General features: G+C 44.4%; 1 long non-coding RNA gene across 3 annotated transcripts; it reads left to right on the top strand.

Moving 5' to 3' along the window:
• The first annotated feature begins 29,948 nt into the window (after window positions 1-29,948).
• Window positions 29,949-41,718, top strand: LOC130156574 (uncharacterized). Of its 3 annotated transcripts, XR_008824473.1 has the most exons (5): window positions 29,949-30,258; window positions 36,451-36,520; window positions 36,644-37,209; window positions 38,318-38,570; window positions 38,909-41,718. It is a non-coding gene; the product is annotated as an uncharacterized LOC130156574 (long non-coding RNA). The 3 variants fall into 3 exon arrangements; XR_008824475.1 differs by lacking the exons at window positions 36,451-36,520; window positions 36,644-37,209; XR_008824474.1 differs by lacking the exons at window positions 29,949-30,258; window positions 36,644-37,209 and having other exon boundaries at window positions 35,676-36,520.
• The last annotated feature ends 19,230 nt before the right edge of the window (window positions 41,719-60,948 follow it).

Raw genomic sequence — 60,948 nt, forward strand, 5'->3', positions numbered from 1 at the left:
CCTCTTACAGTAAACTGACACGAGGATTTAATTTCAGCCTTGCATTAGATAAATAATCAATTAGGAGAGGGGTGAGGAGATGAAGGAGCAGAGTGGGGGCAGCTGGCAGGTCACCACCAGCGCGCCTGCGAGAGGCACAGCGAGGCACACGGCAACATGGAGGGTCACCTGCAGCTGTAAAATTTTATGTGAATGTAAAATTGACAATAAAACCTGAGTGTGCCAACTCCCACCGTATTTAACCGAAACTTTTAAACCCTTCTCAGATACCCATCTCGTTCTAAATCCTTCCCACTGGCTTTTTTCCCCTCTCTGTCTCCCTCTCTTTTTGTCCTCCATGAGAAGCTGAATAGTTAGAAGAAACCCACAGATTTCTTGAAGCTGGCCAGTAAAGCCCAGTGAGGGGCCAGTAAAGCCCAGCGAGGGGCCAGCCTGGAGCTCGCGCTGGGCTGGCATGTGGCTTTTGGCTGCCTCTGCCCATCGATGCGGGGGCTGCTTGTCCTGGGTGAACTGATCAATAACCTTTTACATGGCATATATATTTTTCAAGCTTTTACCTATAAAATTAGAGCTGGGTGAATCAATTTGTGTAATAGGATCTCTAGTGGCAGATCCTTTAGTATTTGGTTTATACCCTCTAGTGACCAGAGCTTTTAATGCCTTTTAATGCTTTGAAATGCAGACGGCGTTGCCTGCTCTTGTGCTTTTACTGAGTCCTGAGATATTTGCTCTTGTGTTTATAGTCCCAGCTCCTGGAGGCAAATGACTGCAGGAGACTCTTGGCTTTTGTTTTAAAGCATTTCTAGTAATTGTGGTTGGAGAGAATGGCTTTAAAATGTGATCTAGCTCTGCTGTAAAGACTGGGGAACTAGAAAGCAAATGAAAACTCAAGTTAAAAAACCCAGAACCCCTATTAATTTTTAGCTAGTTTTGCTTTCTTTGAGGGGATGGACAGCTCACAGTACACGTCTATATATCTAAATCTATGTAACGAGATGTTCTCTCATATTTATATCATTTAGAAACTCAGGTCTAAGTCAGGAATTGGCAGGCAGCTACCATCAACTACAACGAAAATATCTGAAACTGCTCTCCTCCTTCTGTGTTGCTTTACTTGCTGCAAATGCAATGCAAGCCAAAGCAGGAGAACTCTGGGCTGTGGAAATGGCTTTTCATGGTGAATTTATTTCCACTTTGTAAAGCTGGAAGTGGCTGTAGGAACTTCTGCAACTGGAATCAAGGAAACGCACTTCAGACTCAAAGGATGGGCAAGAGGTGATGTGGCACTGAATGGGTTGGATGATGGTGGTGATTTATCGGTCAAAAAAGGTGAGGAAATTACTGTCATCTGAAAAGTTTTAACTGTTTCTGGGTTTTTGTGGTTTTTTTGGTTTTTCTTTTAAGCCATGAAAATGGTATACATTTATTTTTATTTCTGTATTTTTTTTGGTCAAGTCAGCATGTTACCTTTGGCCAGACCGTCAGAGCTAGCTGGAGATATGCTGTGTGTCAGAGCAGCCTGCTGGAGCAGATATACTCGTGAAGAAAATGGAATTGGTGCAAGGACCCATTCACAGCAACTTCCCTGTGAACTTTTTCTGTTCGCGGAAATGCTGTTGTCCTCTCTCACACCACGAGAAAGCCGCAGCACCTGCCCTGCCTGCCACCGCCTGCGCCCGCCGGCTGCTCCCGGACCGCAGCAGGAGTCAGAGCTGGTGTGCATTTGAGTAGTCTCTTCAAAACAGTATGTTGGAAGCAGTTTTTCATCTCTAAAGTACAGTTTCTGATTTCTGAAGAGAAACAGGCTGAATTTGTCAGGTATTGCCGAAATGAGACACTTCACCTTTCATCTGTGTGATGGCAGCTGGCCTTGCTTGGCCGGTAAATGGGAGGGGAGCGTTTGCGGCGGCTGTTAGCTCCGCTGTTGCAGATCCCTGTTAGCAACTTCAGCCTGCGTGTGGATGGACTAAAACAAAATTTCAGAGTGAATAAGAAGGATTTCTGTGACTGTTTTTTTGGTTCGTAGCCCAGCAGAACTCTTAAACACATGTGCAATCTTAAGGAAGTGTGTAACATCTTAAGTGAATTTGTTTCAGCTGTGTTCACGCCTTTTTGTCAAATTCTTCCCATGAAAATTTGGACTATAAAATCCTGCTGGTATGAAAGCTTTTTTTCTATAAAGTTTGAAGTTGTGTGCAGCAGTTATCCATATCCCAAGCTAATAGTTTGCATGTGGAAATCAAAGTATTAAGTTCACAGTTTTTGACCAAAGCCAATGTTTATCCCGTGACACAACCAGTGTGGGTCACTTACCTGTTTAATCACAAAGTTCCTTCACATGTGGTGGAATTACGATCCATAGAGCAGCGAGACTTGCTGTTGGAAAGAGGTTACATTAATGGAATAGCTTGTCTGTGATAAGTGATTAGCTGATCAAAATATATAATTTATTTTTTCAATGGAATTAGGTGATGGCAGAAGGGATCGCTTGCTTATCTCAACATCCACGTGCATGTATTCTTGGTCTTTTAGGAAATTCGTCTCCAGTATAAAAATTCAGAGTTCCCTTCTTTAGAGTGGGATTTCTGACTCAGATTTCTGGATATGAAAGCAATTTCAGACAAGTCTAAGAAAATGGATCCTGTTTAATATTTGAAGGTCATCAGCTGTGTTGGGGAAGAGTCACCCCACATCTTCTGTCAGCAGAGTTACCAGGCTTTAAGCAGGTATATATATCTGGGGCTACATGATTTAAAGAGGTAACATTTTTCAGTAGTTAAAAGATGCTAGCTGAGTAAATAAAGCCAGACCGTCACGTACGAGTTCTCCTGCTTCCCAAAGTTCATTACTGATAATGAGACTCTTGGCATTTGGATAATAAATCCATGATCTAAGGGCTGTTGTAGGCAGGTTGAGGATCTCGGATGGTGACATTAATGGTGCAAATACAGTAACATTTGAAAAGAAACTTCTTGGAGGGGAGAGGAGGGAGGAAGAAAGGGCAGCCAAGTGCGAGAGCACCAGGGAGAGCTTCATCATTGCAACCCTCGGCGCCAAGCGCATCCACCATCCACCCGCCACGTGCTGCTTGGATTTTCAGTGTCAGTTCTTTGAAATAGTGCTCTGAAGAGGGTGTATGAGATAGTAAGAGGTAAGAAATGGGTACGTTACCTGCCTGAACTGGTTTGTCTGGTCACATCAGTTACAGCAATCAAGTTACATGGGCTTAGTGAGTTACTCACTGTCAGACAAGCCTCAGTAACTGCTGCGGACGTACGCGCTCGGTTCTTCGCCTTCACGTGTCTCACTGCGATGATTTGCATTGTAGCAGTGAGCTACCTGCGTGAGCGTTTGGGCTGTGTGAATACGTCCCAAATCCCATTGCAGTGGAAAATACTTCTTGAAAATCTGCACAAGGAAATGCTAAAAACCCCAGAAAAACTGCTGCAGATTTTGAGGTATCCTGGACCTCACCAAGTCAGGGGCTGCTTGTGGTTTTTGGCAATGAACCCCCTTTTCCTTGCTATATTATCAATTACCAGCCACACAGAAACCATGTATGGGCACTCACTATACTGGTCTGATAACAACTGGCTCCGCACCAGCCCTCTGGGCCAGAAGAAAACGCAGTTTTGAAGCAGTGTCTTTTGAAGGTTTCTTTTGTCCCATGAGCTGCCGCACAGCCTGAAGCAGCAGGAAAAGGGAGAGAACCAGGAGCAGGCTGAGCAGGCAGCCAACTGGGGGTGCAGAGCAGGGGGGGCAGCGCTGCTGCCTCTGCCCCCTCCCAGGGCTCCTCCGCAGGTCGCTCTTGGCTGTAGGTCCGAAGGCAACGCTCCTGGCTTTGCCAAGAATTGTGAAAATGACTTTAGACTTTAATTTTTATTGTTCTGGAGAGTAAGTTGCATGCTAGCCCAACTTGTTTTCAGCACCTAGAAATAGTAAGTTTTCCTCTAAAGTGCTCCGTGTTCAAGGCACTTATCTCAGGAAACTGTTAATTGCTTGAACGCTTCATGCTTTTGTACAAGGAGCTTTACTGGGATTCAGCTGTAATTTAGAAACTTTTTTGTTGTATTTTAAAAATCCTCAATCCAAAATCAAAACCATCTTAACAATGTCATGGGAAAAAGCAAACCAGTGTGTGACTAGATCTCGCCTTTGCCTAGAAATAGTCACAAAATTGTTCCTGTATTGCTGCTAGGTGGATAAGGATTTTGCCCTAATAAGACTGAAAATGTGGAAGTGCCAGAAGCTTTGTTTACTAGAGACAAAGCAGATGATTTTAGCAATTGCTGTGGAGTATTTGCAGAGTACCTGGAAGGACATCAGCTTCACCTGGACACATTTTCTGTAGGTAATATTCCACTTTTTGGCTCTTTCCTTCTGTGTATTACAGGTGAATTAATTAATCTAAAAATCTGGGTCTTTTTCTCTCCAAGTGTAAATTAGCAAGGTGGGTGGCAGTTAATACACAAACTAATACTGTTGGCCTTCCCCCCAAAAGTCACTTTTGACAATAGCAGCCCATGTGAACCGCTCTCTTGTCAGGCTGCAGCCTGCAAAGGAGCCAGAATGCAATTTTTCCTCTTGCAGGACTGTGATGGAAAACAGAATCAGAATTAGCAGATAAACAAATAAAATTTCAAGGACAATAACTGAATAAACATGTCTGCTAAGCAGTTTTCTAAGACGAAAATCTGGCATCTCCCACTTAAGGAGAAATAGCGAGGAGGGAAGTGTGTCTGGCGTCCTTAACTGCTGAGACTGAACAAGCAGAGGGGTAGAAGCTGGTTTGCAATGTCAGATGCCAGGTTCTTGGTGTAAGTAATCGAAAACTTTGCCCACCAGGATGTGTTTTCTCAAGCTGGTATAACTGATCCATCTCCCTTTGCCACCCTGACCTCAGTGGAGCTTGCTGTCATACCCTGCTGCCCCCGGCAACATTGGAATTGCCAACCTGAGCCAAAATCTCATCCCTTGAGACAAGGTGAGCGGGTGCAGCGCACTGGCTTGGGCTGCTGAGGTCCCAGAAGATGCGCTCCTTCCCCTGTCCTCAGTGTTTTAAAATAAAAATTGCAATAACATTCAAAAGTGTGCAATCCTGCTGAAAGTTTAAGAATAACGTGCATGCAGGCTGTGTGCAGGGCCTTTCACAAAGGCAGTGCTGCTGTAAGACAGTTATATTTCCTTGGGTTATGATCCCACATTCAGAGCTATCCCCAGCCCATCAGCCTGTAAGTCAGCCCACGTGCAGCTGGGCCGGCACCGCGCACGTCACGCAGGAGCTCTCAGCAGGCTTCGATGGGACCCGGGAGGACTTACGGTATTATGGGCCAGGAGCAAATGGCAGGATGTGTCCTATATTTTTGGGGACTGAGGAGCATAAGGGGGCTCATAAAAATAAGTATATTTAATAGCACAGAATGAAACAACAAATTGAAATTGTGCTGAAATCCAATTCTGGGGTTTTATAATCCAGAAACTTATTAACTTCAGAGACCTGTGCAAACTGGGAAAAAAGTAAGCTTTTCATTCCATCCTCAAAACACAGAATTTAGAGCATTTTTATGGTGCATTTTAGGACAATGACCTGGGCAATGTGTTTAGCTGCTTTGCTTGACTCATAAAACCCAGTTTATACACTCCTGGAATCAATCCTGTTCTGTTTTGGGTTTTCCAGAGCAGGGACTGCCGGTGGAGGCACTTTATGATATAGAGCTAATGTGTCAAAGGGACACAGACCAGAACTATTGCATTCACCTCTATGGTCAATAGGAATCAGATATTTAGACATAAATAACCCTTGCTGGGGGATAGTAAGAACCTCTCCGTGCGGTCCAAGGTTTGAGGGCACTCATCTGTTCTCTGGGACCTGATCTTTTGAGTTTATTTACACCAGGTGGCACAACTTGAGCAAGACAGGCGTCCCAAAACACCCTCAAAAAAGGAATTTGAAGTGCCCTGTACAGTTGACTCGATTGTGCCACTTGCTGCTGCTGAATTTTCTGTAGTCCTGTTTTAATTTTATTGCGTACCTGTTGCCCCCACCAGAAATTTCATTTGGAAATACCAAATGCATCTTTTCATTGCATTACAGGTGCAATAGTTTCAGTCACACCACTTTGTTTTTCAGGGAACAAGCTGCCCCCATTTCTAGATGTAAATCTGCATCTGTGTTTTAACTCTTGCTTGCTACTCCCCATGCAGCTGGAGCAAAAAGGGCCAGGCTGTCCGAAGGCTGAAGGATGGGAATGCGCCGTGTTGCACACTTGGAGGTGAGTGACAGCCAGGTCTCCTTGAGCCAGGTCCTCACTCAATGCTTGTGTCTTCACCCTTTGTGAAGGTTTCTTTGAAGGCTGGTTTGTTTTCCCGTGAGCTTCTGGAGAAGCCTAAGGAGGAAAACAGCTGGGACATGGGAGTACAGGGTTTGACTTCAAGAGGACAAGAGAACAGGTTTGGGAGAGTGAGCTCTTTTTCACCCACCCCATTAGACTGATTTCTGGATTAATGTTTGCATGCCTACTTGTTTTAGCCAAAGGTGTCTGCTTGTGGTTAATATTTCTGCAGCTTTTCCAAATGTTGAGCTCTACAGAGAGCAACTGTTATTGCTATTTCTTTCTGCACTGACCCGGTAACTTGCATTGCGGCCGCAGCTGTCCCTCCAGCCGAGAGGTTGCAACACGCACATTGCTTTCCTGCCACAGCCGAGGCAAAGGAGAAAAATCGGAATTCAAGCCCTGTCTGAAAAGTAAAAGGGACAAATTAGTTTCTTGTCACTGCGCTGCAATAAATACATTGTCATTTTTATACCCCAGTGAATCATATTCTCCATTTCCCCCGTAACTATTATACAGTCTGCTGGCAGTACATCATTTTTTGGTAATTTTATTTTCACCAATTGTTTTATGAAATTTTTGAGTTTTATGGACACTAAAACAAATCTAGCCTGCGAGTATTATAGCCCTTTAAATCACTGGCAGGAAATCTCAAGGTTCCTCCAGACTGTGAGAGAAGGAAGCTTTAGGAAAGAAAGATTGCTCCTAGCTTATAAACTGAGCAAAAACCCAGAGATAAGTTTGTAAAAGGGACATACATCATCACTGGCAAAAACCAGGACGTAAAACAACATCTCGCCGCTCAGCTCCCTTAAGAATAAAAATGGATTTTTATTTAGCAGAAACACTGAAGTAGTTGGGGAAAGGAACACACAAGCTTTTCCGTGCTTTCTTAACCATAACAGTCCTTATTTCCTACAGAGCCATTGTGTCAGGCACCGCCTTGGCTAAATTGCAGTTAGTTGTAGTCCCAAACCAGTGGGAACCTGGAAGAAACCCCTCATTCTGACGGGAATGCATGCAGTGCTTGGCTGAACGCGGTGCCCACCATGCCAAGGGAGTGGTGGCACCTGGGTGCGTGGAAGGCATCGGCCATGTTCTCCCTTCTTGCCCATAACCTTTGCAATGCTTTTCGTCGCTAATCCGTCTGGACTGATTTTTAGGAAGGTTTTGCCAGTTGCACAAAATTGCAGACAGCAAATGGGAGGCAGAGACCTGCCGAGCCACGCGGCTTGCAGGCAGCTTGGTGTGGAGCCCCAGCCCCCGGGGAGGTGGGCAGACCCTCGGGAAGCTGCCGTGGTCCAGCCTCTACCTGACATCGGCACGTATCTCTGTCCTTGCAAAAGAAGTTACCGGGCTTTGACTTTCTGAGGAGCAGAAGGTTGTGGTTTCCAAAACTTAAATCAAAACTGAGTCACGGTATGATAAAAACTGATAATTTAATTTTTTTTCTAAATAAGATCTTTGTTCCCAATAGATTGCCTGATGCACTTTTACTTTCTCATACTTGGAGATATGCAATGAGTAGGTGAGATGGTCTTGCTTAGGTGGAAGCATTAAACAAGAACTTCGTTACCTGTAAATCTGACAGGTGCAGATGGACAAGCTCTCATCCCAGTTCTGACAAGGACTCTGCAGTCATGGATTAACTACTCCATTTTACTTTTCACTTTTTTATTTGCCTTGTAATATTTTTAAAGACTCTGAAGATTTTTAGATTCATTATTCGTTTTGTGGGTTGGTTGAAACACTGTTTTTTAGATAAAATTGAATTGCTTTTGTTTTGAAGAAATTTCTTAAAAAGATAATGGAATTAAGGAATTTGAAAAATAATATAAAAATGGGTGCTCTGTCTCAGACCTGTGGTCCACCGTGGCCAGACGCAGAACAGTATAACTGTATGTGCATATAATATTTCTCTCGGTATATCCTTCCAGCAATCTATTATGTAGGAACTTATGAGCCAAGGGGAACACATTTGTTAATGGCCCTTGATGGATTTTTCCTCTGTGAATTTATTGAGTTGAACATATGTACGCTCATGACTTCCACAGTATAATGTGGGAATGACTTCCACTCTGTAACATGTGTGATGGAAAAAAAATGCCTTCATTTCTTTCCTTTTAGACTCCCTGCTTGGCTCTCTTTTCGTCTGATGCATACTTTCTGTTTTGCAAGAAGCTGTGAACTCTCTCTGCCCGTTACCTGCCTGGTGATGCCCGTGAGCTTGAAGTTTCCTACCCTCGTCTTCTCTGGCCACCCCATTCCCAGAAGTCTGAGAATCCCAGGTCGGATTCTAATATTTTGATAAAAAACCAACCCAACCCAACCTGCCTGAGGGAATGCGGATGCTGCTCCCGGAGCAGGTTTGGGTTTACGGGCTGTGCTCTTGGGAGGCTGTAACAGTAACCGCTGTGTGCTGGCTAGAGGAGTGGGCTGAGATCTGCTTCAACCTTTTCCTCTTGAAAGCCCTAAAGAAATGAAAGCAGTAAAGTCCCTGAGTAAATGGTGTTTTGCTTGCAAAACGAAACTTTCTGAAAAGTAAGTACAAGCTAAAAATCTCTATTTGTTAAGTTAATATTTCCAGACAATGACCTTCAGGCTGTGGACTCTGAATAAATCAGTAAATAATAAACATGGGGCTAGTTTTCCAGCTCTGTTTTTATCTTGTTTGAAAAGAAAGATCTATAGGTTTGAACGCAGACTGATTTGGACTGTTGGCAGCCCTGGTTTGGGGACCTGCCATGCATTTTGCCTGTTCAGAACACAGCAGCTGCCGTTTTGGTGGTTTAGGGGAGGATAGCTTTAAGGTTGGGGGATCACCCTGTGCCCACGCAGATGGTGACTTTTCTCCTGACTCCAGTGTGAAAGCATCTTCCATCCTGAGGATTCATAACTGGTCTCTATTCTAATAGCCGCCAAATGGGTGATAGAAAACACTTCTTAGTTTGAATGGTTGTGAAGGAAAGGGGGGAGGAGAAAAGGTACAATTGAGTGAGGAGCGAGTGAGCAGATGTGCTCAGCGCATCTTGATCGCTTCAGAAGTGCTTGTTTAAGCTGTGGCTGGACAATAGTGATGAAATTTGGGGTGTAGCTGTATTGGGCCGAAGGGTTTTACATCAGTATGGCTTGTTCTTTGATGGGAAGGGAGTTAACTCTAGCCATCTAACACAACTTCATCTCTCTGGGGCTGCAGCCATGCTAGCGGCATCAGATGCTTTGCTGAAAAAAGTGCTCCTCAGGGTTTGGTTTACAGCCTTTCTGCTGCCTGGCTTAGACCTTTTGGGAAGGGATGTGCACTGGCGGATCAGCTGCGAGTGAGCTGCAAGGAAAGGTTTTGCATGAAGTGGCCGTGGAAGAGGGACTTGCAGCTTTATGCTTGGGGGAGAAAAAGAAGCAGCAGGAAAAAAACCCAAACCCTCTGCGGTAGCTGGTGCAAGTGGAGGTGCTGTCACCCAGCCTTGCAGCCTGACCACTGCCCGGGGCTCTCCCTCGAGAAGTGCCAGGCTGTGGTGGGAGACCTGCTGGCTGCTGGTGACACGGGGTGAAGCGCTGTGCACCCTGTTTGCTTCAGGAACGGTCAGCTGAGCCAGATAACAAATGCACATCACAGTTTCTTCCTCTTGTATCAGCTCTAACGCCTCCTCTTTGAAAACAAACCCCATGCCACAATGCCCTCACCTCACTCTTTGCTGCTTTCTCCACTCTCCCCTCTTCTTTTTGCACAAAATGCAGTTCCTAATTTTTTATTTTTGCTCTCTGTAGCTAAATTGACTTCTTTTTTTTCTCCCCCCCCTTATTTTTTTTTCCATGCTGTTTAATCTCAACTCAAAGCCCCAGAGCTGGTGCAGTGTTACAACAGTTTTGTCATGTTGGCTGTCACCGTGCTGACAGCCCCGTGACAGCTGGCAGATGTACAGATGATGGATGTTTTCTCCCTTGTGCAAGGACGATGGGATAAAAGTGCAAACAAACCGGGTAATAGATGGGAAAAGCAGAGCAATGTTGATAAGGCCTGGTCCTCACCCTGTGATGTATGGGAAAGCAAGCTGTGGGCAATTTGTTTCAGAGAAATGAGGGACTCTTTGTAGAGAGGGACACAAGGAAAAGAAGAAAAAAAGGAGAGAAAATAAAGAAATAATGGGGGTGGGGGGGATACCCAAAGCTTGTCTTCATGGTGGCAACACCAGCCTGTTGTTATGGCAATAAGCAAATCTCATTTCAAGGACAGGCTTGGGGTCCTTGGCTCATGCCTTTGCCTGGCATACGATGAAGGACCCCAGGAGGAAGTGTCTGGGCTGGGAACACGGGGTTTGTCTTTGCTTGTTCCCACTGCTTCCCTCATCTCTCGGCTGGTGCCAGTAGCGCCTCTTATGATTTATGGTACCCAGGCGCTGGTGGGAAAAGCTGACAAATGGCTACGCTGGGTACGGGCAGGCAGATAAACTTTTCAAGCCGCTCAAACTGGATAGCTGAGAAGTTCATACATGTCTGGGTTCGCATGGTGAGGCTGCTGACCCCTAAAAGCCTGCGGTGGCCACGTGCTGGGCTCAGCTCTGCTGGCTGTGGCTTCAGGGCGAGTCCTTCCCATCGGTGCTTTGCCCCCAGCTCCTGCCTGGAAGGAGGAAGATGCTGCAAACAGGGTGCTGGTGCCAGTGGTCTTGGTCAAAGGGTGACCATTGCCTTGTCCCTGGGAGAGTGAGCTCTAGGCTGGGCCAAAGCGGGTGCCGGGGGTGGGGGGTGGCAGGATGCTGCTGCCACGGCCCGGGACATGGATGCGGCTGCTGGAGGTCAGGCATCCTCCGGCAAGGCGCAGGGCAGGGAGGAGGATGCTCGTGTTACAACCTCTGCCGTCTCGCTCTTTAGAAAAGACTGAGCACTGAGACGCCCTTTAAAATGCAAGGAATGTCTTCCAGGGCTCCCATACGGATCCTGAATATTAATAACCCAGTGCCGTTACTGCTACACGGGTGTATGTGCCCTCACACACCCGCTTACCGGCATGTACGTTTTCAGGATGTCATCATCTCCCCTCGCTTCCCTTCCACCTTCGGTTCTGTCACTGTCAGGGACTTATTTAGGCCCATAATAGTGATAATTTATTACAGCACACTTCCTACAGTGAGTAAATAAGTCTGTCTCCCTTAAACTCCCTGGGCAATTAGAAGAATGAAAGACTGTGCCACGTATTAGCATTTATTTTCTCCCAGCATTTATACAAGGCCATTTTCTTGCTGACAAATTGTGGGGCAAATTGTTCTCGAGAAAGTCTGTCAGATGAAAAGGTGTTATGATTAAACTGTTGACGTAAATTTGGGTGACAATAAATCCTTTTATTGCATTAACTGGATTTATTTGCTTGCAACTACCATTAAGGATTTGAAGAAACAATAATAAACAGGTTGATTTTTGCACCTGCTTAAGGGTAATTAATATGCACTCTAAAAATAGAGAGTCTGCTTTAAGAAAAAAAAATCCATTTACTGATCTAGAGACTGCTGATCAGGAAATGGATGTAGAATTAGCTGTATGCATATGTCAGTGTTGCATTAACAAAAATCCTAAAATGTGACGATGATGCAGGGAATCTGGGAAGGGCTCTGTTGGAACAGCAGCTGGATGGGCCTGATTCTGCAGCCCCTTGCGTGGGTAAAGACCGTCTTGCATGAGCAGCCCTGTCTTGTGGAATTGACCAGTGACACAGGGGGCTTTCCATGTATGTACACCAGTTATACATCCTGAAGAGGATGTATAGAGGCCGTAGCGTATAGAGGTCTGCTGCATGGGTGTGCTCTGCTGCGTGGGTGTGCTCTGCACCCAGCAGGGATGGATCCAGGGATGGGGCTCTGGCTGAGGGCTGCTCTGGTACCGCGGCGCTGCGTGCTGCGAGCCCCCTTTCCTTAGAGATGCCTGTGACCTGGCAGGGCTTGTGGGTGCTTTATCGTTGTCGTGTCTCTGCTCTTGCTGCAGCCCTGTATCAGTTCCAGCTTAGAGGGGATTTACAGGGATGGTTTTGCTGCTCATGGGCTGCTTGTGGAAAGGGTTTGTGCATTCCAAGCAAAGAAAAGTAGCTTTTTGTTTCAGTAAGAGTGTAGCCCCAGTTATCTCTATTGCCAGCTTGGATAAAAGGGAATGGCAATAGTAGTTTGCCTATGTTTAAAATAATAATAATAATAGGAGCAAATACAATGAAAAATGCCTAGGATGGTTATAAGAATGGAAAGTCATGTATGTTGAGAAGGTAAAAAATTTTTGTGTTGCTTTCAGAAAGGAAAAACAATGGGTATTATGAGCATACAAGGGTAAGAGAAAGCTAAAATAGAACTATCAAGATCAAAAAATTTGTAAATTGGTCGTATATTCAAATGGGAAGTTAGATAAGGGTGAAACTCTGGATGTCTTTTCCAGAAAGGGGTTTGTGGAAGAGACCGTGTTCATTGACAGAAGGCCCTTGGCAGCCTGCAGAAGGGACTGTAGGACAGTACAAGTGATGTCACATTCTGGATAGCCACCATGTTCCCGTCGCTGTGGGAATGGAGTGAAGAATCATCAATGAATAAAAGTCTTCTGCTGGGTTCATCTCATCATTTTGAGCTCTCACTTTTAGTGTTGAATGAGACTCTTCTTCCCTGCCCTCAGCCTCCTCTACAGAGAGGTGCAGAAAACTAGCCAGGATTAGCTGAAATAGCTAATAGCAATATAGTTCTAGATATTAGGACAGTGATAACTAATAGAAATAGGAGCCTGGCAGCATATTCTGGTACTTCTATTGGTGTTGAAAACATCTGAGATGCTTCCTCATAGAGCTTGCTCCATCCTCCAAGTTGAGCTGTTTGCTGGGCAGGGAACAGTGGGCTGCAGCGGCGTGGGGCAGGTGTGCTCCTGGTGCCGTGGGGGTATGTTTGCCTGCCAGGTCCCTGCAGTTTACGATGCCACTCTTTTCTCCTTCTTCCCTTTGCAGCACTCGATCCTTTGTGGCTTTTTGGCTTTGGTGGGAGCTCTTTGTTAAGGGTGGGGGTGAGTGTTTTGTGACCTGGGCGGGGGGGGGAGGTAGAGAAGAGCTGCTCTGTGGACCCTGCTGGAGGGGTTCAGACCGGGCAGTTGTGTGCCTTTGCAGTGTACCCGAATTCAAACCACCCCAGTTTCTGTACCCACCCCCTTTTGTTTTCCAGCTGTTGTGGTTCTGAGGTAAATGTTCAAAATAAGAACAGTGCTTCTGCTGCTGCATCCCAGTGTGTCCATGGAATTGTTTCTCTCCTGGCTGGTTAACTTGAATGCACGGATAGTGTCAGATTTTGCCAGTGCCTTTGCTACCCAGGTTCATTCTACTCTTCCCTGGTTTGCTGGCTGTAAGCTGGTAAGATGATGTAAATGACTTTGGGTGTAACAAACCGAACATTTTGGAGGAGACTTGTGGGTGTTTTTAAATCTTGCAATGGAAATATTTCTAGCAGAGGGATGCGAGGGGTGAATTCTAGACACCGTGGCTTATGAGTTAGTTGCTGTGCTGCAACCAGTCACATCTTATTACAGTGTTTTTCTGGCTCTTAGGGCAGTGGTGCATTACAAGTAGAATTGTTTTTCTTTAATTTTTTAAATATTTTTGCATGTCTGTAATATCCTTCCACACTTGCTAAATAGGAGGGACAGTATGAATGCTGCTACACTAACGACTTAGGAACACATGCCGTTGATTTTAAATTATGCAGTTTGGAGAGTGATTTGCTGGAGCAGTTAGCATGCAGAGAAGGGCTGAGCGGATTTCACAACCACTTCCAAAGCAGAGAAGTTGCTTTGCACCTGCGTTTGGCTTAGATACGGTGTTTAAGGTGCCCACCTCTGTAGAGAGCAGAGCAGGCAGGTTTGCACTAGCGTTAGCGTACCCTGGTCCCAGCCCTGCTGCTGCAACATACGGGGGTGTCGGGGCAGGAGGAGGAGACAACCATGGCCACTAATTTCCAAGTTGCCTACACGTCTCCTGGCTTGATTAATCCCAACTGTTGGATCACTCACTGCCACCCTTGACAGCCCATCAGCCTCCCTCACACCCAGAGCTAGTCAGAAATATTTTAGTCAAAACTAGTTCAGGGAAAAAGCTGATAATTTCTAACAGGCATTTTTTCCAGGAATGTATCAATTTGAGTAATGCCTTCAACTGGAAGATTTCTCTAGACACAGGGTTGCACTGAATTAGGGTTTTGTCTTAACCCAGAGAGACACTTCATAACCCCCTGGGGGCAGGAGGTCTGGCTGGTTCAGATGCTCCGGTGGGATGAGGGCAGGCTGTGTTCAGAGTCCTGCTGTCCGAGGCTGCTGACCATTTTGGGGCAATAGCACTGGTTTCTACTTCACTCTGAATTTTACGGTAGGTAGTTCATGATTTAAAATCTCGAGCTTATTTATTACAGCATTAAGTAGAGCTGAGACCTGGGGAGGCCCCTCTGGACTGTGGTCCCAGAGCAGCAGCAGGTCCTTCCCTGCCTGCTGGCTCTGGCGAGCTGTGACATGTTGCTTTTTCTTTCTTTTTAAAGATTTCTCACTCAGGTGCAGAAAAGACTTCTGTCTTTTAACCTTGAACACTTTCACAGGGCAAGTGCATGCATTTCTACACTATTCTATCACTGACTTGTTGCATAAAATTGTTGCATGCTAATTAATTTGGCCCAGACATTTTCAAACGGGGATGCGTGGAGCAAAGTGGCTCCTGTCATAGTTTGACAAGGTTATCCGAGGGTAATGTGGTAAATATTTTTCATCCATTAGTGGATTATAAAAACGGTGCAGCATGCTGCTGCCTGGCATCAAGGGGCGATGGACAGCAGGAGTTTGGTTGTTAAGTTAAGAGGGAAGGTACCATCACTCATCTGGCTGATTGGGGAGACAGGGCTCACTGTAACATCTGACTTGTGCATGGACATGTGTTTGCATTAAAGGTAACTGCAAATTAAAAGAAGTAGCAGATCTCTTTGGATTCCATATATGTCCTCTTCTTATTTTTCATCTCTGTTTCTGATTCTCATTCTTTCTTCCTGAGGCTTTCCCTTAATTTTTTATTTATCCCAGCTCCATAAAACCAGCACAAAATTTTAGAAGCACCATGAACTGCATCAGCGCTTGGTCCACGTGCTTCCTTCCTTTCTTCCATGCAGCCTGACCTGCCTGTGGAGACCAAAAAGGATTTTTTTTCTGTACAGACCCTCATTCTGCATTGACCCCTCATCATTACTGTAATAAAAAAGATTAATAATATAAATCATAAACTATTTACTGTGGTGTTAAACATACAGTGCAGTGCTGTAATTCTGTGCAGTTATTCAGTGCTTTTCCTACAAAAAGCAGGATTCAACCTCTTTATGAGTAAAATGATACAGAACTCTAACTACCCTATATTATGGCTACATTGTTCTATAGTTATGGTCCTAAACACCACAGCTTTTGTCAATTTTACTGGGTAGGTTTCGCTCTCACCATAAAAAAACACAGTAATTTTTAATAGGGGGTAGGTGGTGGCAGGAGAAAATGACTCCATGAAACACTTCTGATGGACTTGGCTGTGTAAGCCTGGGGTCTCGGTCTTCCTTGACTGTCTTCTGAAGGACACGTCAATTCTCCATCTCTCTGTAGTAATCTCTCCTTTGGGTTCAGTTCCTCAGAGACGTTGACAGCCAGGGTTTTTCTGGGTGCACCTATAGTTGGGGTGTACTTTGGATCAGGAAGGTGCTTCTGAAAGGAATCTCTCGGCTCTCTCCACTTATTGTATTTTGGTTTGCTTTCACGTCCTGGAGTGTCTGACCTGCATTCCTTTAAAACCAAGTGAAATGGAAAAATGTTCTTCGTCCACATGACTGCAGCCACCCAGGGGCATCTCGGCCATAGGGCTAGGCTGGGACTAGTCTGGAGTAAAAAGCCTCTGAGCTGTGGCTAGCGTGGCTGTCAGCCTGTGGTAGTCTGGCTTCGCAGCTCCTCTTCGCCTGGTCTGTGCTTTTGGGGTGGGGGACGTGACCTGCTGGGCTGGGACCTGGGCAGGAGACCCGACGGGGCTGTCCGATTGACTTTGGGAGGTGCCTGATGTGGTGTGTTTTGGGGTGCAAGCCTCCATTGCGAAGGACGGTTTTAAACAGAAGATGTTTATAGCTTTCTGCTGAGAGCTGGTTTGGAAAGCACAAGCGCTCGCTGGCAAGCAGCTCTCAGCAGCCAGCCATGTGCACGGCTTAGAGCAGCCCACAGCCAGTGAACACACAGGCACGTCCCTAGCCCTTGCCAGGCTTTTGAGACATTTTTTTGCAAGGTTTGGCTTACCCTTTCATGGCACATGTGGAAGTTTTGGGATCATTGTTTCTCTTCTGCTTCCACCCCCTTGCTCACCCACTGCCGTGCGGACGGATGCGCCCCTGCTAACGCTTGCTTCCCCTTCCAAGTGATCTATGGATGCTCAGCGCTGCAGCTACATTAATGGTGAAGACCCTGCAGCAATGAGGCTTGAGTTCGGTGGAACTTCTGTCCATTTAATTAAGAAATGCTACTCATACAGAACTGAATGCACTAACCTAATTTACTGCCATGTCCTTCTGTCTCTCTGTCTAGCCTTTTGTCTCTCTCTGCATCCTATACAATGCCGTTGTATCTTATTACTCGAGCTAGGTAGATTCTTGCTTGGCTGAGCCGAGATCAAAAAGTAATTTTTCTTTTGGCAACAGCTGATTAGAAATTCATTTATTTTCACATTAGACATTTGACCAATATCTCCCTCCCCCCAATGAACCAATCCTCCCCCACTTCAGCAATTTAGCTCCATTTATATAGTCTGCATAATGGAAGACAGTGAGCCTGTTAGAAAAATGTGGCCCAGGGCAAAAATTAAATGCAGAATCATGTATCAGAAATGAGATGTATTTACTATTGTTTTTGAAAATTAATGGTGCATTTTTAGTTTTTATAATGTAATTTAATGATGCAATTCATCTAATAAAAAAACACATTTTAACTCAGTCATACAACCTACTGGGGCAGGACAAAATGTACCTTTCAGATGTAAGATTTTTAAAAAACGCTTCAGGCTCTTTTTTTGAATGCAAAAAAGAAAACTTTGCGTGCTTTGGCTAACAGCTGTGGTATCAGCAGGAGTCCAATAAAAAGGACATTTTTCTTTCTAAATATTGGTGTTTGTGCAGCATACAATAATATTATAAATGCAGCAGTGGGTTTGAAGTACAATGCTGCAGCTGATTATAGAATGCCATATGGTGCTGGCATGTTAAACTGATGCAGATTGAGCACGAACTGTAGCTTTAAATGCTGTGGACCAGCGATTGCGCTAAAGTAGAATAAATATACTATACAGTGTCAATATATGGAGCTGTCATGTTGGGCAGCGAAAAGCAAACCGTGTCAAAATAACATGAACTGATTGAGGAAAAGCCCACAGAAGTCAGCACTGAGCACATGCTCCTTCCCCAGAGTGGCTCTCGGTGGGTCGTGCGTTGGGGGAAAGTCTTCACTCACTTTCTCAGAGCACTATTTGACGTTAGTAACTCAAGAGCAAGGGCTGGGAGGAGCCCGGGGTGCCCTGCAGTGTGTGTTAGTGGGTGCTGACAGACTGCAAAGCACAGGTTCTGCTCTGGCTCTGTTGCAGGGAAATGCCCATGTCTCTGGTTTTTTTTTTATGTTTAGAATATTAAAACCCTCTTTATCCATTTTGCATTATGACTTTCACCTGTTTTGTGAAGTTCTTGTGTTACACATGCTCTTGTAAAGTGAACACAGGCAGATATGCCATAGATTTTTAAAACCGTCTAAAAGTCCGTGCAGTTCTGCAACAGGGACAAGACCAGCTACAGGGGTGCTCCCTGCTCCCCCCCCACTAGATGCACACTCCAGCTGCCAGCTCTGCTGGGATTTGAGTGATGCTGAAAGCAGACCTGACCAGGACACGAAAAGGTGAGGTTTTGCCTTAAGCACCGAGCTGGAGGTGAGGGGAGTGCAGAGGCTAAAGGATAGGAACAGACGCTCAGGGTTGTCTTCAACTGATCACAATAATTCCCATTTACTTTTTTTAAAAGTGGTCCTAGAAAATACACATTCAAGGTTGATTTCCAGCTTTAAATTATGCCCTCATCTGCTTTATCTTTTATGGAAAAAACTTGAAGTTGTGGCTAAACATACAGTATTTAATACTGTTTTAATGTAACTTCCTTTCTCTGGATATTAAAAATGGACATTTACCAGGAAGAGTTGAACTTAACTACATCAAAACTACAAATTTGACACTGAAGTAGATTTTGGTGCAAAGCTGAGGAAGGAGGAGAAGAAGTCAATTCATTTGTGGGTGAATTAAACATCCATTTTTCTTTGTTTCCTGACTCTGGTGCATGATTTCCCAGAGGGCACAAGGAAATGGTTCCTGTGACAAGAGGGGAGCGTTCTCATAAACTCTGGCACGGCGCTCCTGGGGGGATGCCCTTTGCTCTTTATATGAGGTTTAATAAAAGGAAATGTGAACCAGTTCGGGTCTAACAGGGACCCCACTGTTCAAGTTCCTGGTCATTTTGTAGGCACAAAGATAAAATCTCAGGCTGGGTCACTGTTTGAGCAGGTTTCCCTGAATCCCAGGATTAGCTGCCTTTTCCCTTCCCCTTCTGGACCCTCTCCATTCCCACATGGTTATTCAGCCTGAGCTTTGGACCCAGTGGATGGATTTTGCACCACTCCAACCAACACATCTTCAGCCCTGCTCTCCCCAACTGGCCTCAAGCAGACAGTCTCTGTGTTGTTCTTATCCTTTGCAGTTCACAATGCACAAGATGCAACCGCGGAGAGAGGAGCACAGCAGAACAAAGCATCAAGCCAAAGACCAAATCATCCACAGGGTTTCTGGTGGCTCATTGCATGCTGAAACTCAACGTACAGTCCAGGCATGTGAGCAAAACGTGAGGATCATGGTGCCTTACTAAGACTGTGTTTGAGCAGTGGCAGGGGTGAAAAGATGTGACCTTGTGCATGGTTTTCCTGTGCCCCATAATCTAAACATCATGGAGGAATGTGCCTAGGTTACAAAGGTAATGTTATTTTAAAATTTTTATTATTATTTGTTAAATGGAGCTAGCTAGATAACTTTGTGACCACCACCATGTTTATAGCTTGATGCACTGGAGCTGGGTTGTCTGGTGTCCTGCAGCACCTGGGCTTGGCTCTGCCTCCCCGACGGCAGGTGCCAGATGCAACTGGGACTGATCCAGCCTTGGCTAGCTGGTAGCAGGGCCCAGGCTTTGATGGCCTTATGTGTATTGTGGATTTTCTTTCTTTCTTTTTTTTTTTTTTTTGTCTTGTCACCTGTATTGGATTTAAAATCTCATGAGACAGAAGGCTGATTTGATGTGGCAAATCCTATATAGAGCTTGATACTGGGAAATCAGTGGTGCTTATGAACTTAAGCTGGGAATAAGGCTTGTGTTTTACAACGGAATGGTGCTTGACTGGGTAAAGTAAAATATTGGATGTAAGGAATCTCTCAGGTTGATCTATTCAATAAATAGGTAAGTCACTGCTAGGCTCTGACCTCTAGGTGCATTTTATATTGTGAAAGAAACTAAAAAGAGTTTATTGAGTGTTAGAATTTTTCATTGCTATGGTTTGGTGTAGGGTTTAGCAAATACAACTGCTCAGGACAGGAATCCAAAATTAAGCAGGATGGAGTCACAGGAATGTTACGCAGAGAGCGAGCTGCTCACATGGAGAGACAGGGGTAGGTGATAAAATAAACACATTTCTTACAGCTGAAGAATTTTAACACACTGTCCTGGTTTTGGGTGGGATAGAGTTCATTTTCGTCCTAGTGGCTGGTACAGTGCTGTGTTTTGGATTTAGGATGAGAGTAACGTTGATAACAGGCTGATGTTTTAGTTGTGGCTGAGTGGGGCTTACGCTAAGCCAAGGACTCTCCAGCTCCTCGTGCTGCCCTGCCAGCGAGGAGGCCGGGGGGGCACAAGGAGCCGGGAGGGGACGCAGCCGGGACAGCTGACCCCGTGGCCAAGGGATGTTCCACACCATGCAGTGCCAGGCTGAACAATAAAACTGGGGGGAGCTGGTGGGAGGGGCCGATCGCTGCTGGGGGACTGGTGGGCACTGGGCAGTGAGCAGTTGCGTTGTGCATCACTTGTTTTACATGCTCTATCATTATTATTTTGCCTTCTTCTTCTGTCCTACAAAACTGTCTTTGTCTTAACGAATTAATTTTAGCTTTTTTTCCGATTCTCTCCCCATCCCACTGGCAGGGAGTTTAGCTGCGTGGTGTTTAGCTGCCTGCCGGGTTAAACCACAACACATGGTGAGTGAAAGAGTTGAGACAGACCTTTAAATGACAAATATCATTTTTTTAAAATTAAGGTAATCTGCTGGAGGCCTCGTTATTTGGTGCAGGCTGTGTTTCAATAAATTGGCACTGAATTTCCAAAAAAAGCTTCAGATAATTTTTCAATGAGAAATCCAAGTGCCTGGGAGATGATGTTATGGTGTGAATTACATCGCGGAGCGGTTGTCAGCTGTCCCTGTCAGCACTTTCACAGATGCCATAATGCACAGTAAATGCTGTGGCTGCAGCTATTTGGCTTTACTGTGGCGGTGGTTTTAGGGGAAGTACCACAAATTAACAGCTAAAGAAACGTGTCCCTGTTTCGGGAGCTGCCCTGTCCCTACACGACGCTTCACGTGCAGCAAGCTGCCTCTGCTGTACCGGTAGCTATTTCTTCTCACCTTTTAAAATGAAGCCTGTGTGTTCTTTTCCACTTTTGCAGGTTTACCAGAAGAAGAGTAGAGTTTGGGCTGACCCTCCTGTTAGCGTGCCGATACTAGCACGAAGGATGGTGAAAATCTAACCCCTCTTGGGGTTAGGATGGGCTCTGGTTGCCATCTACCCACAGACCCCACCGCGGAGCAGGACTAGTGCTATCAAGAAGTGCAAGAGAGAGTGGCCCTGCTAGACAAACCGCACGGCTTAAATCGGCAGGGCAAAGTAAAACAAGTGTTTATTTTGTGTTTCAGATTGGGAGCTGAGATGCAGGAAGACTGAAGGACTTGACGTAAGGATCCCTTGTCGGGCTGTTTCCCAGTGACTCGTGGAGATGTTTCTTGGTACCAAATAGCACCCACAGCAAAAATCCCAGGTGGGATCCGGGAAAAGTAACCTGGTCTCCCTGGACAGCTGACAACCTTTAATACAGTAAGTGACCCTGCTATTAAAATGTTAATTAGAGGTAGTCTCTTTTGCTAAAATATGGGAAAGCTGACAAAGCACAGCTTTCCTCCTCCCAGAATGAACCTTCCCAGATCACTTAGGGGTGTTGCCCAGGCCAGGCAAAGTATCTATGGCCTTAGAGAGAGGATTGCCCCAAAACCTGTCCATGGCCATGTGTGCAGCACCAGTGGGATGTCAGTGCTGTGCGTGGTTCTTCTGAGGTTACCGGCAACCACTGAGGGGTCCCATCCTGCCCCGTTAGGACCCTCGGATAAGCCAATCTTACTGCCCACAGGTTTGACTCTGCTTACTTTCTGCTTCCTCTTATGTGTTATTCCATGAGAGAAAATAAACCAGATAAGCAACAGATTTATCTTCTGGCAGACCCGTGGTGACCCTGCCACAATCTCTGGATTGATGAGCGTGTGATGCCTTAAACGGTGCAGTTTACAAATGCCTTTCATTCTTGGTTCTGAAATGGTTTATTAATGGGGTAAATCTCATAGTCCATAATGAACTAGCTTGCTATGGATGTTTCAATACCACAGAGAAATTCTCTGCCCAGGAGACATCTTTTACCAGGAAATACGTAAATAGGTAGCAAAAAAAATCTAGGAGCCCTTCGCCACTGGTTTGCAGCCCAGATGAACTGGTGGCAGTGGACATCTGAGTGTTAACCATGCGTTGGCTTCTGAAAACTCGCCTTTCTTGTAGCTGGCCGGGAACTAGACTCCCAGTCCCATGCCTGGGCTCAGTTAGTCTCCTGGCTCTGAGCTCCTGCTGAATCCCTGCACAGCTTCACTCTTGCCTGTGTCCCCGGTTTGCAGGCTGGGTATCGGCGTGATCCCTGGCTGAGGTTTGCTGGGCGAGCTGTCAGCCAGCAGCACCCTTCTCTCTGCTTTGCTGGGCACCTCTGGGCTTCCTATCCTCGGGATGGTTTTGCAAATTTTCATACAACAAGCTTTGCAGTTGTATGGGGGGTTTGGGGGGTTTTGTTGTTGGTTTGGATTTTGTAAAATGTCCTTCTCATTGGCCTGTTTTCAAGTGAGCAAAGGCAGCTGGTAACTCAGCTGTGTGAGCTGGAGCCCACCAGAGCCCACTCTGGCTGGAGGAACCATGTTCCCCGCCACCGAGCACCCATTGCAACTTCTCCTCATCCCTGAAGGTGGTACTGTTTGACCATTTTGCAGCCATCAGTGCTCGGTAGCTGCAGATATTAAGGTGAATTTTACAGGCTTGTGCAGGAACACTTACAGTCCCAGCATCAGCACCAGAGCTGGCAGCATCCGCCTGCTCTCAGATGGGCGCAAGGGCACAACTCTTGCCTTACCCGAGAGATACCCAATTTCTGGGTGGCTTTGGGAAGGTCAGGCACCTGTGTGAGAAGCAGGAGCCCAGCACACCCCTGAGATGGTGCCAGCATGAGGGATTTTGTAGGTACAACCCTCAGCAGCGCAGCGGATGCCTAGTGTTAACGTAGGCAGCCTGGGCGGTGGGTAATGACTTTACTCCAAGGGAATTGAACAGCTTTATCTGGGTGGATGGCCAGAGTTTCTGTGTGATTTAATCAACTCCTGTTGATTGAAACCACTGCTGTGCTGGGGAAGAGGAGCTCTGGGGACTCTGGGTGACACTGTTTTCTTCTGAGAAGCTGGTATGTGGAGCACAAGGCTGAGAGCTTGTGGGCTTGTATATACATTTCATGCTTCTTGTTAGGTTTTCATGTCTGTAACTTGATATTTTGCCTGTTCACAAGCCTGCATTAGAGGCACTGTGCTAGCCCCAGAGTCACTCCTGTCTTACAAAGGTGTGGGAAGACCATCTTTTCTTTTCTGGGCTTGAATACCTGTATATCCGTACCAGCTGTCTGCTGTTCCCTCTGCAGTTTTCCTCTGCTCTGGGAGTGACGCTGTACAGAGTCGGCAGTGCTCAGCTCTTTGCTGGGAGACACTTGGTTGTGTTTTCACTTTTCTCTGCACATATCTGCATTTCAGTCCTAAAATCATAGTGCCCCTTTAAGATTGATGATATGGGATATCACCTCTCCTTCACCTTTTCCCTTCGGAGCTGGTCTGCTGTCTTACTTCAGCCCCAAGGAGAGGGCAGTTCCTCAAGGCTGAATTTAGCTGTAACCTGGATCAGGAGGTATTTGTTTTTCCCTGCTGTGCTGCAGATGCGCTGGGCAGCAGTGAGCTGCCCTCTCAGCCTAGCCACACTTGTGCATCTCCCAGCCCTCCAGGGAGCCCTGCACCACCCTGCTGGCATTTGCTGCTTGGGGTAAAATGAAAGCAGCTGCAGACAGCAGCGCAGCATCAAGTACAGCTGTTTTGCCCCGTGTTTAAGCACCGCGGCAGCGAGCGTTGGCGGCACAATGTGTAGTACATGTGTACTGCATGTGCACGTTCACACGGAGATGTCTTTGTAAAAAGCGCCAGAAACAGGCGCCGCTGTATCTGGCTGAAATTCATTTGGCTTTTGATTTCCTTGCAGGCTCGCCTTGCGGATGAGGTGTCAAGAGCTTTGAACTTCTCCGGGCTGGAGGCTTTGGGTCCTCATTCGTGGCTCATCTCGTTTGGTGCAGAGGCTGTGCCACGCGTCCCGCTTTGACCATACTGGTGTGAATAGCTCCCATATGGCTGCACAGAGTAAACCAGCGACTTCTGGCTGGATTCAACTATGCAAAGTCAAAATGATCTCCTGGTAGACCTATTGCTATTTCTGTCTTGTTGCCAGGCACTTCATGCTTAAGCTTTCATCAGATCAATTTTCTTCCTTTGAAAGAAAAGTAGCAGGTTAACCTGTGTGTGAAGGAAATGGAAAACACTCCTCTGCCTCTCCCCAATGTGCTGTGCAGGTGTAGAGGGGCTTAGAAAAAGTGATAAAAACAATTAGTCATCTGTGGAATTGAAGGAGAAATAGCATCCAGCTCAGAGGTTTGTCGGGGTTCACTGTAAGCCTATTAAGATCGTCTCAGTTGTTGGATGGAGGCTTGTAAAGGGTGGACGGGTGAGCAAATGTTGTACTGGGTGGATTTTACAGGTTTCTGCTGTTTCTAGAGCCTTGTGTCTCCTATATGGACTTCTCATCCCCAGACAGCCTGCTTCAAGGGGGTGAAGGTGGCGAAGGACGGGTGGAGAAATTATGATTGATCTTTTTGCCCGTGAGAATTAGCTGGGTCTCTTGACTCTGGAGAGGGAAGAAGTGTGGTGTGGGCTCTGGAAGCAGGACCAAACCCAGAAGGTGGGTTTCCCCCAGCAGTGCTCCTTCAGGCTTTGGCCAGTTTGTTTCCACTGCTCCAAAGCCCAAAGTCATCCCTGCAGTAGGGCTCAATTTCTCTCCGCTGATCGCTCACCGCTCTGAAAATCTCCATGGAACAGAACAGCTCAAAGACAACAGAGGCACGAGATAAATCATTCCTCCCCTGCTTCTCCGTCACTTCTCCCCAATCCAAATGGCTGAAGTGTCTTTATTATTTACACCCCCCCAACACACACACACACACACACCACACACACACACACACACACACACAAAGCCCTAGCAAGACACACACAGAGCAAAGGAAAAGGAGAGGTTTAGGCAGCAAGCCACAAATAAGCACCATCAATCATAGTGCAGTCAAAAATGTACATGTGTTGGTACCTGCTAGTTATTGGCAGTACTCAAGAAGTCTCCTGAGTACAATCTTCAGGGCTCCTTAGATAAATAAATAAATAAAAAAATTTTCCGTGTTCCACTGAAAAACTGCTTGTCAGCACTGGAATGGCAGGTGCATTAACTCCCTAAGAACCAGATTATGCCCTGCATGGCAGAAAAATGCAAACACAGAGAAATAAGATGTCAGTCAACTCCTGTATCCTCTCAAGTTGTTTTGATGGGAAGTATCTGGAAATATAAATACAGCCTGTTGTATAAATGAGTTTAGGAAAAAAGAGAGACATGAATATATACATGGTCTGGTTATCCTATTTGCATGTTTACCCCAAATATGCATCTGCCTGACATATGATTACTTTTTTTTTCTTCTTCTCATACGCCACAGGGATAGCTGGAAAGTTCAGATTTATTGAGCACCACGCCCCTCGCTGCAGTTGTTCCTTATCTGCTATGAGGGAGTTTGGCTTGAGAAGTTGGCCCAGTGCTACAAAACCTCCCAGCAGCCGCCCACGCTCCCACCATGGCACCCATGACACGTCTACCCGTGACGTCTCCTCCTGCTGCTCCCATCCTGAGTCCCTCCGTGGGCTTCCTCTCCCTCCCGGGACGCTCCCAAACCTTGGCAAACGCTGTCCTGGTGCCACCTGGCTCCTTGCTCACCCCTCAGCTCCCCTGCCTTGTAGCTCTGAACTGTTTCCTCTAAAAAACAAACAACCCACCCTTTAAGAGCAGCTCTCTCTTCCCCTTAGATCTGTACTGCACTCTCCCTTCTCTTGACTTTGCTTATATTCTCCTTAATTGTAGACTTCAAGTTGCTGGCAATGTGGCCTTGGCTAATGTGCAGATGTTCTCTGATATCTCCGGTGCTGCACCCCATCCTTCTGCTCCTCCCTGATCCTTTTCATACGTTATTTTCTTTTTAATCCAGGAGAGTGACATTATTGCCAGTGGAAGTCCTGAAGGAGCAAAGTCCTGTCCCAGGATGAGTAAAGGTTGCATGACCTAGTGCCAGAAGACAAATGGATTTGGGGAAATGGCCATTAGCCCTTCCCTGAACTTGACAATGTGTTTCCTAAGATTCCTATCACATATAGGAAGACGCTGATTATTTTTAGCTGCGGGTGAGCCAACTGTTCCTGGGCTGACCTCCAGCCCTCCCAAGGACAGCAGAGGCGCCTGCTCAGCCCTCTGCGGGACGGCCGCGGGCGACGGCCGGGCTCTGCGCGATGGAGCTGAGCAGGGAATGAACTCCCACTGTGCCTGGCAGCAGGGAAACGTCTTCTCACCTGTATGTGCTGCTCAGCACCACACCTTGCAGGATGGCTTCATTCTCTCCAACACCTTGGTCTTATTCAATAGACCTGTATGTGAGATCCAGCTGACTCTCAGGGTCGCGTTCTTGGTTTCAGCATGGCGCAGGTAATGAAGTGTTAGAGGAGAGGTTTCCCTGCTGAGTGACTCCTTGCAGTTCCTTACTGCCTTTCCTTCCTTAGTTTCTCTGCAGTCAGTCCCCTGTTTAGCTTGATCCAGACCCTGGGCTACATGCACGCCTGCCGCAGCCCTGGCCGGGAGCATGGCTTCACGGCGGCTGGAGCAGGGCTGGCTTGGCAGGGCTGGTCTGATGGCCCGGGGAGGCAACCAGGCCACTTTCAAACGGGTCACCTGGAGGCAACAGCCAATTTGCACTGCATTGCAAATTGATAGAGCGGTTTGCTTCTCCATGGGGGGTATTTTGATAAGATGCACAGTGCGGTGTAGGTCTGGTGCTGCCCGTTTTGTCATGTAATGGGGCTGTTTCTAAAAGAACTCAATTTTTGGTTGTGGTTTTTTTTTTTTTTTTTTCCCCCGGCTTGATTTTAAATTAATGAGGCTCAAAGATTTGTGAGCCTCCCAAAACCATACCTTCAGGGATGCCCCTTGATTGGATTGAACACAGAGTGGAGATGTGAATTTTGAGCATGTTTTCCTGTGGGAAAGAGGTCAATAGCTTCCTAAGGAGGATCCCATTTCAGAGTGGGGAAACAACAGTTAAGTTGGGATATATTTGTTACCGAGTCAGGATTAAAAAAAAAACCAAAACAAAACACGACAATGCAAACATGTTACAAAAGTGTACAGGAGCAGACTTGCCTGCTAAGTAAGTCTCAGCAGAATCTTGCATCTCCAAATGCAGCGATATTGCATGTTGCAATATTGACACAGCCTTTTTCTGACGGAGCTAGAAGCTTTCCTCCATCCGATAGGCGAGTTGTGCCTTCTTAATTTTTATTTCTCTTTTATCATCTCTCTTCCCCCCCTCCCCTCAGCACCTATAAATTCACCCTTGAGCTCCTAGTGATGGTGGCTGGCCAGGCAGCAGCGGTTGTGTGTGGGCGGCAGAGGAGCGCGCGGGTGCAGCTTTCCGAAAAGGCGAGAACATTCGGTTCAGAAACTCTCCGGCCTCCCGCTGTGAAGGTCATAAAACGGTAAATAACAAAAGTAGAAAATAACTTCAGGGCCTGGGATGCAGGAGGTCTGGCCCAAATATCCATTTTCTTTCGGGATTGAGGAGGGCGCTTGTGGGGAGAGGTGTAATCGCGCCAAATAACTGCAAACTGGTTTCAATTGGGAGCTGTGTGGCCTCTCCGCGATCTGCTGTGCCCTTCTCCAGCCCAGCAACTTTCTCTTCCAGACCACAGATTTATTTAATTTAGGTCCTTCTGTTGGCAATGGTTTCTCAATGGGCTGTGGGTTAGGAAAAAGCAGAGAATTTTTCCTTAAGCAAAAAAGGAGATGACATTGCACGGCAAAATAGAGCAAAAAATAGTTTGTTGGCTGTTTTTATTCTCTGCCTTGCCTCTACGTGTGATGCCAGCAAAAGAAACTGCATTTTAGAGTGATTTAGTAACAAAATTACTTTTATTTTTAATTCTTTTCCCTTCCTCGGAACAGAAAAGCCACAAGATGGAGCTCTGGGGCTTTCCACGGGAGCCGGGCTTGCTTCACGGGTAAAAAGCCGTTTGGAGACCTTGAAATTATGTTTTTTATTAATTTTTCACTCAGTTTAATTTTTACATTCATTTTAAAACGGCAAATGTTGTAGATGTTATAATTGTAAAATGTAATTTATCGTTGCTAGGCGAAGGTATTTACTTTTTCTTTTGAAGCTCAGAACTTTTATTTTTATTTTGCCGATTGTAACCGGGTAACATTTTTCAGTCTCCCGAGAGGCTGGCATCCCAGAGGCAGGGTGAGACCAGATCGTTCTGCTGATGGCACCCTGGCTCCGCTGAGGATGCTCTCAGAAGGAACCAGGTCTGTGTGCAGGTAGGGGAGGGTGTCTTGCTGTGGGTGCAAGGGGAGCAATGGTGGTTTGGAGCGCTCTGCTCCTTGTTATCGATGAACACTTGGCTGGAAAAATTTAAGCCAGCGCAGTGAAAAAAGAAAAGTGGATTCTTCAATTAAAACAAAAGGATTTTAGATCCTAAATGATATAGAAATTGGAAAGAAATGAAAGAATTCAGTATTCCGCCGTGCAAAAGAATAGCTTTTCTTCCCTTCTTCTTTCTCTCCTTTTTCTCTCTGTGTTCTTCTCTCTTTTTCCCTTCAAAGGGGGTGAGCTCCCTTCTGCAACGTGCTGCTTTTCCAAGTGATCTGGTGCTAAGGATGTCAGATCTTTTCAGCTCTGACTGCTGTTATGACAGAGCTTGAGCGTTTAATTACGATTGTATTGCATAGACGAGGTGATTCTTTTTACTCGCTGGAGTTTGCTTGTAATAGCTGTGCACACATGCAGTTTCGAGTGACAAGAAATTTATTTTTTCGTATATTTATACACTCCAATTCACATGCAGAGAGGACAATGAGATTCTCGTAGCTGATGGTCTCCCGGAATATTGTTAATTGCTTAACCCATGCAAGCAAACATTTTATAAAAGGTTTATGGAACACTTCTGGGCTGGGGCGTGCAGTATCAGTTACTGAAAATGTACTTTCCTCCTTTATGGAAGTTAACATTTTTATTAGAAATTTGAACCACTTCACAGAGGCTTCCAGAGAAATTAGTCTCCAGCGTAACACTCTGAGAGCAGCCGATGACCACCATAGTAAACCTCCTGTTAAAAGCGCCGTGAACTTTATGAAGAGTTGCATTTGCTCGTCTGGAGGATAAATTTGGCCCAAGGTAGAGCTGACCGCATCCTGAATAATTCATTAAGAGAATTTATTCCCTTTCTATTTACAAACTGTCCGAGCAGTCTGGTTTTTGTATGTGTTCCTCTATTCATTACGTGCTAGATAGTTGGTGACTAATCCTTTTTCTGTGAATTTTTGACCCGTTCCTCCGCTCTGACTGAGGGATAGATCACCCGATGGTGCTTTGCTGCCTTGACAGGACAGACGCAACGTGGATATTTGTGTTCTAAACCAGATTCCTCGATCTGATGATTCCTATAAATATTCGTGCCAGGAGGCTTCTGTGCTAAAGGCATCACAAACAGCAAAAAGAAAGAGTGAGAGCACTGCTTGTTTCAGTTCGACTTGCTAACTCAAGGAAATAGTGGATTTATTTTTTTTACTGAGCACTTGATGGTGGGCATTATTTCTTTATGTAACTCCAGCAACTGTCTGAAAGGACTTGGAAATGCCCCAAATTCCGTTTTTTCCTTCTCTTTTTTGAAATGTTAGGAAAGGAACAATCTGAAGGTCTGCCTGTGCTGTGGGCGGTTAATAGAGATAATTGTCAGAAGTGGACAAGGCTATAGCTTCCTGAGTGGTGACTGAAAGAAAAATGAGGTGTCACTTTTCTTCAAACCTTTCCAGTTCCTTTGTAAAACATCACTATTCCTTAAATAGAACCGAACTGCTCTTACACCTTCCTCTCCTTCCACTGCAACCTATTTATAAAAACCACCAGTGTGGCCAAATGCACTGAATGAAGCAGGGCAACTCCTGAATTGTCCAGATCATCTTTGGTGGTACCCAGGTTCCTCTTAGACAGCTTCGCTTCAAGATCATTGATGTACTTCTGACTCACCAGCACCTATTATTCTACTTTTAGCGGTAGGATCAGAGCCTTTCCCTCTCTCCCTGATCCCTGTAGTGCCTCCCGAACCCGCTCCTGGGTGTGATGTTCCCCGGCTGCTGCTGCTGGTCACAGGCAGCCGAAGCTGTGCAGTCAGCCCCGTGGTTCTCCTGCATCTGCTGTTGACGTTTCCTGGTGGGTGCAAGGCTGACACCATCAAACAAGTAATTCTTCAGTCCTTGAAAAACCCTGGCGCAACTCAGCCCATCCCTTAGGATGGGAATAACAGGCCCTTTCCAACTTCTTTAACAAAATGACAGCGGGGACAGGAAACTGATGGATGTCTTAATATATTTATTTCTGGCATTTTGATCAAGTGCCGTACTGATGGGAAGGGATATGTTTGCAATTAAAGCCAATGAGTTAACTGTAATATTTTTTTCTTTTCTTTCCATCTTTTAAAAGAAAACATGCGTTCAAAAGGAATCAAAAAGAAAAAGAACTTTGGAATTTTCAGTAGTACAGAATTACTTTTGGAAAGGAAAATCTGTCAAACCAAGAGCAGTTATTTTGCAAGTAGCTGTAAGGAAATAAGGAAATTAAGATATCCCTCCTCTCTTTTTCTTCTCCCAGTCACCAAAAAATTTGATGAAAAAAAAGCCCCACAACTTTCAAATTATTAAAGCCCAGTAAAAGAAATCTTACTAAATGCAATGATTATAACGTAGAATTTTTAATCTGCTCTTAGGAGCAGTTATCTCTTCTTTGTACTTAACAATTCAAATTTCTCATTTATGGGGCTTCACAACATAAATTACAATATTTTGACAATTAATTTGTTACTCCTTTTTGACAAGTAAAAGAATTATTAATTATACTCTTATTCAGTAGTCCTAGTCAGGCTTTAAGTTAACATTTCCTAATAGGCATTTAATTCTGATTTAATAAGATAATTATTATATTATAAACAAATATAAATTGATTATTAAACACATTTATTTTGGATTAACAGCAATTCCATAGATATGATAGCCATTAAACATCAATGAAAAGACTTTCATTAATAAACTGATTTATTTACTGTGGCATAAGTGTCCTGTTCAATCTAAATTAAATCTCTATTTGGGATCCTCAGCCTGTAGTGTTACCAAAGGCATCTTCATGTTTGAATGCTGCACAAAAAGCATTTCTAGTTCAGATTTGCAAGATGCAATCTCAGAAATAATCAATCCATATTAAAAAGTCTTTGGTTACTGCTAGATAACTAATTATACAGACACAGCCTTTGTGCATGTCTATATGAGATATTCTTTGTTATTCTCTTTCTTCTGAACTTTGATGCTATTTAAAAATAAATTTAATTACCCAGTAGTTATTTACAGTGCATTTATTTTTTCCATCTAGAATTCTTTTCAAATTTGAAACCTGAAGGTCACTATCATTTTAGAGCAGTTTATTATTCATGGATACTGCAAAATTTCCAGGGGGAAAAATTGCTTTATTTTAAAATTGGAATGCAAGAAAAGAATTGTAAGATTGGCTGCACTGGGCATGAACCTGCACTACATTATAACAGCTGTTTTGCTAAATAAAAACTGCAGGATTAGGCCCAATATTTTTTTTTTTTCATTAGTAACAGTAATTTAAATGCTACCATGCAAAATATGGGCGTGTGTCTGTGACATGCAAATTTATGAAAAGATGACAGGCTATCTAGCTTTTTTGTAAGGGTTTCCCACCTGATTCTGTGGGCCTTATCTGGTAAATTCACAGGAGGAAGGTTGCCCCCCGTGTACTGGTGTTAGCAGGGATGTGCTTTGTGTCCAGTCTTCTTTGTTTTGTTTTTTAAAGGCCAGATGTTACACGCAGCTGCAGACCTCCTTAACCTAATAAAACAATTTAGAGCAGATTGTTTTTGTTACATTACTATTTTTTTATTATTTTTTAAGAAGGTATTTTTTAAAGAAGGTTTAAAATGTTTTGCCTCATCACAACAAGGCGGTTAGATGCATCGATGACCTTAGGAAGAGCAACCAGTTTTTGTGGCTCAGGTGTCCCCAAATAAGGTTGTTGAGTCCAGGACCTTGCTGCCACATTTAGTTTTGGGTGTTTCAAAGAAAGGTGGGAGAAACTGGGGATTCGCCTGCTGCAGGAGATGCTTTATTTGGCTCCTGCAGGCTAGAAGTCCCCTCCACACTGAACTGTAGCAGTGGAGGGGCAAGGGAATGTAAGGTTTTGCAGAGTGAGTTCATCCTGCTGCTTTCTTTTTCCCTTGCTCTGGGCAGAGGAGCGAGCAGCATCGCCGAGAGTGAAAAAAGAGAGCAAAGAGGGAAAGGCTGCGGCTGCTGCGAGCAAGTGCAGCTGCCTCGTAAAAACGGCTGTGCCTGGGTTGGGAGAGGGGCTGCTGAGGCTCAGCAAAGAGCAGCTGAGGTGATGGTGGTAGATGATGTGGAGTCAGAGAAAGGGTAACCTTAGCCCCGCTTTACAAGGGACAGATTTATCACTCTCCGGGTCAGGAAGAAATGCTTGGTGAATGCAGAATGCCTGCTCTGTGGTCCTGTCCTCGTGTCCCAGCAGAGCAGCCAGGCGTTTGGGGACCGGTGGGCGTCAGGAGCAGCACGTTCCAGCTGTCCCTGCTGCAGTCACCTTGTCTTCGGGTCCGCACGGCTTCACGGTCAGCTGCTGTCACCGGCAGGGATGGTAGCAGAGGGCAGCTCTAACTGGGTGAGTTGGAGGTCTCTGTCCCAGTTGGGTGAAAACGTAGGAGGAGATATTCCTTCTCTAAAGCAGCAAGGGTGGTCAGGACTGGAGAAGCAGCGGAGGTTAAATGAGCTGTGTTAGGATTTTTGTACTATGGCTTTTTTTTTTTTTTTTTTTTGAGGTTGCATGCACATGGTGGTTCCTTCCTCTGGTCTACTTCTCCTACAGCTCTGGAAAACCACTCTGGAAAAAAATGATGGTCAAAGGATGCTCGTATGGGGATTCCCCTGGCCTGCATCGGGGCTGGGGGGCAGCAGGTGATGAAAGATATGGGATGTTTTCTCTTGGGCAGGTTGCTAAAACTAACAAAAATGCAGTAACACATGTGAATGAGGAGGGGGTTTCTCCTCTGTTCCTCGCTTGTGCAAAGGGCTCAAAGTAGGTGACAACTTTGCCCAAGAGCAGAAAGTGGAGCAGAGTTCCTGATTTAATTATTTCTCCCCCCTTGCCCTGGACTTTCGTGGTTTTGTGCTGAATGCCTTTGGGTCAAACTGCAGTATTTGTAACACTGCTTTACATGTGATTTCCTGGGGGTAATGCCTTGAGTCCCCAAGACTTGCTGCTGTTATGACCTTTGTCAGGTCTGACCTACAGCCACAGGCTAGGCGGACTGCTGCTCCCAGGTGAAGTGTCTTCTCCTATAACGATCCCTTGATGGGTCTCCCCTCAATAAAATATCTTGTTAAGATCTTCAGACTGAGAAAGAGGTGAGGGATTAAAGTGAGAATGAGTTGGGTGCAAAGCTCCCTTCCTCCTTCTCCAAAGATGCTGAAGGTGCATGGTACATATAGCTCCTTGCTCTGTTTGTCTCTGTTTTCAATTAGGACTTCATTTTTAAGTCAAATGATCAACCTAAAAATGAGGAACTGGCCAAAAAGTAGTTGAACCAAAATTGTGATGGGAAACACCTATTTGGATAAGTTGCTCTGGATGGTGTAATCAGGTCTGGAGCCAAACACCGAGATTTTTATTTGCATGGAAAAGCTGGAATTAGCCAGAAATACCTTCCTTGCTGTCACACTAGGGCTCTGCAGTGTGAGTTCTACACAGCCGTGTGCGAGTCGTTCCTGACAGACCACTGTCTGACAGCTCTGCTTTTTACGGGGCATCTACGTTTCTTTCCCACACACTTTCTGTATCTTCTGCATTATTGCTTTTAAATCACTCTTCCTTTAATTGGCTCAGGAGAAAGGGCTCATTCTTTTGCCTCTAACTTTTCTTTTTGCCCATAAAGTATTTAGGAAAAAAAATGCCGAGTATGTAAACTAGAGATCATTAGAGGTTGCGGGCTTTTTTTTGTGTGTTTTTTTATTTTTATTTTTTTATTAAAGACTAGATTCAGCAAAATATTGTTTTCTCCCAGGCTCTAGGTCTCTATTTAGATGATTTTTAACTCTGTTTTTTATTTATATATTTATTCATTAGATAGGCCCACAGTCAAGGAGAAGGGGAACACGGGGTTATTAATCTTTCCTGTCATCCACTCACAGATGTGAAGTTCACACCACAGCAAATGTGAAGTCAGCAGTACGCACTCACAAGGTGGAAACTTCAAGCGAAACAGGCAGCGAGGAACAGGGGTGGGAGATGGAGCGCAGGAGGGGAAGAGGGAGAAAAAAAGGGAAAAGGGATAAAAAAAAGAAAAAGGACAGGGGAGTGATGAATGACAAAAGGGATGGGAGAAAGATGGATGAACAAGGGAAATGGGAAGAGAAATGAGACGGATGGAAAAGGCTAAAGAGGAAAGGCAGATAAGAGAGAAAAAAGTCTGAAGAAAGAGTAGGGGAGAAATGAGAGATACCAAGACAGAATATTTCAGATAGGGTGTTAATGTAGCTGGGCCTGCCTGGGTGCTTGGATATCCTGAAGATGTAAAGGGTAATCACTCTCTCAGCATGTATATGCTATTGATATGTTAATATAATTTTCTTTTTCATCTGAAAGCAATAAAGTTTTCAAACTGGCTGATTAACTGGGTCTGGCTGATCCTGTATGTGTACATGTATTCACAAACAGTTACGTATAAATATTTATACTCTACACACAATAGCGCCTGAAAATTCCCATAAAACAGCAGCCAGCATTAAAAGTTCTATTAGTACTGATGTGACATTGGACAAGCATGTTTGTGCTGATATATCCCACCACAACATCAATCCTAGTGCAGCTTTTTGGGAACACAAAATGCAATTGGGCAACTTTAGTAGAAACTTTGAGTATGTTATATTAAAAACAAGCCGTCAATAATGCAGTATGAGGGGTCTTGGGTCACATTTGGCTACAGGTCATATAATGTGGGCAGTCTTCTTTACAATTATAAGTCAGGTTTTTAAAAATGTGTAATTTCTCTGTCATGTTATAAGACTTAGCTCCTTATATAGGCTTATATATTCAAGACCCTGCAAATTACTTGTTAAATCATTGTTTTAGTTCATTTACAGATGCAGCCATAGAGAGAAAGAAGTCGTTAAGTAAGTTCAATGATCATTCTGGTCAGCTCACAAGAGGGAGTGACATGACCACCCCAGCTGCCATCCCACCTAGAAAAAGTTCCTCCTCAGAAATTCTGCAAGTTCATCAGTAGTTTTAAACTACAAGCTGCATAATGGGGGGGGGGGGGGGGGGGGGGGGGGGCGGGGCTCTGGAGCCAACTGCAGAGTTGGGATCTCTGTAGGGCTGTGAAAAAGATGAAGAGGGGCAGGCTGAAAACCCTTAGTTTCTCTGTAAAACTCAGCAAAAGTAGCCTGACAATTCAGCTTGGTTTTGCTTTCAAAAAGATTGAATAGCTCCCCTTGCTTATCCTGGCCAGAGAGTTTGTATCTGTCTGAAGTTTAAAGCTAAAATCTAACCCTTGGACATTTAGTACAGTTTACAAAATCTTACTGTCTCTCCCTGGAATCATTCTGTGAAGCATTGCTGAAAGGTTATTTTATTAATTTTCTTTTTTAGTTAAACGGGCCCCATCCTACATTCAGATATTCGTGGAACAACTTGTCTACATACAGGTCTTGTACTTCGGTTGATTTATTTGATGACCTGTTAGATACACTTCTTTACTGGACTTTTGCTGCTCAGAACATTTCTGCAGGCTTTTGTGAGCTGTTGTGTATCTGTTACCGTCTTTCTGTGTAACGCATCTGGGATCAGTAGCTGCAGGACTTAAATGTATCTGCTTTGTTCTTGTATCAGTTCATAATGTTAGCATGCTTGGGTAAATCAAGGAAATAGCTGTGTAATTTATACCGTATGTTTTTATTTACTGCACTACTGGATCTGTGCTGCAAGGTGACCGAGTCTGTTGCTGAGCTCACACTGACAGTCAGGGCTGTGCAGTTGGATTTTTCCTTCGCTTTTTGCACAGTGAGCAAGTATGGAAGCTGTACCTGTGGGACTGTACAGGAGAGACCTTGTTTTTGTGTCTGTTACAAATCTTTTATGTAATATTAGCACTTTTTTATTATCATTATTAGGAACTGAGGAGTATCAGCTCTCTGCTACCCAGATTCTTACAAAAGGGGAATTTGTTATTCCTACTTAAAGGTACGTGCTCAGAGTGGATGTACTCAGTGATGCTGGCTGTGAGTGGGCCAGAAATAAGCCAGGGGATTCTGGGGTAAATCAGTGGAATTAATTTGACTACGGTTATTCTGATTTCATTTACAGAAATTGGGAAGTTGGCCCTTTTTTGCTTCGATACTGAATTTCAGCAAATTAATTCAGAAGCCTCTACAACCCAGAACACTTCATCTCCAACTCTTCCTAGCCTAATTCTCAAATTCCTGATTGAATGCCACTTTCTTGTGAATTTCTGGCTTTGGTCTCTTCTGTGTGTATGCGATGAAATTGGTTTTCTTTTTTTCTAAGCAGGGAAAAAGTAGAAACAAAACAAACTTCCCCTCCCTTCTGCAAAGGTTCAGGATAGAAAGGGATTAAAGAAAAGAGAATAAAATAAAAATATAGCTGTATTTTTTCCCCCTTTGGAAGGACCTCCCACTGACTATATCATTATTTGTCTCATGTAGGATATTGGATTCAGGATCTATAGCGGTGAGCTACGTTAGTATTGAATCTCATTTGATTTAATAAACCTCCCTTCTCCCTCGCCTGCTCAGCCTTTCCAGGCTTTGTCAGACGTTAGCAGCTCCCCCATAGTTCTGGCCATAGAGGGATACATAATGCATCGCACTCTCTTCTCGACGAGGTGGGGACCTTCATCCTCCGTTGGAAATGTAGGTTCTTGTTTTGCAAATGTAGCCCCTTCCTCTTTCCCTCCCTTCACGCACATACGGCGTCTGACCCACTCCGTACCTATCCTGTCTGCTTGGGTTTATTCTCTATAGCTGGACCTATTTGCTGTGAACTTGGTCATGAAATATTTATATTGAGCTGGCTGGAGATCTGGACTTATTTTATGTTCCTCCAGTGTGTGAAGTATAGTTTTGGAGATAATCTGAAGATTTTGGGGGAGGGAAGAGAGCAGGGAATAAGATTCAATTTAAAGTGAAAAGGAGCATCAAAAAATGTTGTCAATGGACATTTTCAACATATCAGAAAAAGGAGATGTAGAGTAAAATTTCAAATCTTGAAAAATTAAACCACATAGCAAAATCTACGCTTCAGGAAGAGAGAGCTTTTGGAACCTGTCTTTAATTTTCAAATGGGAATTCTTTTGCTGGATGTGATGAGGCTTGGCATGTCTCTTGGCATGTATATGCATATGCAAGCTCTGTGTCTATGGGCTCTAATTTCCCTAGAAGAATTTAAGTAAACCTTTCTCAAGCCAATAGGAGTTAACTGTAGAGTAAGAAACTGTGCTCTATGTCTATATTAAACTCGGAAAAAATGAAATGCTGTTCTCTGCTCTAATGTGTCAGGCAAAGCTGGCTGCAGAGAATGTGCAGAGGCAAGATTTCATTTTAAGAACTGGAAAAGGCTGAAGCTTGATTACAGGCAGGCAGACTGGCAATCCCTCTCAGCCTGTTTTAAGCATATACTGTGAGTAGATCTGAAAGAGATTAAGGTTCTATGAGTTTCATTACACTGGAGTGCCCAGTATTAGACGATTCTAGCTGCAGAAAAGACTGTCTTGATGAGTACAACACCTTATTAGACTCCAGAGAAGCCACAAGAGCAAGTCGACAGGAATAGGCTTACCAAAACCTGATTAGAGCCTGATATAACGGGAGGAATCTAAAGTTGTGATGTCAGTCTGTAAGGTATAACTGGTGGCACAATTTACTTTGAAGGTAGGGTGCTGTGGCTTGGAAGTCAGTCCTGTATGTCTTTGCTGGCTATTTATACAAAGTGGACTCTAAAATTTACCTGTTTCTCTTGTAGGTTACTAACTCAGAACTCGCAGTGAAAGCATGGACCCCAGTGATATCCAACATACTTTTTTAACAACTGAAATACTGAAGTGACTCTAGGACAAGAGGGCCAAATCCTGGTCCTAAGCACAGCGACAGCATTTGGGGTGCCTTGGCCAGGCTCTCATCGGTTCCTTTGCGTTCAGAAAGGGTGTGTGTCTGTCGATCTCAAAAGCTGCTGCATCTCCTAAAGCACCATCCAGCAATGCCAGGCAGTGGGAAAGGTGAGAACTGTTGCTTTGAATTGTAAAATCACCATATCCATAATGCATGAAAGGACCTGTGCCACAGCACAGGGTTTTAGTCCTCCTGCAGCTCTGGAAAATTGGGCAACTTCATAGTCTTTTATGAAAATATAATGTATCTTTGCTGCCTTTTGAGTAGTAAATTATGAATTTGAAAGTGACAAATATTAGCAGCCTGCCTTTATTGCTAACGAAACTGGGCAGGAGAGAAAAGGAGTCTGCAGAGCCTTTGACAGAATGTTTAATAACTTTTGTGATTACTGTTTCCCAGAGGTGATATGTATAATATGTATTTTCCCTCTTTCATTTTATCATAGCACTTATGCTGGAGACTGTTGCCATGTTTCTGCATTCCTGAACTTCTTCCTCAGTCAAAGGTTAGAGTGATTGAGCAACCATGGTCAAAGCAAAGTTGTGAAGCATTCTGCTTCCTTTAATGCCAAAATTACGCTGCTTTAGCTTGGCACGACGGTACAAAAATGGGCCGTAGCCATATGATAAACAAACAGTGAGGTATTAAAAGTCTGCAGTGCTGGGGCAGCTGGGACTGCACTGTGGCAATCGTCTTGCACATGGATGAAGACTAATCACAAAAAATGCAAGAATAGACACCGCCTCAGGTGTATTCTGCTAGAAGAAAATTAATTTTCATTGTGGGTCCCTCTCTGTTCTGGAAACTTAAAATTTTATATGGCTTTGGTAACTTGGCATAGAAATGTTCACGATTTTGTATATAAAAATTGATCGCTAGATAAAATTTCAAGAGGCAACATTCTTAACTTCAATTAAAAATCACCATTTTGGACTTGGCAGCTAGAGCCCACCTTTTGTTGGTGTGAAGGAAGAAGAAAGGAAAGGGAAGGCACGTGTGCCCCGAGAGAGAGAGACAGCCTAGGAGGTGCAGAGCCAGGGAGGTTTTCAAGGACACAGTTCAAGAATCAGGTGCTAACAGGCTGAGGTAGCAATATATGTTTAGGAAGGCTTTACAAGTAATGTGGAACACTTCTCCTTCCGAATGAAAACATCAGGGACTGGGTGAAAGCTGAGTTCCCACTGAATTATGAGAAATGGTCCTGCAGCTTCTAGACTGGGAGGGGGCATCACATCCATTCCTTTGCAGCTGTTTTTGCAGAAAGTACTGCTCAGACTGGTTTAATTTCAAGTGAGAAATGTTTGGGTGAAAGCTGGTACCAGCAACAGGGCAAGCTTGGAGTTCAAACCATCAGGAACCATCTCTCATGTAAGGCCGAAGCGCCATAAACACTCCCCATGTTACAGAGCCATGATGGAGAAGTTTTCATCCTTTTACCAATCCATCAGCTGTTGAACACAAAGGCAATTTGATCAAGTATTAGAAGTGTGCATCCTTGAATACCTCTGTTAAAGTAGTGCACGTGTGGTGCTGTTTCCAGGGTCTTTGCTGGGTGGCTTCCAGAGAGAAGCTGGATCCAAAGCTGTACTCTCCCTCCAAAATCATGGTTAGTTTCTTGTAACAAAGCTTAAGCTACAGCCAGGCAAACGCGCAGACACTTAGTATGAGCTTTTGCTGCCTGGAGTTTAGGGTGGGCTGCCTCTAGCTTTGCTTTGGTCTCTTCAATATAGAAAACTACTCAAACCCTGGCTGTTGCCTTGAGTGTAAACTTTAACATCTGTAAAGCCATCTCAAGCACACGGATGTGTGTGCTCTCCCTGCTCTTCAACCTGCTGTCTCTTTACTCTCGTCTGAGTTTCTTTCCAGGCATGGCTCTGCAGTGCACTTCATGGCACCTCCAGGTAAGAAAACATATTCTAGTTTCCATCACCAAGTGTTTTTCTTCTCTTCCTTCATATTGGACTTCAGCACCTTTTTTCCTAATCTTTTGTATCTTGTCCATTCATTTGTTCTTTCCCTTTAATGATCAGTGAGATGAGGAGAGCATAGTGTTGTTCCAAAAGTTTTCTGTTTTCGGGTAGAGTGGGATGGTACTATTTTGCTTCTTGGCAATTTGTTGATAACCTCATATCCAACCTCATCAGAAAGTAAATTATTAGCTTCGCAGTCTCAAAAATGAGAACAGATCTCAGAAAGGGTGGCAGAAAGTGACTTGATCTATATTTGTTGCTGGATATAGAAAGCCCAAGAAGTGTCAAAGTCTGGAGATGCCCTAAGTATGGGAAGTGAGACCAAATGATGGTATTTTTCTTTGGCCGCTGTCCTGAGAAAGGAACAACCAACAGAACAACGCCTCAAAGTATTTTTTTTTTTTTGTACAAATGTGCTGATGTCATTAAAAGTCACTGGAACCCAGGATACTCAGTTCTTAAATCAGCTTAAAAATAGGTTTGTGGACTCGAACTGCACAGGCTCTTCTGCAGATTTTACTTTGGGGGAACTTCCTGGGCTTTTCTCCCAGGGAGCAGCCCCCAAAACTTCTCCTAAGTTAAGGGTGAGGAATCTCCGATCATCACACAAGCTCATTGGCAGCACAGTTTGTAACTAGTTATAAAATATAAATAGCTTTTTCACTGTGAAATATTTGATATTTTGAAAATTAAGACAGTGTTATTTACTCCCTTCTCTTGCCCCCCCCCCCCCGCCCCCCCATGGCTGGTGTTGCTTATGTGCTGTTGGCAGATGGGATGTGGATCATTTTAATTAGATTTTATTGGACTGTTATACAGCCCATAATTGTGATCATTACTCATTTTCACTGTGGTTCAGACAGATCCTCTATTTAGACATGATGATATTTTGATGAGACAAGTCCCATGTAACTTGTTATGTTAGGGGCCAGTAGCCAAAGCAGTGGAATTAGGTGTTTCACAGCATAAAAATTGGAGTGGATTAATAAAGGACGTAATGGTCAATTTGTGCTCCTAATTGTGCCCAGATTGTGGATGCTATGGGCAGAATGTCTCTTTGGGCTGCTGGGTCCTGTTGAAAGCTGCAGAAAACAAAGAGCCCTCAGAAGCCCAGGTAACAAGACGTGGCGTGGGGAGGGACCAATCCCCCATTTCACTTTCAGGGAGAAGGGCAAGCCTGGTGGTGTCAACAAGCGACCTTTTGCCAAATCAAAGCTGTTGTGCTTATATTTGCACCAGCTGTGTGTTTGGTCCTGTATGCTTTTCCTCCTTTTCTGTTGGTTTGGGTTTTTTTGGTTGTTTTTTATTGTTGGTTTTGGGTTTTTTTTGTGTGTGGCTGCTTTTGTAAATCACTGCAAGGAGACTAGGAATGGAGGCTAATTCTGACCTGAGAATGGATCTGTTAGAACTCTCTACAACTGGGAGCATCTTTTCTTCTGCTGGTGGTCCTCTGCTGCTTTTTGAGCAGCTGTGCTCAGGCACTGAGATGTTCCCTTTGCTTACACAATGTCTCTTTGGCAGGCTGTGGGGTCCAGCCGTGTAACAGTAATGATGATGCTCTGGCAAAGCCTGTTGCAGGAGCTGTGTGCTATTGTCAGAAGAACCGTCTTCTCACGTGTACCCCATGGTCTCCATAGTGTTTAGTGATCAGGCTTAGCTTTTTCCTCTTGACTTTCCAGAACGACAACTGGCATTTGAACATAATACTCGCACAGTACAGATCTAGCTCTCCTTTTGAGTCCTGAGGATCATTGTTCAGTAGGAAAGTCATGCATTGCTGCCAGAAGTCATGGTTTAAGGAAACTTTCAACAATATTTGGAAGAAAGATGTAAATTTTGAGATTTCTCCCTCTATTTATGAATAAAGTTGCCTTTGGCTATCTCATTAAAAATATATATTTCTTTTAAAAAAAAATAACTTTGTGACCCCTACTACGCTGCGTTTGCAGATGCCAAAGGTGTTAGAGAATTGAAAATGTTGGGGATCAAGGGCTTTGGAGTGCAAATACTAGCTGGTGCTTGTTCAGAAATGTTATCTAAAATGCACTGTCCCTATCCCAGTAACAAATCAGTAAATTTCGTTTAATATAAAAATCAACTACAGCTAAGGAGATGGGATACTATATATAGTTCCAGCCTCCTGTAACAGAGTGGGGGATGCTCCAGTGCCACCTCCACCCAGCGTGGGGCGCACAGAATTTGACTCAGTCTGTTTAAGTTCATCTGGACACACCTTTAAAAGGATTCTGGTACTGCCTAAAATTCTAATTGAATTTAATGTACATCTCAAGTCGGATTTTAGCATGAATCAACATTAATTCCACTTTGCATATGCAAATAAGGACAGTTATCCCTCCAGCTACCCAGTTTGTGTGCATCAGCCATCTTTGGGGCTGCCTACAAATCGGTTTGTTCTGTGCAAATTAGAAAGGAGCTGAGCTGCGAGGTAGAGGAAAATGCCGCCTAAATCCACCCATCTGATCCGTAGCAGGGTTGGGTTTTTTGCCATCTTAATCCTTTATTAAAAACAAACAAAATCAAAATATTGTACCATTTCTATGCAGAGACACAAGCTGTATTTCTCTTCTGCTCATCCAAATGGATCCATTGAGATGGAGATGCTGCTCCTGTTAGGGCTGTTGTAGTTTCCTCCTGCGTTATTGCTTCTGCAGTCTGTTAGGAACTGGAGCCTAATTTAGTGCTGGGTGACCTACCTTAACTTCTTGCTTCATTATCTCCTGCCGCTCCCTTACATCTTGAATTCTTGTCTGGATGCAATATACAGGAATGTCTCACTTCTTGCCTCTGTGGAAAAATAAATGTGATAATCTCAACAGATCCCTCTCTACTTTTACCTTAACTGTCTTTTCCTTCTTTTAAATCATAGCTGTAACACATGGACAGACAAAACGAACTGACTTCCAGCTCACTTCTTTGGCCATTATGCTCGTGTTTATGTTCAACAGTACTCCCACAGCTAATAAATACAAATTAGTCCAAGTCAAATGCTCCTTGTAAAAAATCAGTTACGAACTCATCCTCATTTTTCTATTTATTAAAAAACATTCTAGGTTATTAAAATGCACTCATTTTTTGGTAAGTATTTTTTGTCAGTTGTTTTTTCTAGGAATTGGACCAGCCTACCTTAGAAAATTATTTTTCTCTTTTGTTTAATGTTAACAGACTCCAAATCTGTGTTGCCCCATGGGATGAGAGAACCTTTCCTAACGAGAGAATAATAATCACTAAGTTCTGGTATGAATTTTTACAGAAAGAATGTGTACTAAAATGGATGAAACATCATGCTTCACTTTCTCATGCTGATTTTTCAAGTGAATAATTGCAAGCCATGATTAATGTCACCCCAGAAATCTGGCATGCTTATTTGTGAACATATTAATGAGTCTAGTTTTATTATTATTCAACCAACTTTAATGCCTTAGTGTAAGCCTTGTCTTTTCCAGCTTCTCTATCCTTATGGCTTATTTTTTATTTTTCATTTGCTTTATGGTCTGGATTTTAAGGACAGTAGACTTTGGCTTTTCAAAATTTGAAGAGTCCCGTTTGTTGATGGCACTGCAGAATCACAGGTACTGCTTTCCTTGTGCCATTTAAACTTGCCTGCTTCTTGCCAAGCCCCACTGTGATGGATGCTGTGGACACACACGACAGGCAAAACTATTATATCATGGCTATTGGATGTAACTTTTTCATTTGGCTCCTGGTTGTGTACTTGACTAAATGGTTCAGGTAAAGAATATTACCTATCGAAACTGAGAGCACTGGATGGATAATTCATGCAAATTTTCACAGCAAGCAGACTGGTACGCTTTTCCAAGTTGCGTGTTTTAAGGGGAGAAAAGTGGAGGGGCTTTAGGTGGTTCAAGGTAAGCTGCGGACTAGAATACAAGTGATTTAAGGTTAAAATTCACATGTCACCATGCATCAGTGTGCTCTACAGCTAGCTGAGCTTCACCCACAAAGTACGCAAGGCCAACACCTCTTACGTTAAGACCATTAAAGGAGGGGTTCAAGTGTGTTTTAAAGGTTTTAAAATGTGAAGTTCTGTTTCTGGCCAGGTGAAAGTTTTGTTTTGTGGAAGCTGTTTTGTTGGTGGTTAGTCCTGTGATCTGCCAGTGAGGGGATTAAGATGGAAAGAACGGAGATTAACTATTGCGTTACACTGGAGAATTTAGAAATCTCTTGATACTGCATGGGTGGTGAAGGGGTGGATAACATTTCGTGTTGTTAAATGCAAAGGAAAGGCAATGGGGAAAATCAGTCCTAACTTTTTATGCTTAGTAATGGGCTTTGAGCAAGATATTTCTTGAACATGAATATAAATATGAATATAAAGAAATGAGCAAGTAATTTCCATAGAAATGTCTCTCTTATCAACTCACTGTAGGTATCTTTCATGTGCCCACAGTCTGAATAGTCTTTTTTTTTGTCCTCTTATTTCAAGTGCACGGTTAGAACAGAAAATGTGCAATGAGGGGCAATAAAGGTGATCAAATGTACGATATAATTAGTCACTGCATAGAGATGTTAGCTTTGGATTCTTCAGCTTGGAAAAGGAAACGGGCTGTGGCAGGGGTGCATAGAAGCCTGAGTTGCCAGGAGAAAGTAAGTGTAGGGTGGCTGACCACTGTGTTTCTCACAAGATAAAAGCAGGAATGCAAAAAAAAAAAAAGTATCAGGTCACAGATTTAATATAAATAAAAGAAGTTATTTTTTCATATGATACGTAGTTACGCTATGGAGCTACTTGCTATGGGATAATGGAATGTGTAAAGTTTACCTGGGTTCAAATAGCCTAATTCATGGAAAAAACAGAATGACTGCCTACTGGATATATTTTAACATATTCTGCATTGCTAAGTCTACTTGACTTGTTCTTACCTTTTGTTTTTCCCAAGCAGGCTGCTGTTGGAGAAGGGTTACAGGAGCAGTTAGACTTTTAACCTGCCCGTGTTCTGTCATTATGTTGTAATGATTTCAGGAGGGATGTGAAAAGGATCCCAAAGGCCTGACATCTCAATTAATTCCCCTCCAGGGCACCAAAAAGGGGTCAAAGAAGCAGTTAACTTGGAGGCTAACACTTTCAGGCCAGTACTGGCTGTCACTTGGATGAATTTGTTTCAGCAAAGCTCTGTTGAAGTCCCTAAGAAATACTTGCATGCAAGTTGCTGCAAAATTTGATTTATTTCTGTGTTGTCCTGCACAGGAATGAAATGAGGAGTGTAACATTAGGATGGCAGAAAGTGGGGGAAGGACAAAGGGAAAATCAGCAAAAAGAAAAGTCCAACTTTACCTACTGAGGGTGGATCAGATAAGGAAATGTCTAGCAATGTTCACAATAATTCAGACATCATCCTAGACCTTAATTACTGGCACAGGCAACTGTGGCCCTGGTAGGAGGGAGGTGGATCGTGTCTGTGCACTCCATCTGCTGCCTGCAGAGAGGGGAACGTTCCAGGCCAGGTGTTGCTGAGCATTGCTCTTGTCTAGCAGCAAGATAAGTTTAATTAAAGGGCTAATTATTCCCACTCTGGAATGGACCTATCGTTGTACTTGCAATTGCATTCTAAGTCTTTTCCTCCGGTGTTCATGCACTATACATTTATCTTCCATTGTCACGTTACTGACTTGTTTTGCTTAAGTGAGGATAAGTCTTTGGTGCATGTGAAAATTGGAAACAAAGGGAATTGGCTAGACTTGAGTCTAGGTGATACTTCATTGTAATGGTGTTTGTCAGCACAAAAAGACATTTCATGCTGGCTTTCTAACTTTCTTGTGAAATAGGTATTTTACAGTTGTGGTAACTAAGGGCTCGGATCAATGGGGAATTGGACCCAGATGTCTGTGTTCTGCTGCAACTATTAAGAGCATCAGACAAAACTTCTCTTTCAGTTAAACCAGGAGTAACTCTTGATTTCCAAAAAGTTTCTGGATTTACTTCAGAATAACAGACCTTGAGATTACGTCTGTTGAAGTTTTACCCTTTTTTATATTTGGTTTGAAAGCTGTGGGGTAACCCATGCTTGCTTTCTCTGGTTTTGCGGACTATGGAGAGCTCTGAATCTTCTCACCGCTAATGACAGACAGTCTTCTAGCTCTAAGTATTAGAAACTTGCTCTTCAAGATGTGATCTTACCTTTCTTTTGACTCTTTTTGACCTTACTTAAAGACATCCTGTTTAGGTGAAGCCTTAGGTTTGAGCCAGGTTTTTTCCCTCAAGCTCCTGCAGTTTACTGCCCTTTGATTGACCAAAGGCTGATGTCCTGTTTTTACAGGGTCCACAGAATGGGGGACATTGATCACCCCATGGTCAGGCAGTAGAGAGCTATTTGTGGGGAACAAGAGTACCTCAAGGAAAACCTATCTTTAAAAGCAAGAATCTTTTCCATAATACTCTTTTCCCTAATACAGTGAGGACTTTGGGGTCTACATATGCCCTTATAGACTAGGAAGGGAGAGGGAAAGTTCCTCTGCCTAGTTTTATCTCTATCAGATCTCAAACACAAGGGACCATTTCCTCCAGGCTAGGACCTTTATTTTATGTCATTTTGCACCTTTTGTTGGTTAAAGCTTTGAGTCAGGTCATATTGATATGTGAGATTCCCCCCACCCACTTCTTGTGGCCAAACTTCAAAAGACATATTACTCATACCGCTGTAGCATTCAAGGCTTGCATTAATTACCCACTAATGGCTTCCTTTTTTTTTTTTTTTTTTTTTTTTTTTTGCAAGGAAGCACTTTATATTTTACTCATGGAGCCAGGAGAACTATCACTAGGATGGATAAGGATATACACATAGTGTTTGTAACTTCAATATAATCCCTGAATATTCCATGATTCTGTAATGTCTGTCATGCTGGGCTTGAGCCCTGTTGCTGATGAACTGCCTGGGGCACTGTGTAGCAAATGCATTCTTTCACAGGCTAAAACAAAGCAGAGAAAACCATATAATGAATTCCAGTCGTGTAACATTATGGGCTAAATAGAAGTGCCACTCCTTTACTAGGATAGTTGTAAGAAGACGTTTTTGAAACCACATAGCTTAAGTGATAGCAGCCACTAGCCAAAGCCCAAACATGTGTCTGCGCAGGGAACAGGCACATGTGGAATATGTGCTAAAGCTTTGGAGTGTTTTGTAACACATTCGTAGAAAGACCATGAAACCTGAGAGACAGCAGTGCAAAATACACTGTGAAAATAATTTCAAGAAAACCTAAGGAGAGATTTTTGGGCTGAGTGCTGGTCAGAAAGGCGATGATGTAAGCAGTTCTGTAGGGCAATCCCTTCTCACGATTTATGCCATGGAAGGAAGAATGGGACTTTTAATGTCCTTTGTAAACAAACAAGATCTGCTCATTGACTCCACCTTCAGTTATTTTCCCTTTACACTAGAAAAACCATGCAAGTACCAAAATTTTTTGGCTAACTGTCAAGGTCAAAAAGGGATAATAATAATCTACAATTTCTTGAAGCCTATGCAAGCTATATAGGATTTATTATACTTTGATAGGGAATAATTAAACTCTGAGAACTCCTACCAACGTTTTCAACATAAACATGTCTAACTTGCATCCCACAAGTATGGTTGAAGGACAGGAAGGGGGACCCTCCCCAAACCACAATTAAAAATTTTTGTTCCACAGGGAGACTTGAAAATGTAAAACAGTGGCAGTGGGACTCAGACTTGGCAGAGTTTATCTAAGAGTATGTTCATTTGTTTTAACTTAGATTTTGAAAATCCAGTGTTTCAGTAGGGGCATGTATTACAGCAGTGCTGTGAAACCAAAGAGAAGGTACATGATTTCTTGACAAAATCAACATGGGCAGGAAAGGGGCAGCCAGCGGTGGAGGGACAACTATTCTGGGACTTCTCAGAGAAGTTGGATGTATTTGAATTTATGGGGTCAGATGGAATTCACCCGAAGGTGATGAAAAAGTCAGCCAATGTGTTTGTGGGGCTGCTGTCTATGAAACACCACCATGACCTGGGGGAGGTCCCCCATGACTGTAACAAGGCTGATGCTGCTGCAGTCAGCTAGAAAGGCAGTGAGCAGGACCCAGTCAGTCAGTCTACAGCTCATGGAGTATGTCTTCTTGCAACACATTTTCAAACATGGGCTTGAAAAAGCAAGATGACAATCGGAAAGATCAGCATGATTTTATGAAGGGCAAATCATACGCGAACAATGTGACTGCCTCTGATTAAGAAATAACTGCTTGTGTGGATACAGCACAGGACAGGGTGTCTGTGGAACCACAGCGGTGGCTGGCCTGGTCTAGTGCTGGTGATAGTCCCTCTCCGAGCAGAAGGTAGGATCAGAGAACTCCAGAGGGCCCTTCCACCCATTGTTGCTATGTTTTTGTGGACTGCAGTACATCAGATGCTGGACTGAAACAAACGAGGAGCTGTCAGAACATATATATATATATATTCATTTTTGCAAGAAGAGAAGCTATCCCCTAACACTCAGAGTGTAAATCAACCTTCTCTAATTGAATGTGCTCAGAGAGAGAGAGTTTATAACCAGGAAAGGTGCCTGCTCTGTAATTGGGCAGCAATGTCCAGATCTGGGGACCTGAGCAAAATATTTATATTTTCAATGTCTTCAAATATTTAAAACTTCAAACAGTTTTCAAAACTACAAACAGCATTCAGCCACAGTAGTGCAGATCTCAAGAAAGGTCCCGCTGATTTTACTTTTACTAGCCGGTGTCACTCAGCCTGTGCACCGTCCCTCGTGCCGGGTGGCTGAGCCAGGGCTGAACGTGGCTGTGTGCTGCCCTGGCATGTTCTGCTCGCAGAGGATGGCAGAAGCCAAATGTTACTCTTCTGGCATCGTTTTACATGAGAGTTTGAAGCCGGGAAGTCCAGATTCTCCACTGAAGCTTTCAGACTGTAATTCAGGAAGGATTGATGCATCCAGCTGGCTACAGAGGGGACCAGTTCTGCAATACGCCTGGGCAGCCCTTGCTTTATTTTAAACTTTTTCAGGATATCCAAGAAACTTGTAGAATAGCATGAATTTTATATCATTCAGGAAAGCCAAGCACCTTGCAGTAGCTTCAGGGACTGAGGAGATGCTTAAACCAGCCTTGTACTACTGAAGGGTCCTTCTGTATCACTCCTAAAATGCTTCTGCAAGTGGGACAGCTTTTGTGAACTGGTAAGATGTGTTCCTGTGTGTGTACTGCAGAGCAAAAGCAACCGGAAAACCCTTTAAAAGCAACCCTTGGCACTGAGTAAGCACTGCCCTGCTGGGTTCATCAGATCCTGCACGCAGAAGCCCTTTGTGTTCATTATTCATGAACCAGTACGGCGTGAGGATCTGCGAGCTTTATGGACAATGAGTTCTGAACCCCCTAAGAGAGAGTATTTGCTATAGAAACCCGAGTCTAAGAGCCAAACGCACCCAGCTGAGGAAAGCACACGCAGAAACAGTCTCTCATGTCTGGCTGCAGCTTATTCAGGCAGAGAGCTTGTTTACCTAATCTGAATATTTGACCTTTATGCTTTTTGGAAATGATATTTTCTTCCTCTTAATTATGTGGAAGGAGCACTTCCTTTCAGAGCTCTGATGGACTTCTCTATAAATAGCCACTCACATCCCAGAACCTCACACCAAAGCCTTCAGCAAAGTCAGCATCCCTAGGACTTTTTAAGCCTGAGATAGGAACCACGTGGAGTTTAATCATTAATCACCAGTCTTTAATTAACAGCTCTGGGCTTTGAACAAAAGGTGCTTACTGCAGGGCTGCTGAGGGACCCTGAACTCTTCAGTGCACTTTCATTTGGGGGACCCTGTGGCTTTCCAAAGGGGGCTGGTGGAGCAACCTTCTCGTGGGAAGGGTCACGCTCCCCAGGAAGAGCAGATGTTTGTGGCCTGATCTCCATTTTCACAACTGTCCCGTTGGTTGGCTGCAGGCTTGAGCTGTCTCAACGCAGGGATGCGGCCAGTTCCCCGAGGTGGGCAAAGGAGCAGAGCATCGCCAGAGCCTTGTTGCCTCCATCAGGTGAGGTGGGTTATAACCAGAAGAAGGAGGAAAGTTGCTCCAGGCTCGGAAAATTTTATAGAGGAGTGTTCAAAATTGAGCACTCAGGAGAGAAAGAAAACATTGCTATAAAAGTTGACTCAGCCAATATTTTTCTGCATTCCTGCTGCTGTGATTGAAGATATTTGTTTTTAATATAGGTTTCTCCCATTTGTAGTCTGGTTTTCCTGTAGTAAAAAAGTGAAGGGCAGATCCTCAGCTGATATAAATTGGCTCCACTGAAGTTAATGGAGACATGCTGGTTTGTACCAGCTGAGGGATCTGGCTCGTGCTGCACTGTTCGATACCCCTATTATACTGCCATGATTACGATACTAATTCAGTAAAATGGCTTCACAGCGTAATAAAACCAACGCAGAGAATGGAAGATGAAAGGGCTTCCTCTCCAACCCACCTGGTATTTTTCAACATAATGTTTTCCTTTATTTTCTCTTTTGTCAGAAAACGGTCTCAAACAAAACTTTTTATAGCAAATATACCCGCTCTGACAAAACTTTCCCTGAGAAAGGCTTCTTGGCTTCGCTGTCCTGCCTGTGTGCAGGAAACATGCAGGGCAAACTTGGTGGCCATCAGGACATGGTGAGGCTTGTGCAAGAAAATGAATTGGCTCTCTGAAGGGCAGGGGTGTTACTGCAGAGTACTTAAAGCCCAGAGATAACCTTGGCTTCTGAAAAATAGAAGTTATCATACTAGTGCGTACAGCATTGATTGCTTGACTCGTGCTCTGCCCTGTCATAGTTTTTCTTGCTCTGTCTGTACCGGGAGAAAGAGCCAGGGGGTTGTACCAGCCTGCAGCCCCCCGTCACGGCAGTGCAGGTGCTGGTGGTTTTCCTCCCTGTGACCGGCTCCTCCGCAAGCAGCAGAAGATGCTGGGCTTGGGGCGTGGGGAGCAGGATAACCTGTGCTGCCTCGTTGCTTGGAGCTGTTGAGCACCAAAGGGAATAAAAAGGCACAAAGACCTAAATAAAGGTAGAGAGATGCATAGCTAGATCCCTAGAATGAAATATTTTGTTTGCCGTAGCACTGCTGCTCTGCACACGGGTTCTTCTGTGCCAGGAGGGATTTTTACAGGGACGTTGCTAAATGGAGGCAGTAAATTTAACTTTAAAGGACCATGAATTGAAGCTTTTGGCTAAAAGCTGAAATGCTGTTACTCTTTACCAGGCCCTTTTAAGTTCACTTGGAACAGGATAGTATATTTTTCTTCTAAAGCCTTTGCAAGTTGAAGGCCCTGCCTGTGGCAGGTCTCATTCAGCTCCTGGGGAGCTGGGACCTTGGGAGCAGCAGCCCAGCACTGTGGGAGCTTTCAAGGTGAATTTGAACCAGCCCAGCTTCTCTGGGTAAGGGTGAAATACAAAAAGATCCCTCCAGCAGGTTAAAGAAAGCTGTGGGTTACGCTTCTAAGAGCTGCGAGGCACGATGTGCCATTGCAAAATCAATATCAGTACAATTTTAAGTGCCATGAAAGCTAAAGGGACACACAGATGTGTTTCAAAGGCAGAAAAAACAATGTGCAATGTCCTGAATTAGCAGGCTCGGGTGAATCCTGCTTCCAGACCTGAGCTGGTCCCTTAGCAGCAGTCATAGGAATGCTGATTCAAGGAAGTAATTTTCTTACATACTCAACACTTTGAAACAACCTAAACTATTCCCACTTTTGACCCTTCTGGTCACATGATCCTATTTTAATCTATTTATACCCTCTGCTTCTTTTAAAGAAAAAAAAAAAAGGGTTTGCACTAAACTCTGTTCAGAAGAAGCAAAACTTTTCATGTTGCTATCTAGTTGTAACTTACTGCAACTGCTTCTAATATTTGTCCTGGTGTTTGAATTATCCCTGAGAGTGGGATATTCAGCGTGTGGATGACAGACTGCAAGTCCCCAGTAAAGGTGGAATTTGGCTGCCTTTGGCATCCACGTTCTTCTCTTCCAGGTCTTAATGAAGTATCAGAAATTCCTGCATTTGCTGCAGGCTGGCAGTGGAAGCCGTCTTGGCTGTCTGCTCAAGGCAACGCTCTCGGACCGAGGCAGGACTGCCTCTCTCATCACAAGCCTTGCGTGGTTGGGGTTTGAGTGCCTGGGCAGTGGGAGGCTCTGGTTACACGAAGGGACCAGGAATCTTGCACTAGCAGCTGGCGTTTAAAAGAAGGCTTTGAAAGAAGGACCCGAGCTGGCAGGCTGAGGGGACAGGAGGATGCACACGGGTCTTACTTTTGGAATAGATGTGCTTATTTCATCCATTAATTAGCAAAAAGGATGATTGATCTGGAAACTTTTGCAGAACCCGGGTGCCTCTGCTTCCTTAGCCAGGCGTTTGTGGCCAAGCTTCTACCTGCAGCCCAAAGGGCCTCGGTGCTCCTGGGTGTTAGTGCCCTGCTCCCGAAGAGAGGGGGCAGAGCCTGCCACCACGGCTGGAGCGGTGGCTGAAGGAAGTCCTTGCTAGATCTAATCAAGCAAACAAAAGTTTTGGAGCATATGGACACCAATGTGTGGTCCAAGTACAACAGCTTGGTGAGTGTCCTGCAGGGAGACTTTTACTAGCACTGCAACAACAATTCATCATTGCCTGAGGGTTTGATGGGTCTGGTACTCCTCGTCTTAATTGACCTCGGCTGGAGACCTGCATTTCAGTCCAGCTTAGTCACAAAGGACTTGGTCTGTGCTTGGACCTTAAAGAGGATATTTATCAGAAAATCACATGATTAATGGAACTGAATGATCTCTGTTCAAGAGTAGCCAGGAATTGAATTAACAGAGCAGGGATTTTGGCAGGTTTGAAGTGCTGGCAAAGCCGAGACCCCAGCCTGGGCAGGCAGAGCACCCCTGGCCTCGGTGGGGTGCAGCCGCTGGCTGGGTCGGGGTGGCTTCGGGGGGCAGGGACAAGGTGATCAGCTGGCAGGACCGGAGGCACAGAATTCTGGGCTTATGTTTGGATAAAAACACTGTGTGCAGATTATTTACCCTTCACGCAGCAGCACCAAAACTGGGATTGCCCAGCAGTCCTCTGGCAGAAAGGGCAAAAGTAAATAGATTTACAGAGGCTGATCTCCACAAGTGGATGGTGGTGGAAGGTGAGGGATAAAGGAACAAATAAACAGAAATCATCAAATGCTTTCTTTCTTGCCTGCTTTTTTCCCCAGTCTTATTTCTTTTTCCCTCCATGTCAACACCCAACAAGACAGGACTAAAATTAATGGGGAAAGCAGCAATTAGCAAATTAGGTTAGCAGCGTGTTGCAGTGTGCCATGGCTGCCAGGTGTGAGGGGCTCTGGCAGTATATTTATTAATGGCTGTCAGAAAAGTGACACTTTGATGAATGAAGCTGGGTAATCGGCACCCTCCGACAGCGAGCACCGAGAGGCCTCAACATGCTAAACTGCAAAACCAAATCTTTTTTAACCCCCATACAAAAATACAGCAACAAAATCACTGCAAGAGGAGCGTGTTTTTCCATCAGGAACAGGAGTTCACATTCTCTTCTAAATACATTTTTTTCCCCCTGTAACTTGCTCGGGAGGACTTGTCAGGTTTGAAGGTTTTTCCTTTCCTTGGAATAATGTGGGACTCAAGAATTTATAAATGCAGCTTAAAAACGTGTGGCATGCTCTGCTGTTTTGGATATATCCCGTTAGCGCTATTAAAGCCAAGGGTGCAACACTCGCACCTTCTGAGCTTTGCTCTTTAAGCATAATGGCACTGATAATCCATAAACTGAGCTTGTGAACCAACTCCCTGTCTAAGATATTAGCATCTCCTGACTGGCGGTCAGCAACTGCTCTGCTCCTAATTAACGCCACCAACATGTGCTGTCCAGGAGCCCACGTTGCGCATGGGAACAGGTAAAATGTAAGAACCTATAAGGTGAAACACCTTTGACATAAAGTTTCGCCAGTGGCATTGTTGCATCCTGATGTTTTCACTCTTGATAATTTTGAGTCCTTTCTGATGAATATGTTGTTACTGTTGGAAATCAATTAAGCTAGTGAACCTTTAGGAGTATCGCTACATGACAGTGACAGGCGGGTACGTGGCAATTTGCGGGGGCAATGCTGATGCTGCAGGTCACTGCAAATTCACAGGACTGAACCCTTGGTCAAGAGTTTAGGGGAAGTTTTCTTCCCCCCCCCCCCCCCCCCCCCGAAGTTCTTGAGGAGATTAACCTAGCTGCTGGGAGAGCATCTGGATAAAAGATCGCTCTGCAAAGTGCTAGGGTACGTGGAATCTTTTCCCAGGTTTTCAGACTTTGCATTACACACTGGAGGTAGGGTTTGTGCAGCACTTCAATAGCTCAGCACAGAGCTGCTCAAATCCCCCAGTTCCGTGGAGAAATTGAATCCATTTTTATAAAATCCTAGTTCTGGTTTTGGCCAGCTAAAAGGACTGTGTAAGTTTTGATTAAAAACATGAGAATAAATGTAAATCATATCCCAGGCATTCATCTGGTCTTCTAGTTTGAAATGAAGCTGAAGGATCTTTCTGGAATTATCCGTCAGGATCTGCGGGCTTGTTAAATTTGGGTTGGCACTTGAAGCAAATTTGAAATTGTTCTCTTATGCCTTAATAATTATATTCAGTTTCCTAATTTGGCTGCTAAGTTTATCAGAAGATAATTGAACTCTTAAAAGTATGATCTGACCAGATGGTAGGAAATACTTTAAAATAAACTTTCTTCCTGAAACTTTGCTCTGTTTTCCTTCTCCCTCTCATGAAAACAGTCCATCTGCACATCTCCGACCTGCAGAGGTGCATGTTCTTAAACCAAACAGCTCCTGGAGGAAACCAGGCTATTGCCTCCATGCAGCAGAAGTAACAGATCTGTGTCAAGAAAAACCAGCAGAACCACCAAGTGCAGCCGGCTACTCCTGTCGGCTTCTGCACCAGCCTGCTGCACCCCTGCACAGCGCAGCCGGGGTGGGTGCTGTGTTTGTGCCTCTTCGTGGGTGCTGGGCTCCCTCAGCACTGCCACTCCTGTTCGTGGCCTCCCGACGTGCAGCAGCACAGCTCTGCTGGCCAGGGGGGTGCTCTCAGGGCTTGGCAAGCTGAGGGTTGCTGATGGGTTGTGCTTTCAGGTAAAGATGGAAAAGTGGGGGAAAAAAAAAAAAGGCAGGAAAAAAAAAGAAATAGCTTATAAATTATTCCAGGGAACAGGAGAAACTGTTCTCAAGTCGCTTTTGTTTCTTAATGCAACTTTTATTGTTGTTACTAAAGGATGCACGAGGGTCTTGTTTGCTTGTACACGGGAGAACTGAACGGCCAGAAACAGATTCGTTGCTTGTTTTTCACCGACTCTTCCAGGCGGCAGCACGCACAGCATGAACTCCAGGCTCGGCACTCGTGCCGCCGGCTTTGTTAGCTGGCTGTCTGCTCCCGTGCGCTCTTCCTCATTCCTTCTCTTTGCGGGCAGATGTGCAGATGTAGCGGGTGCTAGAGCAGTGCCTTGCCAGCTCCATCCACTGGGTATCTCATATTCCAAGCTGGTTAACAAATACTGTTGTTTCAGGTGATGGTTTCGATGAAGTGAGCACGTTTCCCAGTTTCACTGAGATCTAACCTGACTGCTAAAGTTCTTGTAAGTGGTTCCTGAGTTTTGGGGTAAGTGCAGTTCTCCAGTTTCACTGGTGGTGTGTAGAAGTTTATGGGTTCGTTGCAGACCAGTAAACCCAGGTTTTCCAAGTCCTTCATTAGCATGTATACTGCCAGGCTGTTTTTCCCACTCGGCCACTCACCCTAGCCAGCTTCTTTCCTGTTTTAAAGAGGATTTGCGGCTCTTTCTGTTCTCCATTATACGAATTTGCGAAGTATTCTGTCACTGTGAAAGCACGCAACATTTTCCCCGCTTATTTTGGTGCTTATAGTTTACATCTACTTCCTATTGACTTGCACAGGAGTCAGCAAGGGGAAGACCTCTGACTTTGCTCTTAGTCCGTGCTGTGATGGGGAAGCCTCCCAGCTCCAGTAATCAATCACGCTGCACTGATAGCAGCTCAAAGAGTAAGCAAAGATAAATGGCTTGTCCAGGCTGAGCTTGTCTTGGCTTTACATGGGAAAATACTGCTAGAAGTTCCCTCTGTGTGTCGGCTGGGTGTGATGGGAGGGTGCTTTTACCCATTGCTCACTGTGGCTGCGGAGCAGAAAAGATCTGTTAACATCAGTGTTGCTCCTGCTCCTTGCTGGGCTCTGGCCATCCTCTCCTGTATGAAGATGAGTATTTCTTCATGACAGTGTGCTTAGTCTCCACCTGCCCAAGCTGTGTTCTGTTTTCTGTCAGCTCGGCAGCGCTGTCATTTTCTGGGTGCATGGTGTGTAATTAATGAGAATGTCATTTCCAGGTTGTTTTCAAAGATGAGACTGAGAGTCTGAGAAATCATTTCAGTCAATGCCTTAGAATTATTATTATTATTTTTTTTAATTAAGAAAACTATCACCTTGGTTGCTTGGTTTGGGGGTTCAACTGGAGGGAAATCACTGTGCTTATATTTTTAAAGAAAGCCAGAGTTGACCTCTTAGTAAAGATGCAAAACTCGGGTTCACGTGCCACTGACCAGGGCACTTGGGAGTCCCAGGCAGGGTTGGATGGCTCTTTCCCAATTCGTGGCAGCACTGGTGCTGCCAGCCTCCTCCCTGCGTGCCGTATGGTGGATGGTCTCCCTGTGATGGTCTCAGGAAGCAGTGGTTGTTTGTGCTGCAGGTCAGACCCTGCCCTGAGGAGCTGGAGGGGTAGAAGGACACGCTGTGACTTGGCCCAGAGTCCTTCCCTGTGCTCCTCGCTGCCCCTGGGTGCTGGCTGGGCAGAGGTGTTGGCCGGGACATATGTATTTTATTAGACCTGTTATTTCTTTCACAGCAGTAGTAAGTCTGCTTTATGGGAGACCCTGTGTGACTCCATAAGGAGCACAGAGATTGGTTTCAGCCACCTTTGCTCCCCAGGACATTGCTGTCCCGAGCAGTGGATAAAGGCACGCAGGCTCCGATGCTGCTCAGCGTGCCTGCTGCAAGCTGGCCTTCGTGCTCGTTTAGGGACATCACCTGCCCCACTCCTCCCGAGCAAGTACCCTCAAGGGTCTCTGCTCAGCCTTGTATTGTTATATACTTTAATTTTACTTGGTTATTTGCAAAAGGGAAGGGTGAAGGACTCTTAGGCAGCAAATGCTTCTCTTTCCCTCCTTTCTGCCTCAGTTGTTTAGAGTGGTATCAGCCTGTTTCTCCCCACTGATCATTCCCCCAAGCCCCACAGCAGCACTGCTTAGCAGTAAAGCTCCTGCAAAGCTCATGTCTTATGGGTTGGCCAAGGGAACAGCTGGCTTTTCTTCATGTCGCTGTCATGATCCGTGCTTCTAGGCTGCCACTTTCATCAGGAAACATGGCACGCTCTGCCTCCATATACTGGACAGGTTTATGTTGGGGTTTTTTTCTTTTTTTCTTTTTCTTTTTTTTTTGACAGTGTGAATATTTGAAAACAGTGAAGTTGGTGTTTGCTACACAAGATTTTCTGAGCATTGCAAATGTTTTATTCCAAATAATCTGCAGGTGCCTCTGGGGCGGGTGAGATGCATGCAAAGCTTAGCGTGTACATGTGTACATGTCTCCTGTGATATACGAAGCTTTGACGCTGCAGCTGCCATTAGTGTTAATGGGCTAAAACCCTTCACATCAAGCTGAGAATATACTCCCGCTAATTGTGTACCAGCCATCCCCTGGGACTTTTGTGAGAATGATGCATCCAAGAAGAGGCGCTTTCAGTGATACGATGCCTTGGGATAAATAAATAAGGAGCTAAAGTTAGAGGCTGGTTCAGGAAGGCTGATTCAGTGCCAGCATTATAACATTGGGAAACCAGATAACAGCAATGCCAGCCTTTACCCTCCTGGTCCTGGCCTAGTCCACTGCTGCACGGTACCATCTTCTGAGCCATACATCACCACTCAGTCTCACCTTGATGATGTATGATGCCCATAGATCCTTATAGCGGGAGTGCACTCTGATGTATTGCGCCAATACATCATGGACAGGGTTCGCCCGGGTGATGTATTAGTGCCCTGAGAATGTATTACTCAAACGCTGGTATTGTTCAGGGATAAAGCCAAGCCAAGGAGTGGATTCAATTTAATTACAGCGCAAATGATAGCCTGGTGCCAGGAGCACTTTGGTGCGGAGATGCTGGTACCCTGTGGAAATATGAGCTGTGGCTCTGGTGCCATTGAGTCACATCACAGTGTACCATGAGAAGAGGCACCATATTTTAAAGGAATGGTCATTTTCAGAGAAATATAGGAGGACACTTTCGAGAACTCTGTAGAGAGCAGCAGTGCGATAGGCAGGAGGCTCCCGAGCAGGCAGTGCTGTGGGCAGCAATGTGCAGACCTGTCCCGCTGTGGAAGGCTGGATCAGCATTTTGGAAAGCGCAAGGCAAGGTGATCCGGTTTTGGTCACCCATGACACTGAAAATTGCTGGACCCCTCTCAGCAGTGTGAAGTACATGTTGACAAAATACTGTCTTTCCTACCAAGGAGATGGGCTTTGAATCCAGCTTGGCATTGGTGTTTGGTAGGTTATTGGTAGGATGTTGATAGCAAATCTGCAGAGATGATCGTGTAGTTCCTTGGGCTTGCTTCCATAGGTGTCATCAAAAACCTGAGGAGAAAACACCTAAACTTTTGGAAAACACTCTTGGCTATCATCTGTGGGGAACTGTCAAGTGATAGAGCCAATGATGAGCAGCTTTATGAAAAATCCAGAAACGAGAAAGTAATTCCTGTGACAATCTACATTGGATGCTTGTCTCTGGTTACATTTCCCTTCCTCTTTTCTTCTTTTTTTCACATCTCTTTCTGCTCCTCAGTATCGAAAAAAAAATGCAGAGCAGCTTTACTCTAAAATCAACTTTACTTCCAAATATGCCCCTGTAAGACTGACTCACTGTCAGTATTTTTTTTTAATAAGGAAGAGACTTTCATGTATGTTATCTGGTTGTCAAAGGATGCCATGTCTTAAAACATCGGGGGGTTTTGCAACATCCTTGCCCATGATGGGAGGTCCTCTGGGAACACACAGACACTTGAAAATTAAAGTGAAATTTCAGAAATGATCAGTTTAGCGCATCAGGTCTATTATCAGTGCAAAAGATATTAACTGCAGTAAGACATGATGATGCTTTATTTTTGGATATAAAAGATAAAATCCTGCTTTCACCAAAGTCAAGAGGATCTCTGCGTAGCTGGGACTTGACCCAGTCTCTCCCAGAAGAGTTTCTAATCATTGACTATCAGAGATATTTGATTATTCTTTTAGAGAAATATTTACATTGAAGCAGGAGTAGCAAGGTGGCAGCAATACTTGGCTCATATTCAGTGTTTTACATCTATAAACCCAGGCAATTTCCAAGCAAGGTAAATACAGGTTTAAAGATGAGAGATTTGCAGCACAAACAGATAAAGTGACTTGTGCAAAGTTGTGTAGCAAACTGGTGGCAAAGCTTGGAAGAGAAGCCTGCTGGTCTGACTCACTCCTCCTCTGACATCCCTGTCATTACTTCACTTCTATTATTATCTTGACTTATTTGCTCCATTGTTTCAAATCAGATCTACTCCTACCTTCCTATTGCTCATGGCTCTGAAGCTGTAATTTTTGGTGGTCCTATAATGGGGAGGAAAATGTGTCTTTTTTCCCCATCAGTTTCCCTGTCAATAACTCAGAAATGCTGATTGTTCTTTATTTTTGGGTGCAGAATAAGGAAGACTCTGTCTGATAGACAGGAACAGTGGATGCTTCCGAGAAAATGACTTCTTTGCACAGCAGTACAAAGATCCCTCTCCTGCTCCTTGACTCTCTACCCTGCCACATCAGCAAGTAAAACAATGCAGATACTCTTCTATCTGGTTGTTGCTTAAAATGCAAAAGAGAGGTGGCGTGGCTCAGGTAGCGGGAATTTACACTGCCCCTTGCAGATTCTGGGCTTGCTGTCTTTGGAGAAGAGCATGAAGTGCTCCTGAGTGTGCTCCTTCAGGGCTGGTCCTCTCCCACACTGCAGAAAACACAGCGGTGTCCCCATCTGTGTGTGGCCCTAGGAACCATCTCTTCTGTGTTGCCTCCTTCTGTGACTTGTTCATCACTACGCTACCCCTCAGTGGAACCTGAGGTTCATAGTGATCCTTATCATCTTGTGATAACTGTTGTAAAAGTTTCTATAAATAGAATTTCTTCCTGCACAAGTCTTCTTGCTAGCTCAGCTGTTTTATTTTTAACAGAAAGGCATGTTGATGCTAAGCAGAAATATTTTTTTTTAAAAAAATATCTCTATTAAACATAAAAAGATGCTGTGTCTGAGTAAAAAGGAAAGGTGCCCCTTAGATATTTTTAAAGCTTCCAAAAATAATCTCAAGCCTGTGACAAAGCTTATTGAGCAGGAATAGTTATGGACAGCAATTCTATGATGGAAAGGATCAT

This window comes from Falco biarmicus, chromosome 10 (assembly GCF_023638135.1).
Source record: "Falco biarmicus isolate bFalBia1 chromosome 10, bFalBia1.pri, whole genome shotgun sequence".
Classification (NCBI taxonomy): Eukaryota; Metazoa; Chordata; class Aves; order Falconiformes; family Falconidae; genus Falco; species Falco biarmicus.